This window comes from Dioscorea cayenensis, chromosome 4 (assembly GCF_009730915.1).
Source record: "Dioscorea cayenensis subsp. rotundata cultivar TDr96_F1 chromosome 4, TDr96_F1_v2_PseudoChromosome.rev07_lg8_w22 25.fasta, whole genome shotgun sequence".
Lineage (NCBI taxonomy): Eukaryota > Viridiplantae > Streptophyta > Magnoliopsida > Dioscoreales > Dioscoreaceae > Dioscorea > Dioscorea cayenensis.
The window spans coordinates 7,923,106-7,974,246 of NC_052474.1; the positions used below are offsets into that span (position 1 = coordinate 7,923,106).

At 34.2% G+C, this 51,141-nt stretch overlaps 4 protein-coding genes across 5 annotated transcripts; 2 read left to right on the forward strand and 2 right to left on the reverse strand.

Moving 5' to 3' along the window:
• Positions 1-5,875: 5,875 nt before the first annotated feature.
• On the reverse strand, positions 5,876-6,452 carry LOC120259220 (E3 ubiquitin-protein ligase RHA2A). The gene has a single exon (XM_039266790.1). It carries the CDS (start codon positions 6,422-6,424, stop codon positions 5,963-5,965), a length of 462 nt encoding a protein of 153 aa, XP_039122724.1. The 5' UTR covers positions 6,425-6,452; the 3' UTR covers positions 5,876-5,962.
• A 5,199-nt stretch (positions 6,453-11,651) lies between these two features.
• On the forward strand, positions 11,652-15,149 carry LOC120257848 (B3 domain-containing protein Os11g0197600-like). The gene is made up of 6 exons (XM_039265131.1): positions 11,652-11,810; positions 11,896-12,328; positions 12,411-12,605; positions 12,722-12,925; positions 13,014-13,177; positions 14,727-15,149. The coding sequence occupies exons 1-6, from the start codon at positions 11,724-11,726 to the stop codon at positions 15,003-15,005; spliced, it is 1,362 nt and encodes a 453-aa protein (XP_039121065.1). The 5' UTR covers positions 11,652-11,723; the 3' UTR covers positions 15,006-15,149.
• Positions 15,150-22,387: 7,238 nt separating this feature from the next.
• LOC120259316 (CDP-diacylglycerol--serine O-phosphatidyltransferase 1) lies at positions 22,388-29,230 on the forward strand. Of its 2 annotated transcripts, none has more exons than XM_039266902.1 (13): positions 22,388-22,544; positions 24,008-24,190; positions 25,384-25,449; positions 25,687-25,746; positions 26,080-26,170; positions 26,747-26,801; positions 26,906-26,985; positions 27,102-27,218; positions 27,334-27,418; positions 27,989-28,068; positions 28,356-28,609; positions 28,705-28,793; positions 28,860-29,230. In XM_039266902.1, exons 2-13 carry the CDS (start codon positions 24,027-24,029, stop codon positions 28,985-28,987), a joined length of 1,269 nt encoding a protein of 422 aa, XP_039122836.1. In that variant the 5' UTR covers positions 22,388-22,544; positions 24,008-24,026; the 3' UTR covers positions 28,988-29,230. The 2 variants fall into 2 exon arrangements, with proteins under 2 accessions (XP_039122836.1, XP_039122835.1); XM_039266901.1 differs by having other exon boundaries at positions 22,390-22,544; positions 27,977-28,068.
• Positions 29,231-29,544: 314 nt separating this feature from the next.
• Positions 29,545-31,225, reverse strand: LOC120259391 (palmitoyl-acyl carrier protein thioesterase, chloroplastic-like). The gene is made up of 6 exons (XM_039266982.1): positions 30,688-31,225; positions 30,480-30,613; positions 30,277-30,390; positions 30,038-30,206; positions 29,865-29,933; positions 29,545-29,798 (listed from the first exon to the last, which is right to left on the reverse strand). Exons 1-6 carry the CDS (start codon positions 31,048-31,050, stop codon positions 29,664-29,666), a joined length of 984 nt encoding a protein of 327 aa, XP_039122916.1. The 5' UTR covers positions 31,051-31,225; the 3' UTR covers positions 29,545-29,663.
• Between the last annotated feature and the right edge of the window lie 19,916 nt (positions 31,226-51,141).

The window sequence follows — 51,141 nt, forward strand, 5'->3', positions numbered from 1 at the left end:
AAAGAAGTGTCTATTTTATGATGTGGTTGATCATTTGATTTATAATTAACTACGTACCATTATGATCTAGGCTTTATCATATATATATATATATAGCAAAGAATATTAATCGAATAATCTCACATCAAATAAACGTAATCACGACATTTATTAAGATTAAAAAATATATATATGAACAATATTAATGTAAAAGATTCGCAAAGACTTGAATATATACAACTTGTAAGAGAGGATGGTTTTAGTCAATTGTAAATCTATTAGACCAAACTATTTATTTTGTGCCACATAACGTATGGTGCTTATTAAAAAAATTCAAATTTACATTGAGTGGACCATATTTATTGAGTGGACCATATTTAAAAATATCCATAAACAATGGGGAAAGGGTGTATGTTGGGGATATGCTAAATTGAAAGGAACTTATATATATTGATGGTTCAGGTGGGGGTGTGATATGCTAAGTTCACTCAAAAACTTACTTAAGATCAAACACTCACACACAATTAAAGCAAGATAAAGGAGACAAGTAAATTAGTAACCCAGTTCGGCACAACCTTGTCTACATCTGGGGGGCCAGGCCTGGAGAAATAATCCACTAAAAGAGGTATAGGAACAAGGAGTATAACACTCACTCACTCTCTCAATACAAAGAATATCCTCTCAAGATTGCCCGACGGCCACACTCTCAACTCTCATCGAAGAGTCTCTCATTGTTGGCTCATCCTAAATCTTCAAGCATGATCTCTTATATAGACGCACCGACGTCCACAAAATTACCTCTTTTAGAATTCTCCACGGCTTCCTAACTTGGACACCTTCCAAAGTTAGATGTTGCAACACCCAGTTGCAACAAGACCCACCTTACTGAACATGACTGAGTTCTAGCCAGATGCACCCTAATCTGCGACCTTCAACCTCTTGGTTCCTTCAGTTCGCCTCGTAGTAGTTGACTCGACCCAGAGCTCCTCCTGCCTGCAGCTACTTCCTTCCTCATGTCACTTCAGTAGGTCTCCCTCTCCCGAGGGACGTGCCCACCAAGGCACACGCGACCATCTCACCAAAGATAGCCACCGAAGATCTCCCGATCTTCTTTCCAAATTTGGCCCAAGTTTGGTCTTCCCAAATGATCTTCTTTTGGCACATGAAATATTGTTACTAAACTTGATCTTGTTTTCATCCAAGTTTAGCCTTCAATATTTTCAAGCATGATCTTCAATCATCCATGCTTGGATCTCCAAATCTCTAATCATATCTTATGCAATCTTCAATCAATCTCCTCATATGACTAGTCTCCTTGAATAGTTCCGCCCATAAATAGCTCTTGGATCTTTCTTCAATTAGTGATGCTAAATATGGTCTTGATAATCTCCTTGGCATGTCTTTACCTTATTTAGTTTGTGTCTTCAAATAGCTTCACACCAAACTAAACATTGTGTCTTCTAAAGCTTCATACCAAGTTTAACTTGTGTCTTCTAATATAATCTTCATGATCTTGAACTCTTGCCAATAATAGAATATTCTTCTCTTTTCAAATAGATCTTTTTAAAAAAGTTTGAATAATCATCCCGGATCTTACCAAGGATAGATAATCATACCTAAAATAAAACTTACCTTTCTTGAAGAGATCCTATAGTTTTGATGCATTTACCAATAATAGTTTATCATCACATGATTGTATTGAGAGGAATATCTACTAAATAAAGTCTTCAACCTTGATCTTCATAAAATCTTCACCTAGATCTTCATCACATGTCATGACCTCATCCTTTACCACATCATCATCCTAGTCACCTTTTATTTTGATGAGTCATTTCTAACCACGTCATCATGTCATGTCACCACTTGGCTTGTCATATAATGTCAATCTACGTCTTCAGACTTAACATATATATATATATTGATAAAACAAAAAACAAGAAATAAAAAAATGTTGTTAAAAAACATATAATCTCAAGAGAAAATAAAAAACAAAAACACCAGGGATCTATAAGGTTCGGTGATGTACTTACGTCATCAAGAACAAAAGCAGTTATAATTTTTTATTATTTTATAAAATTGGGTTAAATCATTATGACTAACTAACCCTATTTGGTACAAATTTATAAATTAAAAAATATAAAAAAAGATAAAATAAAATAACAAAAACTAAATAAGTAAAATAAAAAAAACTAATAAACAGTAGCGTTCAATAAAAAAAAGAAAATATATAAAGAGAAATTCTAAATGAGAATAATAAGAATAATTATATCTTGAATATTACTCTTGTTTGTCATATTAAAAATATAAACTAATTTAATGGTACAAAAGGCAATGGTAATGATATATAATAGTGAAGAGAGTACTATGTCACATACCATGATTTAATACATTGCCTAAAGTAATATTCTGATATATCCAAAAATAGTAAACTCAAAAAATTTACCTACAAAATACATGTTTTCTAAAAGGATCCAGGCAAGTACTTGTGGTACAATCACTTATTATATGTTGTAATAAGCTTGAAAACTTTGTAACAGATGATACATATTTATTTATTTATTTATTTTTACTCTTTTAGAAATTTTGAAAATTTAGTAGTCAAGTGAAATGATGTAGAAAATCATAAAGGGCATAATTATTTTATTTTAATAAAATGAACAAATTACTATTTAAATAATTTATCAATTGTGAGAAAAGATTTGATCTATCAATCTCTTATACGTGACTTTTGTATTTTACTATTAGGCCAGGTTGGCAAAGAGCATTAATATTCTTCACTTATCTCCTGATATTAACTTATTAACAATTAACAAGAATCAATTTTTTTTTTTTTGAAAAAGTGGATAAACCACAATCATTAAAAAAGAGTAACAGTCTGAGGCGCAAGATACATAAGCGCACAACACCCAAAGGTGGGTATGAAGAGAGACAAAAACAAACTTTAACCACCAGAGGTGATTACAAAATAGCAAACCAACCAACAAAAATCAAATTGGTAGAAAAATATGATGATAATAAAAGGAAAAAAAAACCGTATGAAAAACATGTACATGGATGGGAATCTCTCAATGTCAAGCTTTTGTACCTTTTGAACGAGCTAAGTGAGGTTGCCATCAAGCAATAAAGATGAACACCAACCTCTCCCACAAGTGATGGATGCCTTCAAATAAATCAAGGCCATGACATGTCCCACATCTCTTTCACCAACTTGATAAGATAAAAAGGACTACCCAATGTCTATGGTCCCTCTCTTTCTCTTCTTTCAAACACTATATATATATATATTCAATTTAAATATAAAATAGATTTCCTTTTCATTAACATAGATCTTGTGTGAAAAGTAGCAGGCAAAAGGATTTCTCATACAAGTGCCACACAAAATAAAGCAATACTTGAAAGTCTGCGTTATTGATTTTATGAGCATGAGTTTTTCATGTTACAATTAATATTTCCTTTTTTTACTGAACTGAATAATGCTTTATTAAGTGCTCTGTCGAAAGTTAGTTTTGCCTCCATGTAGTAGATCTTACCAATTGTTCATCCCCTGCACTTCATCAGCTTTCTTGATTCCCTGGCATTTTGTCTCAATTGCCTTTTAATCACGTGTTTCCATTTTTTTCATGTCATTCGAGGATAGACGAGTCAATTTTTTTTTTACGAAATGTGGATAAATTACTTTAGAAAAGTGCATAGACGTAAAATAAATCGTTTCAATACATTTATGTTTTCACCTTACGTGCATTAAGATTCAAATTTGGTTTTTCCACTATGACACTAACACCCTTGCATAGAGAACCATGTGCCAATAGTTAAAAAAAGTATCTTTAATAAAAGAATAAACATTTTTAAAAAATACTCATACCATAATATAGGTGAGTAACCATACCACCACATTTATAATATTTTACGTTTATAAATGCTTGTATAAAAATTAATCACACTAATTGGATTTTATTGACACGCAAACTAGCTAGTAAATCTTATCCAAACTCGACTGCGAAGACACACTTGAACAATATCTATTTTTAAATTGTGATTATAATAGTATGGGTTACACTAACTAGTTTATTGTGTTGGATTTTTAATTTTTATTTTTTTAATAATAATAATATACATATATACATATAAAAAACACCCAACAATGTATAATTGTATAATTTTCTACTTACAATAGACTAATGCTTCTATATTGAATTTTAGTTCATGTTCTATAAGCCCATATATATATATATATATATATAAAAACTGTTGGATCAACATCCAATTTGTCTCTCCTTATCTAAATCTTAAACTCCACTTATCCCACTCACGTTCTTTTTTTACTTTTTTTATTATTTATGGACATCTACTTATGTAAATTTTAAATTTAAAAATGTCTATAAAAAACACAAGCTCATATATATATATATATATATATATATATATATATATATATATTTAAGTTATATAAATTCAAACAATTCTTCCTGCAGTCATTCAGTCTCTTTGTGCAAATATAGAGGAGTAATGTAATAAACCATGCTAGTACGCTAGTGTTCTCTATTGTATTATTATTTCATTCAATAATATTTTCACATGATTCTAACAAAAAAAATTTTCTTGTTGTTGTCATGTTTATTTATCAAAACAAAACAAAATAAATAAATAAATAAATATTGCAAAGTCTTCCATCTATACAAGTTGCATGAATGTACAAAATTTTAGATTGAGAAACAACCACTCATTAGGCTTTAACAAAGTTCTATCTTGTGCATGCATATGGAGCATATTATTGGGGGGATCATGATTCATGTCTATCAAAATGGTACTTTGAATTAGATGAATGGCATCCACAAAGAGGATCCTTGATGGAATGGTACTTTGGTTTCCTTTTCCACATGGGAATTAATGGGGAAGCCAATTTGGAGATTTCATTCATTGTGATAAACACCAACTTGCAACTTGCAAGTTGGGTGGTGGGTTTATTTGTCTTTCTCTCAATTTTCTTGTTTTTGAGTTTTACACACAACTCTAGGTACATTTTTTTTAAAAAAAAAATATTATTTCCTTTTTTTTCTCTCTCTCTCTTTTGTTATATTATCAATCTCACAATTTTTATATTTTGAATTAAATGAATTTGTTACTTAAAGTGAAAATTGTAAACTGAGACAAGTTAAATACAACTGGCATATAACTCATGCAACTATTATTGTGATAAAGATAAATCACAAAATTGTAGGTTTAGGTTTACAAATTCCATGAGTTACATGAGCTATTATTTTCTAGTATCTTTAAAGTATAGATTAATTTATTTTTTTATATTTTTTTATAAAATGGATAAGCTATTTACATTAAATATTGTGAGAGGGAGTTACTCACTTAATTTCTCACTAGTGCAAGAAAAAAAAAATTACTATCCTACTAATAATAGGTGGTAGATTAAGTTAAATTTAGTAAATATATTTAAATGCTTGGGATTTAATTCATCCTAAGAAGAGAGATTTGCAACATAATTTTCAATATAGTGTTTGATATAATCAATAATATATTATAATAAAGTAAAAGAGAAAGTAGTTAAAATTGCAACATAATTAGATCTATAAATGAAGCTAAATTGTGAATTCATAGTGACTGCCAATAATTACAAGTTCAATAAAATCATTTATTTACTGATTTTTTTAAATATATATATATATATAATTAAAGAAAAGCAATAAAATTGGAGAAAAAAAAAAAGCTGGCTAAATAATATTTCTATATATCCAGTAATACACATCACGCAAAAACAGGTAAACAAAAAGAAAATTACAAAAAATTAAAATTAAAATTAAAAAAAACAGAAGAAGAAGAAGAAGAGCTCAAACTCTCTTCAAAAAGAAAAGGCTCAGAAAAAAAGCCCTCAAAAAAACCTAAAAAAATTAAAAGCAGGATAGAGATAATCATCATCAACGACAACGACACAGAGATCATCACAGCCGTACGATCGAGACCGGAACGGAGGGATTCAGTAAGAGGGAGAGAGCCAAGCGACGAGCTCGGCGCCGATCCGGCGGTCGGCGGCATCGCTATCGGCGGCGAGCGGGGAACGGCAAAGTGGGCAGCTGAGATTCATCTGATCGAGCCAGCCGTCCAAACACTCGGCGTGGAACACGTGGCAGCAGGAGAGCCGTCGGACACGATCGCCACGGGCGAGGCCGCAGAGGCAAACAACGCAATCCTCATCGGGGCCGTCGTAGGCGGAGGGACGAGCGGCGTTGAGGGTATCGGCGAGGGCGATGAGGCTGGCGAGGCCGGATCCCGAGGCAGCGGAGAGGATTGGGGCGGCGGCGGAGCGAGAGAGGCCGAGAGAGTGGAGGAGACACAACAACAAGGATCGGAGGTAGGAGACCCAGCCGGCGGCCGCAACGACGAGAAGGATCGGGATCGAGTCGCCGGAGGCGTCGCTGAGAGAGTTGGAGAGGCCCATCGCCGGCGGTGATTGAGATTGCGAATGATTTGGGGGAGAATGTGGGCGATGGTGGGATTTATATAGTCGGTTCTTTTTGCATGTTGCCCCTTGAAAAATAGTTTAATTTTTTTTAACGTTTTAGTACGCTATAATTTTTATAATTACCGTTACACTTTTTTTTAAAAAAAAAAAAAATCCCAAATTTTAGTTGTTAAGGACCTAAGATAATTTTTATTTTTCAGTCAAGAGCCCTCTTGACTGCTTTTTAATGACTAGTGTCCTTTTTTAAAAAAAAATAAATAAATTTGACCATTTACTAAGTTTTCAATATTCATCACTGGACCACCCTACAAAGGGTGTTTGGTATTTTTATGTCCAATTCCTACATAGTAATTGAGTGTTCGGACGTACTTCTCAATATATATATATATATATATAGTCATAGTCATTGGTGGATAAAATTTCTCACTAGTAAACAATTTATATATGTTTGAGCAAGATTTGAATTGTAATGGTGAGTTTTAACAAGCTATAAAGGGATATTATGATGCGAGTGTCATCCTTTTTAATATAACTATGATGATGTCTATTTTTAAAATTTAATTCATTTGCATATATATATATATATATATATAACAATTGAGTACAATATAAATTAGGTAGCTAAAGTGAATATTAATTAGAGTTTAACAGGGACATCTGTACATGATGGATGCTCATAACAATTGAGTACAATATAAATTAGGTAGCTAAAGTGAATATTAATTAGAGTTTAACAGGGACATCTGTACATGATGGATGCTCATATATATATATATATATATACTCTTTAGTACATATGCACTATTAAAATGAGTACATATGTACTATTAAAATATATTATTATATGTTAAATAAAAAAATATTTTTTTAAAAAAATTAATGCTCATTATATATATATATATATATATTTAAAAAGTTAAATTTATTTTATTCATTATATCCAATCTTAAAAATTTCTAATAGTGATTAACTCAACTCTTATATATATATATATATATATACAGCTTTTAAAAAAAATTAGTCTTATTTATTACATCTAAATGAAAATTAACATTATTCGGAAATTTAAATAAAATTCTAATTTTATTATTATGAAAATTAATATTTATATAATTTATAATATATTTCAATAGTACATATGAGGTAGATGAGTATATATATAAATAAATCTAATTTTAAAATATATACAAAGTATCTATTTGTTTTTTTAGAGGGGTCGACAAACAATGAATGAATTTTCATGATGTATAAAGAAAATTTTTAATATAACAGAAAATTCATAAATTATCCTCCGCAGGACATTTTTGTACGTTACTCAATTTTTTAATTAATTTTGGCGTTTAATTAAGGTGTTATTTGCGGGTACGAATGCAAAAAGAAAAAAAGGATACAATTTACAATAAGTTATTATGTGGACAAGAAAAGAAGAGGCCTCATGTGAGCGGGTCGGGGATGGTGATTGGATTTGCTGTTTGGTATGAAACATATACACAGTCTTTTGATGATGTATTACCCGTTGATTTTGCATGGTGATTAGTGTGTATTCGTGTATTGATGGTAAGGATGATCAAGATTGTTCAGAGTGTGAAAGCTTGAGGAGGTTTCCAGATGTGTTGGAATAGAGAAGTCTATATTTTTTCTTTTTGTGCTTTTATTGGCTACTTGACTTGATTTCTTGATATGATAGTTATCAGTTAAGTGTTAGCTTTTTCACATTTTTTGTGATGCGAAAAAAATTAAAAATATAAAAAAAAATCAAATATTTAATAAAATATAATAATTACTGAAGATATTTTGATTTATTTATCGAGTCTCATACGTAAAGTATTTGTATTATTATAAAAAAACAAATTATAATATCAATTCAAACACCAAAACCACTTGGTTCAAGTGATTAGCTACACCAAAATAAAGTGTTTCGTGTGGAGTGCGGAGTGACGAGATTCAAATCTTTATTGGAGGAATTAACTCACGGCACGGGTTGATATCACAATCAACTCACGCGTCATAGAAACATGCGTTTGTTGTCCTTAAAAAAAACAAATAGAATGATGATATCAGACACGTTAAAATATTATCTTTATATTTGTGCAAATTTTTTTAAAATGATATATCTATTTTATGAAAAAAAATTTATTATTATAAATATAATTATTTGATATTCATAATTATAAGATTATTAAACATTTTATTATAAAAATAAGTGAAATTTAGGTCACAAATCAATGATTTATTAATAAAAATGAATTATAAAAAAAGTTAGACAGTCCGACCATTGATTAAAAAATCATTAATTAGTGATGAAGGATAAATACAATAATTAAATAAAAAAAGAGATCAGAAATCACAATCATGCAAATAATTGTTAATTAAATAAATAATTAGACTAAGATGATGATTAGTTAGCCGACCACGTAAGTAGCACGGAAGCCACAAGCTGCAAAAAGCTTTAATTAATGTGATTGGAATATAAGACCAGTGAGAGAGAAAAGGTATAAATAATGAGAAAAGGAAGCATGACCAAAGTTATAAAATACATGCAAGTGTGAGTTAATTAGAGATTTCTCAAATAATAAAGGATTAGATGGTGATACGCCGAGATTTTAGGGCATAAACATGCATGCTTTTCAATTTTATATATACACCTCTCCATCATCTTCAAATACACCTGTTTTTAATATAATTTAATAAAAATACATGAAGTTATTATTTGAGTAAGTAATAGTTCCTATTTTATTAATTTAAAAATTTTAATTTAAATACATAAATTTGGGGTTTCCATCGTTTGAACTTTTGGGTTGAATCGATCTCATGTATTATATTTGATTTTTATTTAATATAATATTCAAAGTTTGATTTATTTTGTTTGTTTATAATTTTAATTTATATCTAATGTAGTATTAGAGTTTGGTTTGTATTGTTTGTTTGTAACTTTGGCTTTACATTGTATCAGAGTTTGATTTATCTGATTTGATTATAATGTCATCCTATCTATGAAGATAATCAATCATTATTACAATTCTATCATTTTTTTTTATTTAAATTTTGTATTTAATCTATTTAGTTAAAAGTTTTTATAAAAAAATTGATTATCAATTCAATTAAAATTTCACATTTGAATACAGCCACTTCTAAATGCAAGATTATGTGAATTATGTATGTTATTTATATATATATATATATATATATATATATATTTATTTATTTATTTATTTATTTATTTTGTTTGCAAACCAACTAAACTGTCCAGACAAACTAGAATTTTTTTCTTGCTATTTCAATTCAAGTGATTGTCTATTTATTTATTTATTTATTTTTAAGTTTTGATTCAGAGAAAAAATTTGTTTGTCAAGAAAATTGTATAGCTAAATTAACGGAATGACTCTCACAGTTGGAACTCAATGATTCTACTAGATGCCAAATTTACTATATATAATTTTTTTGAAAGTTTAATACAATAACTAACATATCCCACTATATATTAAAATTTTTTCTTATAATCCATACTTTTTAATTAAAATAAAAAATATGTACATATAAAATTGGAAAAAATAAACCAACGTGATTAATCCAAGTAAATGCGAGGGTCTTGGGTCCTTTAAGCAGATGAGTTTTGAATTCAAATTTTTATGTATGTAAAAAAACAACCAATAAAAAATCTACATCATATCATATCCTAGTATTTCACATTTTAAATCATTGGATCAAAAAAAAAAAAAATAAAATATAAATAAATATAAAATAAATATAAATTTGAAAAGATCAATTACCAAGTGGTTCACAAGGAAAGTAATTAAATTTATCAACACAAAAATCAACAAATAAATAAATAAATCAAATATGCATGAAGCTATTATTTGTGTAAGTAATAGTTCCACATTTTATTGATTTAAAATTTTGAATTTAAATATATAAACTTGGGTTTTTCATCTTCTCTTTTTAAGCTTTTGGATTGAATTAGAACTCATGTATTATATTTAATTTGTATTTAGCATATTATCAGAGTTTAATTTGTTTTAATTATTTACAATTTTAATTTACATTTAATATGACATTAGAGCTTGATTTACATTGTTTGTTTGTAATTTTGGTTTATATTGTATTAGAGTTTGACTTGCTTGGTTTGTTTATAATTTCATTGCATCTACATAGATAGTAAATCACTATTACAATTCCATCATTTTGGTTTGAGTTTTAACTTTTATTTAATCTATTTAGTTAAAATTTTATAAAAGAAATTGATTATTAATTCAATTAAAATTTCACATATGAAGACATCCACCACAAAATGCAAGATTATGTGAATTATGTATATTAATTCTTTAAATATATATTTATATTTAATTTATTTGTAAACCACCTAATGTTATCCAGACAAACTAGATTTTTTTTTTCTTCCAACTTCAATTCAAGTTACTGTCTATTTATTTATTTATTTTATAAGTTTTTATTGAGAGAAAAATTTTGTTTGTTAGGAAAATTTTATAAATAAATTAACTCAATGATTCTATTACGTGCCAAATTCACTATATATAATTTTTCTTGTAAGTTTAATACAATAACTAACATACCACACTATATGGTAAATTTTTTTTTTCTTATAGTCTATATTTTTTATTTTTTATTTATTTTTTTAAAAATATATATATAGAAATAATTAAAAAAAAACCAATGTCATTAATCCAAGTAAGTGCCAGGGCCTCGGATTCCTTATATGCAACTCCCCAATATCTCACACCCAAGGTACAACAACAACTAATAATAATAATAATAATAATAATAAAAAAATGAAATAAATAAGATGAATTACCCACTGGTTCATAGGTGGGAAAGTAATCAAATTGTATCCAATGCAAAATCAAAGAATAAATAAATGAATAAAATAAATAGTTAGATAGAAAGATAGATAAATTTGGAAAAAGGAGTACTGTTTCAGAGCATCCTCATATAAACATTTACCTTAAAAAGGTTATGCAATATACTACCGCGAAATTAGAGAGTCTCTGACGAAACAACACGCAGTAACAGAAAACCATAAAAGGTGTGCAACGTGTCAGAACATCACGAAATTTCATGGTGTAGTCTCCACGTGTTATGATTCTATTGGGTGGAAGAAGTCATCCTGTTAGTGGATTCCAGCCAATCCATGACATAACGTTCCAGCGTCTCATCACCTTGTTCAATTTCTAGGGTTTATGCATCTGCGAGCTCGTGACATTAGGGTTTTTGGAGGGGGGTTGGAGTGGAGGAGAGGAGCTCGAGCTCTCTCTCTCCAATGGCGGCTGGAGCTCGAGGAATGGCTTCCTTCCGCTGCCCTTCCTTCTTCAAAGTCTTTCTTCCGAACCTCTCGGCCCAGCATTTGGTACTCGGGGCTCTCCGATCCCTAAATTTATTGGAAAACCATGAGTTGGACCTCAATTTGTGATCTTTTTGTTCGTTTATTGCAGAAGATCCCGCCGGCGTTCTTGAAGCACATCGTGCATGAGGAGGAGGCCAGGACTGTGTCATTGGAGGGACCGAGTGGGAGTGTGTGGTGCGTGGAAATGGTTAGGAATTCAGGGGGGGTTTGGTTTGAGAATGGATGGAAGGAGTTTGTTGCTGATCACTCTGTGGTTATGGGGGATTTCTTGGTGTTTTGCTACACAGGAGATTCAAGCTTTAGGGTGTTGCTCTTTGATTCAACGGCTTGCCAAAAGGAGGTTGCTTTTTGTGCTAGGCCGAGTCAAGCTGCTACGGTTCTCGGAGAGGATATTGATGAGGATGATTGCAAGGATTTGTTCAAGAGAGCTCTGGAAAAGAATGCGAAGAAGAAGAAGAGGAGGGTTGGGGATTCTTCTGATGTTGATAATTCACAGAGGAAAGTCAGTTCCAGCTTGGCTGGTGAGTGATTGTGAATGTGATTCTGATTTCTGTTTGTTATCTTTGGTCCTCAATAATTTCAGAAGATTCAATTTTTTTTTAGTCCATAGTGATTCACATTCCGGACCATTTGAAATTCTGGGAGCTGCAAATGGTGGTAGTAGTTTTGATGAGGCTGACGGAAGTACTCCAAAGGAGGGGACAGGTACTCTGATGACGCTGAAGAGCTGTGGCAAACAATTGCATTCAAATATCCCAAACCGGAAAACATATATACCAAAATCCCGGCGTGGAGAATGTGAGTTTGTGGCTCCTATTAGTGAATGATTTTCTTCAGATCCTTGCATTGCAATGGTGAATGCATTTGAGCACTTCTTATTGTTTCATGTATTTGATAATTGGTTTGGATTTCAGTGACTGTTTATGTTCCGCGTATCAAGCCTACCACTCCAAAACCACAATGTAAGGTGAAGCAAGAAATCGATTTCACTGAAGAGGAAACTCTCTCTAATAAACTCATCCATTCCGGTGAAATGAGCACCGTAAAGGTGCAGAGCAAAGTTAAATCGAATTGCTTGGCATTGATGGAGTCTGGTGGACCACCTCAATGCAGTGAGGGTGAGCTTGTGAATCTGATTGAGTTGTCTAAGCTACGGTCTGTGGCACTGATTATGGTTTCTTATATTTGTGCTTTTGCTTCGTGCAGATGATGTCAAATTAGTGCGACTGGGATCACTGTTATCCCAACGACGGCCTGTAACAAAAGATGAAATGGATAGGACTATTGAAATGGCGAAATCATTCAACTCTCAGAATCCTTTCTTTGCAGTGGTCATGCGGGAAGCTTATGTTTATTCTAGTTTTTTCATGGTAAATCCTCAAACTCACTTCTCATGCTACTGTACATCCCTGCATTAGTAATTGGTGGTATCTCTTTGTTTCTCCAGTGCTGCCAACTGCTTTAATGCGTTTACTTCATGGAAGAATTATCTATTTTCTTGCTTCACTGTTAGGATATGATTAGTCTGTTATATTTGGTTAAATTTTTGCTTTAATGGACTGCAGGTAGTAACCAAGAAATAGTATAATAAATCATCTTTGGTGTATACTATATTTACAAAACAAGAGAATGCAAAACAGCATCTATGGCTCTCTGGATGAAAGTTACTATTTATTAACAGGAAGGCTTAAATTTTTATGTCCTCTGTTTCTTCTGTAATGGAAATAATGTTTGACAGGCAAATATATTTGTAGAGACTGAGAATTTCCTTTCTAGGCAAGCTCTTCAGTGAATGCCATTATTTTATATACATATGTTTTGAATTCTCAAAATCCAATATTAGGATCACTTCACAATTGATTGGTGGATCAAGCACTTTCTGTTCAGCAAAGTAATGTCACATGCGGAAGGGCCCCATGGCACAATATTAGGCTTCTTAGTGTGTTCGTGTTGTTCATTGGAACCTAATCTGATTTCTTTTGAGGTCTGCTCCTTATTGTGTCCTTGAGTAAGAGCTGAAATTTAAGATGGAATCTATGGCGACTGGCCCTGAACTGGGGTCATCTCCTAATTCAATCTGTATGACACCAACTGATTCTGCCATTTGTGGTTTTGGGATTCTTTTGAATTGGCAGACAATCTTTGCGTGGCATTGTGATTTAATTTATGAAGTATGCCAATGTTTTGAATGAATGTGCTTATCAACCAGATAGTTGCTGATCATTTGACCTAGAATTAGATTAAAAGTTAAGTTGTAGATTAGTTATCTACTTTGATCTATGCCATTTGCTTCATGAACAAGTGAGAGAATGATACATCGTTTTTTTTCTTGTGAAGACAGTGTTGTGAATTCACCAATCCAAAATGGCAGATCAAACTTTTTCTGTATGTAGTTATATTACATATCATAGCATCATAAGCTGCAAACTGAACCTATGCTTGGTTGTTTTATGGTAAGACCACATTCAAAAACACTTATGGTTGTGCACTGAATTGAGAGAAAATAAATGGGTCAGAAAATGAAGTTTCCCTTGTGTTTCTGTAAATATGATCTACGCTCATTAATGATAAGGTAACATGCAATCCGAAAGTTGATCTTGTACTGCTTCATTTTATCATAATCACAGGCTGAATTTGAAGGACCGTATTCGTTTCTAATTCAGAAAGCGAAGTATGTATGTCTATGACTTATTTTCTTTTCTGACAGAGTGATTCACAGATACTTATCTTCTTATACATGTGATTAGATGCATTACACGAATTAGACTGTCTCGTTTAGTTCTTTAGTTCTCAAACTGAAGCTGTTGTTGTAAAACACATTTGGAGGTCTTTCCTGTATTCATACTCATTGCACATTGTCATCGATGAGTTAAAGTTCTCGACTTTCATTACAAATTTCTGTATTCATGTTGTCTGCAGAATGTGCCGCATACATTTGTAAAGCAATACTTCCCTGAAACAAAAACAGAAATGATTCTTTGGGATTCAGAGGGGAAACGATGGCCAATAATGTACAACTCCTACGGTAGGCGTGGCGGGTTTAGTGCTGGCTGGGGGAAATTCTCTCGCAATCATAACATCGAAAAGGATGATGTGTGCATCTTCGAACTAATTAAAGAGTACGAAATGCGAGTTCACATCTACAGGGTGGTGGAGGAGATCTCACCTCTCGTTCGAATTCGCAGAAAAGACCTTTGATTACTATTTGTATTTGTATTGTTTTCTATCATTGAATTGAGCTAAAAAGCCGAGGTGTTCTGAAGCTCTGTTGTATAACTATTCTTTTTTATTCGAAGACATAATCATCAACTTTTCTGATTAATCAAGCTGAAATTTCACCCATTTGCTTACATTGGTAAGTTGAGTTTATGGGTCATGCTTGTTTAAGGGGAGGTGTGGTGGTGGTGAAATCTGTTTTATATTTGAAATTTTATAAAATCGAAATAGTTTAGTTTGCAATTTATACTAATCGAACCGACGGAATAGGATTATTAAAAATGAATAATTTCTGATCGATCAAATTAAATAAATGTAACAAGAGTTTATTAATAAAGTTTTTTTTTTAGTCAAATTAACTCAACAATTCTATAAGGTTTTGAATTAAATTAAGATTTACTAAATTACTATCTATATGTCTCATGTGTTTGTATTAGAATTTAAAAAAATATGAAAATACAGACATGTAAAGACAAAATTATTATTTTAAGTTTGTATAAACTATGCTGCTTTTTTTTTTTAATTTATAAATTCAGTACATGTGGTTATTGATTATTTTTTAATTTGAGCTAAACAAATATATACGTCCTTAGCAAATTATGTTATCATACAATTAAATAAATGATTAATTTAATATTATCAAGCTAAACCTCCAAGTTTTTTGTTTTTTAAAAAAAGGCTAAAGATTGGATCCAATTAAACCACTTAAAAATAAATAAATAAATAAATCCAGTTGTTGATGACATGAGGCTACAACTCTTGACAGTAAAGAATGATGAAAGGTTGGCAGGACCATACAACTTGCAAAGGCATAATAATAATAGTTTGAGAATAACCATTTTGTTGGAAACTCACACTACACATCTTCTCCCAAATCCTACTTGTCCCTCTTCTCATTTCCTTTTCACCCCCCCCCTGCCCTGCCATCTCTATAATAACCATTCATTCATATATATATATATATATTATTATCTTCAAAAAATTAATATTCACACACAACTAATAAAAATAATATTTTGCCATTAATTTCTTGATCTATAGGCTCCAAATTTTTTATTCGGAGTGTTCATATTCTTATCTAAAAGGTAAGTTTGTAACTTTAACTAGTGCAAGATTCATGTATACAGTTAGATTGAAAATATTAATTTATCATCTTGATGCAGTTTGTCTATTTTGCCATAAATATATATATATAGAGGGTATGCATGTAATTTCCTTAAAATATTAAAAAAGAAAGTGTACAGATTGGCCAGAGCTAGCTTTTTATTTCACTTACAAGACAATCATTCATGACCTTTCCAACCTGCCATTTCTTTAAAGTGCAGTTGAGCTTTTAAGACCATCATCTTAATCTCTCTCTCTCTCTCTCTCTCTCTCTCTCTATCTCTATATATATAATATATCTATCTATAAAAAACCATTCACATGTGTACCTCTTCTTGTTGATGTTGAGATTCTTTCCCACCTCACTGCCATTTGATCCATACTTAATTAAACACACTTAACAGTATTAATAATAATCTAGTTTACAGAAATCAAAGATCAAAGTCCTTGCAAATTAAAAATAAAATAAAAAGAGTGTCTACTCAACACCAAACACCTTTATGTTTGATAGATCTCCACCACCACTTTTCAGGCCCAAAAAAGGCACATCATAAGGGAAAGAAAGAAATAAAGACAGTCAATCACCAAGTAACTTATTGACATATATGTATATACCCTCTGGTTAATGGATTATGCCCTCCATGGATGGACATTCTCAAGCACTCAAAGGACTAGTCCTGCAGTCATGAAGGACACTTGAGAGAGATATATGAAGAAGAATATAAATGATTTTGCAGTGTGTGGCAGTGTGTGGTGGTGGTGGTGGTGAAGTGCTGGAAACTTTGAATAGTAATTAACTGAAGTTTTTGGAGATGTGGGAGTGAATTAATGCATAGCATAGACACAGCTAACCTGAGAGCCCACCTTGGAATTGGGCGGACCACTTAGACTGCTACTAAATATATCCCTTTTTAAGCTTTGCAAGGACAGATTGAAGACTTGTATAATTGCATGGATGCATGCGTGCATGCATCATTCATGGTAACTTAAATTCTATCTTTTATCTCTACTTCAGCAGGATGAATTACTGTACAACCAAATTTCAATGTCTTTTAATGTTTGGATGTACTGTACTTTTGAATGTGTCATGCTTGCATATCATTCATCAAATGTTGAGTTTTTTAATTGTCTATTTCATGATGTCATTGTTGTGGTGTTCATATTGTGATATGGTATGATCACCTCACTTGTGTAATGATATTGGTTATATAATCTAATGGACCCATTGAACTTTAATAAATTGAAAAGATGTTTGGATCCAATGCCAGAAGGAAGGGAAATAAAAGGATAAAAAGTAGAATGGGTAAAGTTTTAGAACAAAAATGAGGATAAATTAATATAATAGTTTACCTTGTTAGACAAATCACTAAAATTGAATGAAACTTATAAAAATAAAATATGTTCATCTTAGAATTACTCATCAATAGTGAATTTTGGTAAAAACAAGCCTTGCTTTCATATATGTGTATGGGGAGGAGTGGATGAGATTGGATATATATATATTGACAAAAGTGGAGATACATGCTAGCTAATCACATGTCAAGGATGTGTACAGACTTTTTAATTATATCATACACCCTCACTTTGTGTCAGTGGGAAGTCGAATACGTAACTTCACTATATATAGGGGATCCGAGTGTCAATAGGACAAGATGGTGGCTTTTTTTTTATAGCTTTTAACTTGTATTTGTTATTAATAATATATTTTCAGTTATTTTTATACTTTGCCAGTTTGATGTATGATATGGTTTGTGTGTATATATATTCCTATTTTCTTTTGATTTACGTATTCAAAATATTCTTTATTTTTAATGTTTATTAATTTTTTTATTATAGAAGTGGAGAAGCTAACTAGCCACATGTCAAGAATGTGCGTGGGCTTTTTAATAATATCATCCACTCTCGTTTTATGGTAATGGGGAGTCAAACTCATGACCTCACCCATATACAGGGAATCCGAGTACCAATTAGTCAAGAGGTTGATTTTTTTATAACTTTTAACTTTTATTTGTTATTAATAATGTATGTTTTTAAGAATTTATACCTTGGCACTTTCACTTATGATATGTGTGTAAATATATTTTGATATTTTTTCTTAGTTTATGTATTCAAAACATTCTTTTTTTTTTTTAATGCATGTGCTTCATCCACAATATACATGCATATATATATATATATATATAATTATAGCTAGTAAACTTGGTCCTTAATTCCTCATGTTTTCCAAAGTACCAAAAATGATGTAAAATATCATGAATCATTGAAATCTAAGATGGCTTAAGACTTAATTAGCGTTCAAATACTAACATTTTAAATTTTTTAATGACATGCGGCGTACTAGTTTGACACATGAGATGCCACATAAATCATTATATCACCACTTAGTTTATATAATTTGAAAGAGGAACCAAAATGCAAATATATATTTATTTATATATATATATATGCTTGCAGGACTAAAATGGTTTTTTTTTTAAGTTATCAAAATGAACAATTGTTTCAATTAATTTGAAGGATTATCACCAACTTTTAACCCTATATATAATATGTTATATAGGATTTAAGAAAATTACCTTTAACACTATTGAATGAAAATCTCAAAATTATTAATATGGTTAATAGTATGAGATGAAAATAGATGCATGAGATGCACCTAGTAAAAAAAAAACTACTCTTTTCGTTGTAACAGGAGAATTGGGTGAACATTTTCCTTTGTAATTTATTAATTTTAATTTTTAATGTTTTGTATGATTTGCCATGTAAATGTGCATTTTTCCCAATACATGGCCATTAAAATCCTATATATGTATATTTATATATCCCTATACAAGTGCATCTTTAAATATATACACCCATGCAAATGGTATTTTGAAAGGATGTAGGTGACTTTGTGCACAAATATTTTGGGGTTATGCATGGAAATGTACACTGTTATAGTGTTATATATAAAATTATGATTTTAATGATCACATATGACATATATGCAATTTATGGAGGAATATACGTAAACCTAATTTTTTTAGGTATATCGTCATGTTGGGCAGAAAAATGTTTAACTCTTATAGTGGAGGTTGATAGTTTAACTCCCTCCCAGTACATGATTGACACAAATAATATGTGTGACGTACTCAAGTTATGAAAAAAATATATACATATATTTTGTGTGTGTATGCACACATACGTCATGAGGTATATGAAAACAAACATTATTAATATAGTTAAATGTCTAAATTAATCATTACCATTATATTGACTCTTAGACAATTAGATTTAATCAAATTAAATTTTAATTAAAAATTAACTTATATTATTTAACTATTACATTAAAAATTCTAGTTGAATTATATGGGTAATAAATGTGAAAATAGAAAACAAAAATCATTTTGATCTCTCTTTTACAGTAAGACATTTTGATGACTCTTGATCTTTGATCATATCTATTAAAAAAGATTTACGGAGTTTTTACATAGAGGAAATATAAAACCGTATTACAAATCAGATTTAATATAAATCTAGTCAAAATAATAATATTATTATAAAATATAAATTAGCTTGCATGATATATATGCATGTCTATATATATATATATATGTGTGATATATCACTTTCCAATCATTTTCTCCATTTCTCTAAAAAGAAAAAGGTAAAAGGTTAGCCAGTGTATGATTGGCATAGTTAGAAGGTAGAGGCATTATGCTATGTCTTCTATAAAGTCAAAAAAGATTGGTGAGCAAGAGAAGCCACATGAAGTGCACATAGCTTTCAAAACTAAAGAAAGGACATTAAGAGAGAACCACAATTAGTGCACTGAACTATCATAGAGCTCTCAAACTAAACCTAACAACAATAATAATAATAATATGATCAAATATAAGCCACCAAAAACATTAACATCAAATAGATAAAGAGTTCATATACTAAACAACATAACTTTCTCTTTCATGAGTGGGACATGTGCACTAAGTTTTTTATTAATTAAAAATTAACATTTAATTGAGGCTTGATTTCTTTTAATTTGAGTTAATACTCACCACCTTTTTTGGTTTCTATGATTTGTCGTCTAACAACTCCATTGTCTAATAATTAAAAAAGTTAGCTTTAAAAAAACATAGGATTTATTAGATGAAACATACAACCACTTCTTCATCTACTTCATTATTATCCCCATAAGATTTTTTAAATATTTATATAAAATAATAATACTATAAAATTAAGACCTTTTGTTGTAGCCAACAACCATCGATCTTGTGTTATTTATGTAAGGTATATAATTAAATTGAAATTTATGATGGAGCAAGAAGGAGACAAAACACAATGTTTGTTTAATAAAATAAACAAAGGAATCATTGACTCATCCATACTAATTAATTAATCTTCTTTAAGAACAAGATTAAGAAACAATCAAAGATTCAAAGTTGTCATATTATTCTTTTGATTTGGTGCTTGCCAACATATCATATATGCATCACACTCTTTTAACTTGTGTTTCTTGTCCCTTCTCCTTCATCTTCCCATCATATATATATATATATATATATAATCTTTGATGTAATTAAAAATCGGTTATGTAAATCTCTCACTGTAAACAATTTTATTATTATGATTATTATTATTTTTATTTTGATAAAATATGAACAAATCATGTGTCAGAGATATGTACAGATGTAGAGTTAATACCACATAATATTTGTGTCCTTATTTACGTGAGTTGAAGTTTGAGCTTGTCTTTTGTTTGAGGATATAAACGGGTCAAGATGATTTATAGCAAAAATTATATTATTTTAACAATTAAAAATTATAATATGTAACTCAAATGAATACATTTAATTTGAAATATAAGGAATATTGCAATCCAACCACTGAAATATATCTCACATCTTGTGAAACAATATTATGACTTGTTAGATTTATATTTTGATTAATCAAATAACATATTATTAACAAATTATTAATAAAATTACCATATATATTTTTTATATATGGAGTCTCATTTATCTTCTTTTCAAACTATTTTTGGTTCTTTTGTTTGGTACTTTGAATCTTGTTTTCCATAACTTCGATTGTTATTTTAAAAAATTTTAATTAATGAAAATAATAAGGGGTGTTTTGGGGATTTTGAAATATTGGGGGCCGCGTCCCTCCAAATGGGGCGCACATGCCGCTTGCCACACGTGGGCTTTGTCTCCTCGATGCCCTCACTGAAATGACGATTTTGCCCTTTGAAAACTCTCCCAAGTCCAAAATCCATTTTTTTTTCTTTTTTGTTGAAAAAAACCAAAAGAGTTTCTTAATTGGATTTTTGCAATGTTCGTATCTTTTTAGTGTATATATATATCTCTACAATCTTTACTTTTTATAGCCTTATATATTTGTTAAATTTGTTTTAAAAGGCAAAAAATAGGAAACTTCTCATATTATAAAATTCTTAGCTATGGTGTGAGAACCATTGTTTTATTTTTCTTTTTAAATGTTATTGCTTTTTTTTTTTAAAAAAAAAACTAGTAGTTATTTTTCTTTGCCTTTTTATAATCTCAAAATTCATACAATATTTACTATTAAATTTATCAAATTTTTTTATTTTTCCATATTATTAATAATGCCAAGATCCTTGGGACTCTATTTATTTACACCTATTACCATCTATTTCTTTTTCTTTATTTTATTTTTTTTTGCAATAACTTCACTTCATTATTTGTTTATATCCAAATATTACCATCCATAACAATTTTCTAATATTCTATTTTTAAATAATTATTTATTGAAATATCTAAAAAAAAGACATAAATAATTATTAATATTATAAGAGCCAAGAATATTCAAAAGTTTATTCAAATATCCCAATCAATCATTCTAAGCTTTCTAGCATATTCAAAATCCCACCAAATGAAATGACCGACCTAATCTTGGTCCATTGGACACTCATATCCATTAACGTCATTTTACAAACTTAATTATATATATATATAATTTATTTATTTATTTATTTATTTTTAAAATAAACAGATAAAAACAGATGAAAAAACACAAAGCCCAAAGAAAAAGTGGGGCCCTCTCACCCAAGTAATTCACATATCAACACGACGCCATCCTTCACTGTTCCCACTTTGACCATCTCTCTCTCTCCCTCTTTTAACGGTCCTGATCTCCTCGTCTTCTGATCGTACGGCCCAAGTAGTTTTGTCGTCTTGCCCCACGTGAGTATAAATATAAAGAAATACGAGGGGTTAATTGAAAATTTGTCTACACATAATAAATTAATATGCGCTTATAAAGGAACCGCCTTTTTCCTTCCTAATTTTTTTTTTTTTTCTCTTCTCTTCTCTTCATCTCCGAAGGATTTCCATTTCTCTCTCGATTTCCTTTTCGTTTTGATCGAGAATTTATCATTGGGCTCTACGCTATCGCCGCAGTGGCACGGTATGCAATCACTTGTATCTTTTTCTTAATCTATTTTTCAGCTGTTTTTTTGGCCCTTTTTCTTTGTTCCTGTGCGTCAGATGGTGTGCGTTCTCGGTTCGGCTCTTATCCTATCGGTTTCGTTTCGTTAATTTCTTATTCTTGTTGATTTTGTTGATTAATTTGTGTTTTCTTTTGGTTTGTGGAGGTGGCGGCGGATTTTGATTGAATTTTCTTTTTGGTAATTACTGGGAGATTTGAGTCTAGATTAGAATTCGATTTAATTTTGTTTTTCACTCCGAATTTGGGTTCTTTCGTGTTGGTGATGCTGCTGAATGGATAAAAATTTCTTCTTTTGGGCTTCTTTGCAATGGGCTTATGCATGTAGTTGATGATGCTCTTTGGATGGATAATGATGGGTGCTTCAAAAGTGATATCTTGGTCTTTTTGGTAGTTCTATTCCAGCAACAAGTATTGCTTTTGATCTGGGCTGCCTGCGGTTGCTCTCTAGTTTTTCTTGAGAATGCGTATTTTCTGTTTGAACTTGCTTCGTATTCAGATTCATTGGTCGCTTGAATGTTTTTTTTCTTAGCTTTCATCTCTATGGTGGTTTCTGGGTTCATCAGCTACAGTATTTTAGGTGAACAGTGTTTACATTGCATCTTCAATGATCTTGATCCTTCTTTTCTGTGTTGTGCTGTTTGTTTTTATATATGTAAACTAATTTTATGGCTTGATGGTGACCTCAACATGTGTCTTGCTGAAGTCTTTAATTGATCAAAATATTGCCCCTTTTTCAATTGTCCTGTGACTTGGTCTGCTTATAATTGTCTGTGAATTTTATTGTCTTGAATTTAATCATGAACACAACAGACATTTGTTGGAGGCTCTGATTTGGTCAACTTGCACTTGCTTGGTATCTCTTTGTCCAGATATATATGTCTGTGGATGATAATTCACCAATTAATTGGGATCTGATTTTTTTCTCTATAGATTTTTTGGGTTCTTTTTTCTTTTTACCTCATAAAATAAGTTTTTTTTTTTAATTTATGTCTCATCGTATTTTTTTCCCCAACCTTTAGCTAGGAGGGTCTTTGTTTTTCAGCAAGTACTCTTTCTTTGGCCTGAGTTTTGGTTTTGTTCAAACTTAGGGAAGTGATAATGTTGTTAATTCTACATGATAATATTATGTACCTGGAACGGATGCCCAGTTGGGTTTATATTTTTTTCCAGCATGTTTTTGACTTGCTATCTGGGATGGTTGATACTTGATATGATCACATGGCAATATTAATATTCAAATCTGTTTGACTGGACCTCTCCCGAGAGAAGAAATTTTATCTAATTAACCATCTGAACTAACATTCAATTTATTGGACAAGCAAGTAATTCTGTTGCTTTTACTTATTTTTTTTTTAAATATTAGCTTCATTGTCATTTTTTTACAATTAATTTGAAGATATCCTTTATTGTTTTTCGAACAGGAATAGAGGAGTTCCATCTATGGAGGTCAATGGACTAAGTAATATGAGAACAACAAATGATACCATTCAAAAACCTAATTGTGCAAAATTGCACGCAGATATTGGTGAATTTGACCCATGGACTGCATGGGCTTACAAGCCCCGCACAATTTCCATGCTACTTATTGGTGCATGTCTTTTAATGTGAGCTATTATACTTATTCGCTTATAATTTTTTATTCACATAGTCATGTAGTCTGTGATATTTTCTCCCTAAAGTCTTATGAACTATGATTAAGTCATATGTTCCTCTTGTGAATTTTGGTGTTAATTAAGGTCAGAGACAGTGATATGTTAATTTTCAAACTTCAAAATTATATTGTATTATCTGGCAAAACAAAGATTTGACAATCAATACAAGGTATTTGGAACTGATATTGAAGACGTGATTTTTATAGTTTCTTGAAGTTGAAAAGAAAGTCTTTGATGTGATTTTAACTCTTGGTGATCATTAAGAAGGACTAATTATTGGATAGGTTTATTGGTGGCTGAAAAAGCTTGGTAAGTGCCATATGGCAAGATCTAGAAATAAGTGTAAAAGAGGCTCTGTTTGAAGCGCATTTTAAGTTAGTAGTATAAGATAATGGACCTTGGTCATATTGTCCTGCTTCTAATATAACTGTCTCAATTATTTGAACCCCATGGGGATAGAAGCAGCACAAATCACCCAAATCACCCATATGGTATTATTATAAAAAATTTCTGCATGCATATGATTTTTTTATGCTTCTTGTATTTAGTTATAGATCAAGCACAATTGGTATAATATACCCTAGTTTTAATCATTAAGTATATTTTTCTTGGATATGGACATGATTTCTTTTGCAAGTTCTTCATATCTAACTTGGAGGATGATTTGGTAGAGCTGTATATCAATACATTTCATAAGTCTCTGATGTTAGTGAGGTATAAAAGGTGGTGAGGAGTCAAGCTACAAACATTAGCCGTTTGTGGATTGCCATGCAAGTTGAATTAGGGCTATGGGTGGTCCAGGAAATAAACCATGTGGCACTAGAGAGAGGAAAAAGGTTCAAACTGTACTAATTTCTGCAATGTGCTCATAACATAATGAAAAAGTTATCCTAAACATTTAGTTGTTCTGAGCACAGAAGTTTTCTGATCTTAGTTCTCTTTTGACCTATTGTGAAAGTAGCTTTAAAACTTCTGTAAACAATGAAATGTTTGTGTTGGCCATTTAGTATTTAATGGAATGTGTAGTAGGTTCCGTTTAATCAATCAGCTTTGACTTGCTGATGCAAGTGTTATTCTCTTTGTTACATAATCTCTCATCTGTTGAATAAATTCCTAATTGTGTGCTGATCATTTATATTGTTCAGTTGGGCAAGTGGAGCATTGGACCCAACAAGTGCAGCATCATATGACTGTGTTACATCTGTGAAGAGGTATGGTTTTTGTTATGTAACCTTTTGTGACCTTTTTACCTTCATTTGGGTTTCCTTATTCAGTTTTATACCTAATCTTTAATGTGAATGCGTAGGAGATTCCTACTGTTTTCTTGTATTTTATAGAATTATTTTTTCTTGTATTTCCCTCTCTTGCATTTTATAGAATTATGGTGTGCAATATATACTTTTTGTTAAAATTAAATTATTTTTGACATCTCTCTCTTCTCTTATTAGGGGCATTTGGGCAATGATTGCAGTCTTTCTTGCATATTGTTTGCTTCAAGCACCTTCAACGTGAGTAAGAATTATCATTTGCTAGTTTCAATATTTCATTCACGACCTCCTGGGCTGCTAAATGCATTGACTTAACTTTAGGATCTTCAATTACATTTGAAATATTGTCTCATTTTATTTGTTTTTTATTCTACATTGAAGCTAAATTTTCTCCAAATGCATACCATTTTATAAATGAAATTGCTAGGATTGGGAAGAAAATTTGTTCCTTACCATGACTAAATTAGTTATCTCCAAAACAATCATGCCTAGTAAAGAAATCATGTTACTTAAACTTTCTAATGATTGAATCAAGTTCTGAAACTTTAAGCCAAATCACAACTTCTTTTTCAGGGTACTCATTAGGCCACATCCTGCTGTTTGGCGATTGGTTCATGGGATGGCTGTTGTTTACCTTGTTGCCCTCACTTTTTTGCTCTTCCAGGTTTGGTTCTTTTTTTGTGCTTCATATTTTGCACAATGATCAGAATTGATTAGTTTGGGTGGTTTTATTTTTTGTTCTAGAAATTAATACCACCATTTTGAATACATTTCTTTCTTATCAAAGCTATCCATAGTTGAATGCATTTAATTGTATGGATTTTACCGACAATAGTTAGTAGTGCTACTGAAGTTTTCTTCATCCCCCCTTTGTGTGTAATTGTTGGACTACATTTTTTGCTGACTCATTCCTGTAATGTATAATAAATGTAGAACTCGTTCATCAACAAACTTCCTTAAGAAATCAGATGAACTCCTTTTTCTGTTCATAATGTGCCAAAAAGCTCATCGGGGAAGTGCACTTGTTTTTTGTTTTTGTTTTTTGTTTTTTGTTTTTTTTGTTTTTCTGTTTTATGCTCTGGTTGACATCACATACATCTCTAACAGTTAAGTGGTGAATAATATGAATAACATGAACATATTTTATATTGAATAACTACTTTGTTGGTTATTTGAAACAGCTGCATGTTTCCTTTAGTTCTACGGTTGCTATTAACTTATTAAGCTATTCTTGTTTCAGAACCGTGATGACGCTCGGGCCTTTATGAAATTTCTTCACCCTGATCTTGGAGTTGGTAAAATTGACTTGTTTCACACATTTTCTATCAGATAATTAGCTTTTTTTTTTTTTGTAACAGAGCTTTCAATTTTTATTTTCTTTTTGTTCACAATTCTGCAGAATTACCAGAAAGATCATATGGAGCTGATTGCCGGATCTATGTGCCAGAGAATCCCAAAAGCAGGTTTATCAATGTTTATGTATGATGTCTTCGTAACCATCAACCTAGTTCAAATCTTGATTTGATTTACTATTTTTATTTTCGATCAGCTTAATAATTATGTAAATTTCTGAATTTTATTTTAAATGTTTTTAGGAAACATTGTTTGATGAGTTTGTTCTTGCTCACATTTTTGGATGGTGGGGAAAGGCCATAATGATAAGAAATGAACCACTTCTGTGGGTATTGTCAATTGGGTTTGAGTTAATGGAGGTCAGTTATAAATTGTTCATCTTATCTTTTACAAATTTAGTTATATTCACAAACTTTCCAAATATCAAAATCTTTTCTGTTCTTCTGAGAGTGAGATGTATGTGACACTCTTCAGCTCACGTTTCGCCATATGTTGCCCAATTTCAATGAGTGTTGGTGGGATAGTATTATTTTGGATGTACTGCTCTGCAATTGGTTTGGTAAGTTACCTAGCCATAATCTTAACCTGCTTTTTGGATATCAGTTAGTTTTCTGATAATAATGCTTTTCTTTCCAAATAATTTTGTTTCTTTCTTTTTTTGTCATTAAAATGTTGCATGGCCTAAAGATTGTATATGTTAAACAGACAAAGGAAACTGAAACTCAAAGCGATTTTTGACAAATTAGGTTTTTATTCTCATAGTAATCTAGTATGTGTCATGCAGTATGATTGAATCTCATGAAATTTGACTCGGATTCTATCAGCACCTCATATCGTATTTCACATTCAGAGCATCTGTTTTAGGATTTAGAACCATGTACTTTTCATACAATAACTACCTTGGCTGAGTTATCTTTTAGAACATGTTAAAATTTTTTCTTTCGATTTATTCATTTGGTTGTCTTCTACCACTAAATTTTTATCAGCCATTATGAAAAATACTGCACTTTCTACTATCGATTGTATACAGTTTAGTTCGTAAGTTCTGGATTCATTAATGAGGTGTTGTGTTTTGTCTGTTTCTTGTGAGATGATTCGTTGTGGTTTCATTATCTAGGTATTTGGGCAGGAATGCGTACAGTTAGGTACTTTGATGGGAAGACCTACGAGTGGGTTGGCATAAGCAGGCAACCGAGTGTTTTTGGTAAGGTAAGTTTTTTCAGAAATTCTTTTTTATTCCTACAAATGATTGTCGTGGTTCACTTCAAGTATGATTGTAAATCGTGAATGAGTTATTTGAGGTTCTTTGGAGTTATTCCTTAATGTCAATTATCTAGTTCACACTGAAATTCCCAGCTATGGACACTCCTTGACTCACACTTTTTTGCTTTAATATTAGCAGCTATGATGATCCATATATTTGCTTCAATTTTGTTATGTTTTTAGATCGTTTACATTTCTCCGATTAACCCTTTTCAGTCTGGCTGGACTCTTAGGTGAAAAGAACATTGGGCCAGTTCACTCCAGCACAATGGGACAAAGACGAGTGGCATCCCCTTCAGGGACCATGGAGGTTCATCCAAGTGTCAAGTCTTTGTGTGGTGTTTATGACCGTCGAACTCAACACCTTCTTTCTTAAGTTCTGTCTGTGGGTTCCTCCTCGAAATCCCGTAGTTGTGTATCGCTTGATACTTTGGTGGTTAATTGCGATACCCACCATCCGCGAGTATAACTCTTACTTGCAAGACAGGTTATCACTCTTGTCAAGCAACTTTTATATAAAAATCATCACTGGAAGACGCGACTAACAGCTAACATTAGATTTTGGTTCATGAATGTTTTCAGAAAGCCGGTGAAAAAGGTCGGAGCATTCTGTTGGCTTTCCCTGGCTATATGCATTGTCGAGCTTCTGATTTGTATAAAGTTCGGTCACGGTGAGCAGTTATCAAATCATATGATTAACTGTTGCATGGTTTGTAAACAATGATCCTTTTGTGCAGGTCTTTTCCCGAATCCCATGCCGTCATGGTTGGTACTTTTCTGGACAACTGCAGGGGTGTCTTTCGTGGTTTTCTTGCTTGGTTGGACGTGGCAAATTCATCGAACATTATTAAAAAAGAGGCAATAACTGTCATTAGATGCGTATTATTTTTGTAACACCATTCTTAATTTTTTTTCCTCAACATATAGAAACGCTGTACATAAGTTATTGTAAATTTTTTTTAACTTCTGGTTCAGACCGGGAAATCAGTTGGTCATCCAGCATGTAGGCAATTATTTTCTTCTGTTCATGATTTCTGTTGAAGCATTCTGATCAACTAGATTGTATTTTTGCTATTCACTCAGTAAATTGAGCATTTTTCAGTTTCAATCTTGTTCTTTCTGGAAACTTAGAAACAGAATAATGTTGTGTATTATGCTCCATATCTGAACTTGGATTATGAAACAGAAATGACAAACAGTTCACTGTTTGTTGTTCGGATTATGTTCCATACCTTTTAAACTTAGTTTCTTCCGAGTTCTGACAGGATCCTGGGAATTATTCACATTGATTGAATTTAATGACTTCATGATACAACATTTATTTTGTATTATGTTCCACATTTGCCACACTTCAAACCGGCAGAAACAGGCCATTCTGAAGCCACTTTATCAATACACAAAAACTATTACACAGAGCAGAATTATTAAGGACCTGTGGGGAGTTTTTTATTCCATGTAGTCCTTCCCCTCACAATCTCTTCATTCTTCTCCTCCCCTTTGCTTTGGAGGAGATGTGTAAATCTTTTTGGCCACTCATTGAATCAATCATCATCATCATCCTGTTTTTCATCAGGTTCACATATTGATTCCACTATATCTGAACTTCCACACTCCCTTCTATATTCAAGTATGATGCTTCCCAGTTGATGTTCTTCCAAGAAACTCACAGGAATTGTCTGCCAAAACAAATCATCACTTATAAACTCCACACTTAATCAAGAACAAGAATTTCAATTTCTCACCTCCAACATCCACTTGACATACTTCACATTGTTCACATGATTATTCATGTCCATATCACTGCGTTTTGGCTACCCGAAAAAAGAAAAAAGAAAACTCAAATGTTCATCTGAATCACTGAAGTTTCAAGTACTATTTGATAAGAAAGAAAAGAAGATGCCTATTTGCTGCTTACCTTCAAGTTAGAATCAACATACTTTGCTTTGTTATCAAGCTTGATAATTTTCTCTGGAATATCCTCTATGATAGCTTGTTTTTCGATGTACCATGGAGAGATTTCATCTCTCACTTCTTGTGGCATTTTCGATAATCTTCGTGTCTCTTGGTTCATCATTACCCAAGTGCTGTAAGCAGGTTAAAGATTTATCATGCAAGCAGATTTCTCATGACAATAATAATAAAAAAAGAGCATACCTAGTTGCCCGGGCGAAAACATGGCCGGATAAATGACTTCTAATGAGCCAATCTCTTCGCATCCCATTCTTACCTGATGATCCAACCCATGTTTCGATCTCTACCACTTCACCCCTACGAAGTTGTAGTGATAAAGTAAACTCAGAAAATACAACGATAGAATCTTTTAATTCTATCTAAAATTGAAGTAGTCGAGAACTCACCAAATGGGGTACTCATCAATTTGAACATGCATCCTTGTTACAACCCAAATAAGATTGTTCTTGATCATTCCATGTGTGGCTCCAAATCCATCACCCAGCAAACCAGACATCCAAACATGATTGAGTGCAGTTTCCTACATCAATGTTATTGATCTATTTGCTATAAAATCAATTTGGTAAGTTTTTGGTACAAATAGCAGAAAACTACCTGAAGCAAATTGAAGAGTGTCTCTAAAGTAGCTGTTTTATCGGGTCCGATCTCGTAAGACCGCACGGTGATCGTCTGCCGATATCCAACACCCCCTTCGACAATGAGCCCTTGACGAAAAGGATCCACCATCCGCTTCTCTGTCGGTATGTTTTGCCGGTTCTTTTCCACCATAAGGTCTTCAATAACCGAAGCCACCGAAGTAAATGCCGGAGATGTCCTGATAGAGAACTTAGAGAGCTCATGAATTGAAGTTCCATTCACTTTCACTGAACTTTTATTGCTCTTCGGATCATTCTCTCTTAAAGAAGAGCACTTAGTTGTTGAGTACAAAGAAAAGAAAGCAAAAGAGGATGTTGCCATTTGTTTGTTTAATTGTTTGTTTTAAAGTTTAGAGCTTCAAAAGTGATCATGGGTGCAACATACATTAAATAGAAAATGAATAATTAGAGAGAAAAAAAGAAAACAATGGTGGCGGAGGAGGCAATAGATGCTCAGAGTTGGATGTTCATCAAAAGACAAAAACGGAATTTTGGAGTTATTGGAAGGATTAAGAAGTTGGGGAGGAATGAGAGGCTACTTCGGATGTTGGCAATGGATGCTGGAACTAGGAAAGCATATGAATGTTCGCCATTAATTTAAATGACTCACCGGTGTCTTATATATATATATATATATATATTCCTTTTGAGACGAATCAGACCACTGTTTCCCGCCTTTTCTTGTTTCATAAAAATAATTCCCAAAGAATAGTGAAAATACACAAAATAATAATCTAATATGTCTAATAAAAAAAATATTTTTGCAAAAAGGAGCTACAAGTAGCTGCAGAAGAAGGAAAAAAACAAACAAGTTAAAAAAAGAGAAATTAAGAGAAGAGCAAAGGTCTCGATCCATCTCTGGCCGATCACGGCCTTGCGCAAAAAAGAGATAGGGCGTGATCTCGATCCGCCAAAATGGGCTAAGCAACAAGAAAAGGTGTTGAAATCGCGATCAATGTGCTCCCAAGAGAAATCAGGCCAAAGAAAGGTAATGTCCTTAATGGCATGAATGAGGTCGATGAATCTCCGTGCAAATGGTGTTGCAAGTATCGATGATCATCTGAATGGCACACCGGCAATCGGAGAAGAGTTTACAGGGAGTCCAACCATTTAAATGGCAATGTTCAGTAGTAAGAAGAATGGCGCGAAGCTCAGCTTCAAGGGGAGAAGAGCAAACACTGCCAGCCGCACCTGCAAGAAGAATAAGATTTCGGTTAGTGAGGATAAGAAACCCAAAACCAGACTTATCTGAAAAAGGATCCCAAGAAGCATCAGTATACACCATAAGAGAGAAATGAGGCGGATGAGAAGGACTTGAAAAATTCCTGCCAAAGAGATCATGAACTGAGAAAAAAGCATAAGTATCAGCCCAGGCTTTAGATGGAATTTGATTAAAGTTTGGAAGGGTCTGATGGAAGATAAAGAAGCATCTGGCGGTCCAAATACGCAAAGCCACCGAAGCAATCAAGGCCCTGACAAAATCGGAATTAAAGACACATTTAAAATTACAAGTTAACCAAGAGCCATTGCTAAGATGATCAAAAAATGAGTTGCTCAACCCCAGCCAATTGAAAATAGTGTCCCAACACATAATCGCCCAACGGCAATGCCAAATAAGATGATCCGCAGTCTCAAGAGAGACCACAGATGGCAAGTGGTAGCAGGCCCAATATTGATGTTGTATAGATAGTCACCCGTAGGGAGCTTGCCATGAGCCAATTTCCAAATAAAGATCTTAGTGCGAGGAGTAACCCTAAGCTTCCAGATGAGGCGCCAACCAACCCAAGCATCAGTAGAAGGGCCATCAGAATTAAGATGTTCATAAATTGCAGCCACAGTAGAGGCCTTAGAGGAGATGGGGCGCCAAACCCACTCATTAGATGCAACATTATCAAAGCTTGTGTTGTTTAAAATCACATGAGTCAGGTTATTGCCAAACAATTCAGAACAATTTGAAATATTGAAGGAAGCATTAAGAATAAAAAGAGTTGATAGAAATGTTGTCAATAATGTCCATATTAATAAAAGTGGGCTTTATGACTGTGGGAAGATCCAGGATCCGTGGATCATCCCACACATTAGTCAAGCTCGGGATTACAAATCGAAGATGGAGATTAGGTTTGATGCAATTCACGCTTTTGATAATGTCTTTATGAAAAGCGTAAACATTAGAATGCATGGCGCTGCCCCGGATAGTCCAACTTCTATACTTGTGAAGGAATATAGAGACCCGTAGTTTATCATCCTTGTTAATAATTGAAAAAAACATGTTTGGCAAGGAGAGCACTCGCATTTCTAAGGTTGCGGAGGCCCGTGCCCCTCGATTTAGATAGAGTAACCGCTCGCCATCCAATTGAATGGAAACCATGATTCTTGCCATGCCTACCCCAAAGGAAATTGCGGGCCAACTTGGATAAGGAATCCAGGATAGAGTCAGGAATATAAAAAATGGATAGGAGATAAACTGGAAGAGAAAAGATGGAGGAATTGAGAAGGACAACTCGACCAGCTTGAGAGATATGAGCGTGGTTCCAGGCTCCAATGGAAGCAGCGGTTTTAGAAACCAGTGGACTAAGTTGTCCGACGATGCATACGTGAGGGATATAGGAGCTCCCAAATAAGTAAAAGGGAAACTACCAATATTAATGCCAAGAATGGAAGCAATGGACTTAGAAACCCTTTTATTGAACCAAGCGGGAAGATAGATGGTCGATTTCATCGAGGTTAGGCATTTGCCCAGTGATATTTGAATACATATTAATACAAAATAAGGTGTTACGAGCAGCTTGTCTAGAGGCTTTAGTGATGAGGATAAGATCATCACGAACATGAGATGATTGAAGTTACGGGTGAGACTAGAATCAAAAGCCGGGTAAAAAAATTAAGATGAAGAGCATGGTTAAGGATAGCTGAAAGATTCTGGGTGACTAGTAAGAAGAGAAGCGGAGAGATGGGGTCCCCTTGTCTCACACCTCTAGAGCTAGTAAACCACTCACTAGGCTTACCATTAATAAGAAGGGAGAAAGAAGCAGATGAGATGCAAGACTCAATCCAGTTAATCCAAATCCTAGGAAAGTCCATCCAAAGGAGGGTTGCAAGAATCGATTTCCAATCAACAGTATCAAAGGCCTTCTCAATGTCCACTTTAATAAGCATCCTAGGAGGGCAAGATCTATCAGTTTCCAAAGAATGGACAACCTCCTGAACCGCGATAATATTATCAAAGGTGGACCTACCCGCAAGAAAGCCAGATTGCTCAGGTCCAATTAATTTAGGAAGCACAATTTTGAGTCTAGTAGCTAAGATTTTAGAAATAATCTTGTAACAAACATTACAAAGAGAAATAGGACGGAAATCAGACACTTTTTGGGGTTGATCCACCTTAGGGATGAGGACAATAAAAGTTTTACCCCAAGAATTGGGAATAGTGGCCGTGGTGAAGAAGTGATTAATAGCATTAAACAAGTGATCACCCAAGACATTCCAATAAAAGAGGTAGAATTCAACGTTAAAACCATCCGGCCCAGGAGATTTACCACGCGGCATGGACTTAAGAGAGCGAAAAACCTCTCCCCTAGTGACAGGCTTGACTAGAAAGTCCTTGTCATCAGACGCCAGCTTAGGTAAATCATCAGGGAGGGACGAATAAAGATGGTCTAAAGAGGTAGTAGAAGTAGAAGACCAGAGATGTCGGTAAAAATTAAGGAATTCTCTATCAATATCATCAGGAGAGGAGAGGATGTTACCCGAATTGTCGCGGAGAAAATGGATCTTAGATTTGACCTGACGGATTTTGACAGATCGATGGAAGAAGGTAGAGTTGGTGTCCCCCAGGCTGAGCCACTGAAGATGGGCACGCTGAGACCAAAAAATGGAATTTTGACGCAGAAGGGCGGAGTGTCTGTTACGAAGGGAGCGGAGCCAAAAATGATGCCAGGGGTCCGGCGAGATGGCTTCACGATCTTCAATGGTTTTAATTTCAGCCTCCAAATTGGAGATTTCCTTATCAATGGGCTGAAAACCTGGAGCTCGCCAAGAAATAAGATTAGAACGAGTTCTAACAATGGAGTGATGGAAGGAGTGCATAGGAGAAGTATTATTCAGAGAATCAAAAGCTTTAGTAACACAAGAATGACATCTGTTATAATCAAACCAAAAGTTATCGAATCTAAAGATAGACTTCTTGGCAGAAATAGAAGAATGAGCAGTGAGGAGTAGGGGCGAGTGATCGGAACAAGATCTCGGGAGGTGCTGGTTGGCAATGGAAACGAAGTTCGCAACCCAATCATGGTTCGCCAGGAACCTATCAAGGCGAGCCCAGCGACAGGCCAAACCCAGTTGGTTGTTACTCCAGGTGAACCTAGAACCAATAAAGCCAAGATCTAAGAGATTATTGAGATTAACAAAGTTATTAAAGAAACAAGATTTAAGAGAATAAGAACGAGGGTTCCCCCCTTTAAAGTCTAGATCAGAGAGAACGGCGTTGAAATCTCCAGCAAGGAGCCAGGGAAGGCGGGTAGCCGAAATACCAGATAAGGTGGTCCACAGGTTTTTTTGGTCATTAAGAATAAGAGAGTTATAGATAATAGAGAGAATCCAAGAGCCTTCCCTAGAAGAAATGACAAGGTGGAGAGACATGCGAGTGGCAGCGATAGGGGTCACCCTTCCAAGGTTGCGAGACCAGAGAGAAATAATTCCCCCCGAGAGCCCCTGCGCGGGAATAGCCGCCCATTCCCAGTTTCGAGCAAATCTGTTACAAAAACGAAGGGAACGGTCAGGGTCCGCTTTAGTCTCAAGAAGACAGATGATATTGGGCTTAAATCTCCGCATAAGATCCTTAATACGATCAACAGTACGAGGGTTAGAAACCCCCCGGCAATTCCAGGACATAATCTTAATTTGATTCATCATAACACACAACAAAAGAAAATGAGACGAAAAAAAAAAAAATTAGACAATGGAGGAAGATCTCCCTTTTTTGGAACGAGACTTGTTTTTAGTGGGAGCGCGCCTGGCCAGGGCCTCCAGTTTAATATCTTTTTGAAAGTGTGAAAGGAGCATGTCGTCATCTGGTTCCAATGGAGAGCCGGAGTCATCAGATCCCAGCATCGATCCGGAGTCTCCCAAGTCGTCCATTGGAAGATCATTTTTAGGTGGGATAAGAAGAGCAAGTTTAACACTGTCCACTAAGGAAGAGTGGGAGTGGTCAGTGTCATCATGTTGAACAGAGAAAATCAGTAAAGGGGGAGGGAGATGAACATGATTAGGGGGATTTTGGGTGGAAGTCTGAGGCCGTGCAGAGGTTCCAATGCCACTATGAAAGTGGGCCATAGGGACCAGAGCCGAGTCAGAGCATGGGGTAGTGGAGGCATCAGAGCAAGGGGCGGCGACAAAATCGAGAGCAGGATGCACAATGTCAGGATTTATCTCGGGACCAAGAAAGGAAGCATCCTTATGCGCCTCGGGACGAGAAGAAGTCCCCTCATCAACGGGCGAAATAAATCCAACGGGTGAAGATTTCTCGAGATGTGGGAAAACAGTTGTGCTAGACAGGTGTACCGTTGCATGCACAGAGCCGCGACGCGAGCGACCGCCACGTGTTGAGAAATGGGAGGGCGGTTCCAGATCATGTTGCCACGTGTCCGAATCCTTGCCCTCGTTCCCAACCCGATTATCCGAATTAGGGTTCCGGTCACCACCGTCACCGCGACTCCGGCCACGGCCACGACCACTGCGACCACGTGGTTTTAGCCAAGCACCGAAATTCCTCGAATCCTCCTCCCCTCTAGAGAAAATATTCGGGTCAGGGTTGACAGTCAAGGAGCAATCCTCCATCCCATTTTCAGTCATGCCAAGATCCCGGTTCTGTTCATCTACCTCCATCCGCTGCTCCGAAGAAGCAGGAGGTGGCTGATGGACAGAGTCCTTGTTCCGGCTGCTGATAAAAGAACAGTTGGATTCCCCATGGCCAACCCTGCCACAACTATAACAGAAGACTGGAAGTTTTTCATAAAGAGCAATAATGAAAACAGAATTCTCGCCATATTTAACCCAAGTTCCCTTCTGGAGGGGGAGATCAAGATCAATTTCCACACAAACACGAGCGAATTTGGATCTCGTGAGCTTCAAGGTGTGTTCATCAATTTTGAGAACTTTGCCAAAGTGAGAAGCAATGGTTTCAAGGACATCTCCACACCAAAGTTCCATGGGGACATGATGAAGTTGAATCCAGATTGTAGCCGAGGAGAGCTTCTCAAAGGCTGGTTGGAAGGATTCCCGCCATTCAGAAATCTGAAGGATTCGCCCCTCAATAGTCCAAGGACCATCCCAGAGGAGCTTAGCCTGCATCCTAAACTTTGTATTTGTCACTGAATCTTTCAAGATTCCCTTCTCTTTGGAGATACCAAATTATATATATATATTCCAAAGTAAAGTTAACTATTCTCTAAACAAATTAATAATAATGTCAAAATTTCAAACTCTCCAACATATCATGGCTAATTTATTAAAATATTGTTTATTTTTAAATTATTTCCCAAAATGCGTATTTCCGTAATTATTTACGTAAATCACGCATTTTTATATTTTATTATTATTTTTTTAAATCAACCGGTCCCATTGTAGTTTTTTTAATATTTAAATTTAATTTTTTAAAAAAAAGAGTAGGGGCCCGATTATTTTTAATATTAAGTTTTTTATTTTTTTAAAAAGCTCAGGGTCCCCAATAGTTTTTTTAAATTAAAAACATTTTACATTCAAACCCTTATAATTTTCATTAATTTTTCTTATAACTTATTTTTTTCTCACTTCTACTATGTTATTTTTACTTTCACTAATTGTAACCGGCTGTTAATAATTTAAATAAATAATTTTAAAAAGTGTGAGTGGACCGTTAAGTTAAAAAAATATTAAAAAAATATAAAATGTATATTTCCATAAATACTTATAGGAATACGTAATTTGGTAAATAATTAAAAAAAATGTTTTAATAAAAAGCAAAAGAGGAAGCTTATATGAAAGTCAACTAGTTAACACGGATAGAAAAACATACACGAGTCCATCGATCAAAATTGAAAGTATCAGCAGAACCGTGAGTGGAGCTTATTCTTTCGTCAAGAGTTCCTCACGGCCTCGGTCGATGTTCCTCTCGACCGAGGTTGTCTCCTTCGCTCAAAGATAATGTGAATACTGAATTTTTCTAGATTTAATGTAAAAAAATAAAAATAACATTGCAAGAAAATAAAAAACTACAAACGATAAGAAAATTTTTGAAGAGCTTACTCTATATCGATAATTTTTCTTATGAAAATACTTTGTGTTTTAGAAAAGGAATTTGGAGGGTTTATATGCGCTCCACCCAACAAAATGGATCGGCTAAGATTAATTTCATCCAATCAAGACTCATGAATGTGGTAGTGCTGATCGCACCAATAATTCATCCCAACAACCCCTCTATGATGAAAAATATTAAAATTATTTATTTAAATTATTAATGACCCTAGCTACTAATTAGTGAAAAGTAAAAAAATAACATAGTAGGGTTGAGTAAAAAAATAAGTTATAAGAAAAAAATTAATGAAAAATTATAAGGGTTTGAATGTAAAATGCTTTTTAATTTAAAAACTATCGGACCCGCAGCTTTTTAAAAATAAAAAAACTTAATATTAAAAATAACGTGCCCCTCTGTTTTTTTAAAAAAATTAAATTTAAATATTAAAAACTACAGTGGGACCGGCTGATTTAAAAAAAATAATAAAAAAATATAAAATGCACATTTCCGTAAATAATTACGAAAATACACATTTTGAGAAATAATTTAAAAATAAATAATATTTTAATAAATTAGCCACATATCATCATTATGCTTTTGTTTGGACAAGTTTCAAGGCTTCTACCAAAACAGGCCTGGATTTTTATCACATCAAGCTTGATGTTTTGCTTCAAATAAACGTCTTTAACCCGTTTTCCATCATTTTGTTTATGAATTGAATTGGGGTTCTGAACCACAGGGTGCTCTCTAGAGTACTCCTCCAATAAAGAAGTCTCATTTCATACAGCCTGTATCTCAGTTTAGCTTTTCCTGCTGCAAAACCAAAGGAATGCCTTCCAATACCTCCAAGATTACCATATGGAACAATTTGGTAAAATGCGCCATTTCTGGGAGGAACACTAAAGGTTACTGAATCTGGTACTGTGCACTTATCATCAAATTGCAAGAGTCAACAAGTTTACAACCTTAACTATATTGATTCCGAAACCAAGCTCTTTCACTACCATTTCATAGCCTGTTTCTCTGCCTTGCTAAGATATGAAGACTCGGTTTACTTGGTTTATTATTAATAATTTGATTCAATGCATTCCTATTGAGAAAATATGAGTTTCTCATGAATTGGTGAACTTTGCCTTTGAATACCCAATTGAAAATCTGAAAGGAATGTTTGTTTGAGGACTTGGGATGGGATATTAGATTAAGGTAAGATTCAAAAGAAGATATAGTTGTAAAAGGATTGAAATTAGGATTTGAATGTCACAAGTTGAAGTGTGGTCTTTGGTTAAGGAAAGAATAGAATGTGGACAATTAGGAGTACGAGAACTAATTTGAAAAAAGACTCTTCGCTCAATAATACTTCATATTCAAATGTTACAACTTATGGGTATTTATAATAGTTGTACATGGTTTTAGAATCTTCTTATTTTTCACTAAGTAATATCTAGAATTTTTTAAACATTTTTCATCTAAAACTATTCTAGATTTTTCTATGCCATCTAAACATTTTTCTCTAAGTCTCTAAATATTTGTTCAAGATTTATCTAGAGTTTTCTCCACTACTCTACAAGTGCATTAATTTTAACATAGATCAATACAGAACCCTTTCGGAGCACCAAACCCCAATCACATAAAAAAAACCATCCAATTTTAATAGGGACTTAGGTTCCTAGTGTATCCATTATGGCGCCGGTTGCTTTGGATTTAAAATGGCCACACGTGCTGGAGAGTGTGGAATGTCAGAACGAAGATACGAAGAAAGAATGTTTATCTCTATCATTTATCACATTATTTACAAGTATATATATATATATATATATATATATATGTGCACTAGAGTATTGAATAGTAATGGCCTTTATATGTTTAACACCCCTTTCAAACTCAAGGTGGATCATGAAGATTTGAGACATAGAGTTTGAGAAGATGAAACCGATGTTGTTTTCGAGTCTGAGCCTTGGTGAAGAAGTTGGCGACTTGAGACTCAAACGGCACGTACTGAAGAGCATTGGTCAACTACTAACAATGTGAACGTGTGAAAGATGCATCCACACCATTATGCTTGGTCAATTCATGCTTCACAGGGTCATTGGTAATCTATATAGCATTGGTATTGTCACAGAGAAGAGGTGTAAGAGTATCACATGGGACATCAAATTCAGCCAAAAACCAACAAAGCCATACAATTTCAGATGTGGTAGTAGCAAGAGCCTGAAGTTCGGCCTCAGTGCTAGAATGTAACACCGCAGTTTGTTTCTTAGATTTCCATGCGAGAAGAGAAGTGCCAAGTAATGGACCGGCGATCAACAAGGTCACTCGCCTAGGTGGAATATGAGTAAGCGTGAAGCTGAAGTGGACTGGAATAGGTATAGAACAAATGTCGAGATGCTATCCCCCTCATATAACTCAACACAAAGTAAATGGTAGTAGTGAACTGAAGTAGGAGTACTAACGAACTGGCTCAACACATGAACAACATAAACAATATCAAGCTTGGTGACGGTAAGATAGACAAGACTACCCACAATATGACGATAGTGAAAAGGATCCTCTAGTGGTGTGTCATCCGTGGGATGAAACTAAACATGAAGCTCCATAGGTGTAGCGGCAATCCGTGAATTAATAAGGCTAGAGTGTATAATGAGATTCTGAATATATCGATGCTGAGAAAGATAGTAACCATTATTTGTGGAAGTCACCTCGATCCCCAGAAAATAGCTGAGAGATCCTAAATCAGACATCATAAATTACTGGTTGAGACGCTTCACAAAAGCAATATACTCCATAGCGTCACCAGTAATCAACATATCATCCACATAGAGCAAAAGCAAAGTGTGATCACGTTGAAAGATATGGATGAATAATACAGGATCATGATCGCTGGTTGAAAACCAACTGCATGCACTACAAAACTAAACCACTCAAACCAAGCACGTGGAGCTTGCTCGAGACCATAGAGCACAAAACGAAGATGACAGACATAGCTTTTAGATGTCTCAATGCCAGAAGATGGATGCATATATATATCTCCTCATGTAAATCATCGTAAACAAAAGCATTCTTCACATCCAATTGAGAGATAGTCCAAGAGCGAACAACAACCATAGCAATCAGAGTGCGAACTGTAGTCAGATGAGCCACAGGAGCAAAAGTCTCATCATAATCACGACCATATGCCTGCTGAAAACCACGAGCCACAAGACAAGCCTTATAGTGCTACACTAAACCATCAAGCTTTGTTTTGACTTTATACACCCACTTGCATGTAATAGGAATGCCCTAAGCAGGTAGAGGAACAAGATCCCAAGTGCCTGTCTTCTTCAAAGCTGAAAGTTCCTCAAATATAATCAACTGCCACTCAAGGAAACAAGCTGGCTCTTGATAAGTGCGGGGCTCATATACAACACCAATAGTAGAAAAACCATATATGTTAGGTACAAAAATAGTAGTACGATCATGATGGTCATACCGAGATGTCGAGGCTGGTAATAGACCATTAGATACTGCATCAGTAGTACTGGCCGGAGCATCGGAAGAAGCAGAAATGGAGAACTAAGAATCATGAGAAACTTTAGCACAATAATGATAGTGAAAAGGATAAGTGTCAGAAGCTGAGGGTGGATGTATAACAGAAGATGAAGCTGGAGTAGGAGGTAAATATGGAGAAGAAGGAACAACGGAATACTCTTTGGTTGAAAACAATTCCAAAGAAGGAAAAGAAGGAAGATGAAGAAATGAAATAAACTCGTGGAAGAAAGAGAGGAAAAGGGAGATTGAGCAGCAGGAGAATGGAAATAAGGACGACTCTCGTCAAAAGTGACATCACAAGATATGCAAATGTGACGTGCAGAAGGATCATAGCAACGAAACCCTTTATGCTCAAGACTATACCCAAGAAAGACACTCAATCGACTGAGCTGTTAACTTGGTACATTCATGAGGTACAAGTAAGACACAACAGACATTACCAAAGCTCAAAGATGATCATAACGAGGAGGAGAATCAAACAAGATTTCTCCAGGACATTTACCCTAAACAAAAGATGATGGATGTATGTTGATGAGATAAATCACCATGAAAACTATCTTAGCCCAGAAATGAGCAGGTACAAAAGACAAAATCAGAAGAGTCCGAGTAGTCTCAATTATTTGACAATGCTTATGTTCAGCGATCCCATTGTGCTGATGAGCACCAGGACAAAAAAGTTAAGGAAAAGCACTCTCAGATGAGAGAAATTGACAAAAAACAGTGGACAAATACTCTCCTCCAGAATCAAAATGAAAAACACAAATGGCAGTAGAAAACTGAGTGTGAACCTCCTAGCAAACAACTAATAGATAGATAACAACTGAGATCTATGTTTCATGAAATAAACCCATGTATGTCTAGAGTAATCATCAATGAAAATAACATAATACTTGTGACCACCCTTGGAAGTAAAAGGCTCAAGATTCCAAACATAAGAATGAACTAAATGAAAATGACAACTAGACATAGAAATACTGGAAGAATATGGGAGTTATAGCTTCTTCCCAAGCTTACAACTTGCACAATGAAAACCATCATCAATAGACACACGCCCCAAAACACCTTGATGAACTAAAGAAGACTAAGACTAACATGAGCCACATAGATGACCCAGGCAATGATGCCACTGTGGAAAAGTAGGAGAAGCAGGAAAAGCAAACCGTTGAACACTCCAATCAAATACAACTGGATCTAGTATAGTATGAATTGGCCATCAGAACATATATGGATAGAACTTATAACCTGGTCTCTAAAAACAAGTAATTTTTGCTGGGCCTGTATCTTTTTTTTAGGTCACTAGGATTCTTAGTGGTTGGAACTTCCAGTATCTTGGTAAGAATCTGATATATGTATTTCCATCTTGGCAATTAATTTTTTTCCACAAGGTATTGTCATGTCTTTTTATGGGATTGTAAAACTATTCATTAGCTCCTATTTGTGGTGCACAATTTTGTGGAATGTAGGTAGCAGTTATGACTGATTCAATAGAAAAGGAATAATGTGCATTTTTTGTTGGGGATTTTTTGGAGAAGCGTAGAAGCAGGAACAATGGAAAGCGTGGGTGTAGAGAAAGGAAAAGGAAAAGAAAGATGATCTAGAGCGTAAAGTCCGTGACAACCACTACGGTGATGGCCAGTACTAATCACAGCTTTGGTCTGATGGTCCTGCACATAGCAAAAAGAATTATCAAACCCAACAAAACATTGAAGGTCGATGAGTTGACCAATAGACATAAGATTCATAAACAGCTGAGGAACGAAAAACACATTAGGAACAATAAATCGAGAAGTAGTAAGAATCCCCTAATGTGTGAAAAAATAAGAAATTCCATCGGTGGTCTAAATATACATACCATTAGGAGCAGGTCTGCATGATGAGAGCTAAGAACCATCGAAGGTTAAATGAAACCCCTGAGTCTAAAACCCAAGAGTGGGTGCAAACGATAGCGTCTACAGAAGAAGCCTTGATCACTCCAGTCCGATGAGGAGCTGCCAAAAGAGTGTAAGATCATTGAAGTAGTAGCAAGAGCACGAAGATGTGTCTCCTCGGTAATCAAAGCTGCATGTGCTTTAACAAAGGTAGGAAGAGGAGTATGTCCAAGAAGCTGAACGGGTACTGGTTCAAACTCGAAGCGGAGGCGCATCACAAACTGGAACATGAGGTTCTGTCGCTCATGTTTTTCCTTTGCCACACAGTGCTTGCAACTGGAGCATCCAACTAACCAAATACACGAGTGAAGACCGTGTAGAATTCTTCCACTGATAAATCCTATTGCTGAAGACTATGCAAGTTTTGTAGCAGGGAGAACCAAAGTGCCTCATTGGTGTGTAGATAGCGTTGTTGAAGATAGTCCCAAATTTCCTTGGCTGATAAATGATCGCAAAAGCATGCGTAACGAAAATGCCCACTCACGATAATTATGAGCATTAAGTCTAATATCATGTGAAGAAGAGCACCCCTGCCAAGAACCGTATTAGAGGGTTGAATTGGATTTGCTATTTTTTTAAGTGCGCTATCACTGTTGAGAACTGTGTACCGTCACTATTGGCCATCACTGTTGGGAACTGTACATCCTCACTATTGGACATTACTGTTGAGAAATATGCACCATTACTGTTTAGAGCTGTGCGGAATTACGGAGAAAGATATATATATATATATATATTTAAATGACAGTCACTGTTAGTCAAAAGAAAAATTCAAGCCTTGGGACTTGAATTTCCGTGTAATGTTGAGTGGAAGGTGGTTTGGATAAATCTCTGTCACTGTTAGAGAATATAATAATGATAATGTGAAAAGGTGTTGAGTAGAAATAGAATGAGAATTGGGCCTGGATCTGGGAGCGCAGAGCAGCTAATCTGAGCATTTTCAACGACCGAAACAAGAGGGGAGCTCTTGGCTTCCATCTATCTTATTGCTTTCTTGCTTGTTAATTTTGGTTGTTGTAATTCTGTGAAACTTGTTAATTTCTTGGAATATTTCTCTCGGTTTGATGATTGGATGGGAGAACATCCTATAATAAAGAAGATCTAAGACTTTGAGTGTTGTGCAGGTGATGTGAATTGAATATTTAAGCTCTGTGAATTGATTTAGATCTAACTAGTAGAGATATGAGTTCGATTCATTACAATTTGGTGCTTTCATCATGGCATAATCCACTAGGTTAAAGGATTTGGTTGCCATGCTTGATACTATCTTAGCCATAATGGATCAGAGGAAGGAATGGCTCATGGCCGTCATGGATCAACGAGATCACTGGGATTTCGAAGTACATTGAGACACAACAAGTGCAAGCTTCCAGTAGTGTATTATCTTTACCCCCTATTGTTAATATGGAGATAGTGGAAGAATAAGATCAGCGACGCACTGTGCCAACTCCAATGAGTTCTATGAAGCTCGTTTTTCTGAGATTTGATGGCACCTATGTTCTTTAGTGGATTTTCAAAGTGGAGCAATTCTTTAAATAATATAAGATCACAGATGTGTATCGGCTTTAATGACGACCATTCATTTTGATGGGCCAACTGTTCCATGATTTCACACATTAGAAAAAAATGGAGCTCTGAACAATTGGACAGAATTGGTGAAGGCTTTGGAAGAGTCTTATGGACCTTCTATATTTGAATGCCTAGATTATGCCTTATTCAAGCTTACACAAGAGGATTCAATCATCAATTACTATGTCACTTTTACTGCTCTTGCTAATAGGGTGGAAGGAATATCTGCTACGGTGTTATTATCTTACTTTATTAGTGGATTAAAGTGTGACATACAAAAAGACATTATTCCCTTGAAACCAGAGTCTCTCACTAAGGCCTTTTCATTTGCTAAATTATATAAAGAAAATTATTTGAGTGTCAATAAGAATACCGTTACGAAAAGTCCATTTTATCCTGACATTAGTATTGCATTGAATTCGGGGAGAGCTACTAACAATGCAGCAATGCCAACAAAAGCTTATACAATTCTCGCCAATTCTATTTAGACAACACCACTTCCGCCTTCATTGGCTTCCCTACCTGCTACTCAACCATTTCAGAAGATTAGTTTTGGTGAAATACAATTGCATAAGGCTAAAGGCTTGTGCTTCAATTGTGATGAAAAATTACTCCTTCACATAGATGTACCAACAAGAGATTTCTTCTGTTACAGTGGGATGATGACAGTACACATGTAGCTAATATTGAATTTCTGGTTGATGTGTTACCTACAGTGCCAAAGAAAGACAATCCAAAAGTTATCTTTAAATGTCATAAACAGTGCACTATTGTTGCGAACGATGAGATTCACAGGAACAATTAATGGTCATATGGTCAAATTTTACTTGATGGGAGAAGTGATGATAATTTTATACAACCAAGATTGGCAAAGTTCCTTCAGTTAGAAATACAACAAACTCAGTCATTTAAAGTGTTGGTGGGAGATGGTAATGCCTTGCATGTGGAAGGTCTTGTAGAAGACTTGCAAGTTAAAGTCCAAGGTAATACTTTGAGCTTTCCAGTGTACTTATTACATATAGCAGGCACTGAGATCATTTTAGGAGCTGCGTGGCTGTGAACATTGGAGAATCATTTGATGGATTATCCTGTCTGCAAATTTTTCATAACAATCAAGTTGTTACAATAAGAGGCGACATGAATGGTTCACCTCAGGTAGCTTTTCTACATCAGATGTACAGACTTAATTCTTCAAAAGGTATTGAACAATGTTACACCCTTATAGTTAGTGAATTTAAAAAAAAAAATATTGCAGAACAATACATGCTATAATGCTATGGAAACAAACGTTACTATGCCTTATTCTTCTGCATTGTCAGATTCCTTACAACAATTACTATGAAAGTATCAACACATTCTTCTACACCAACTGGACTTCCTCCTTCAAGGTAGTATCACCGTAGAATTTCATTGATTCCTAAGGCTAAACCTATTAAGGTAAGGCCTTATAGATATCAGCATGGTCATAATGCAGAGATTGAAACCATGGTAAACCAAGCAATAGTCCATTTTCTTCACTAATTATATTGGTTAAGAAAAAAGATGGAACATGGCATTTTTGTACAAATTATAGAGCATTGAATGCTATCTCCATTAAAGATGCATTTGGCATTCCAACAGTGGATGAACTTTTAGATGAATTGCATGGAGCAAGGTATTTCTCTAAATTGGATCTCCCATCAGGCTATCACCAAATTTTGTTACACCCAGATGATAGATTCAAAATTGCATTTCACATACATCATGGACATTACCAGTGGTTAGTGATGCCTTCAGATTATCAAATGCCTCAGCAACATTTTAATCCTTGATGAATGGCATTTTTAAATTTGCATTGTGAAAATTTGTACTGGTATATTTTGATGATATACTAGTCTACAACACTGATTGGAGCAATCATTTGAGCCACTTAGAGATAATTCTTATCACTCTACAAGATAACAAATTGTATGCCAAGTATTCCAAATGCAGTTTTGTGTTGCAACAAGCGGAATATTTAGGACATTGTCTATGTACGTGAGGTGTCCATGGATAATTCCAAAGTGGAAGCAATATTACAATGGCAAATTCCTATTAATCTCAAACAACTCAGAGGATTTTTGGGGTTGAGTGGTTATTATAGGAGATTTATAAAACATTATGCAATATTGGCACAACCTCTTACTGATTTGTTAAAATAAGACAGCTTCCATTAGTCTCCACAAAGCTCAAGAGGCTTTTCAGAACCTGAAGTCTGCTATTACTACAGCACCAATATTGAAATTGCCAGATTTCACTAAACCTTTTGTCTTGGAGACAGATACTTCAGGAGTCAGTATTAGGGGCAATACTGAGTCAAGACAATCATCATTTGGCATTTATTACTCAAAGAAAATGACAACTAGTATGCAAAACCAATATGCCTATATTAGAGAATTATTTGCTCTAACAGAAGTTGTTAGAAAGTTTAGACATTACTAGATGAGTCATAAATTTATTATTAGAACTGATCAACAAGCATTGAAGCACCTTTGTTATCAGACAATACAAACACCTGAGCAACAACGTTGGTTTCCAAAGCTCTTGGGTTATACTTTCAACATTAAATATAAACCAGGAAAAGATAATGTGATAGCTAATGCCTTGTGCAGGAGTTTCAAGGTGGCATTCTCTATTTCTCAACGTCAGATTATGAATAAAATCCAGCAACTGCAACTTACTAACCCCCTTTGTGCTTCAATTATACATGCTATTCAAAACAATTATCAGCAAGACACTAAATACTTTTGGAGAAATAATTTATTGTGGTGGAATGGAAAGGTGGTAGTTTCTGGGCGATGATCACCTGAAAGTGACTCTAATGCAGGAATTTCATTCTACATTAATAGAAGGACATGTAGGGTGCTTGAGAACTTATGCAAGAATCGCTCATCAATTTTATTGGAAGGGCATGCAAACACAAACTGCTGAATTTATCAAATCTTATTTAGTCTGTCAACAAGCTAAACACGATAATACCCACCCTGGGGGATTATTACAATCCTTGCCAATACCTCAACATATATGGAAGGATATAACTACGAATTTCATAGTGGGGTTGCCACTTTCAAAAGCTTTATTGTCATATTTGAGGTGGTTGATCGTCTCTCCAAATTTAACCATTTTATTCCTTTGAAGATAGATTTTACTAGTTTTATTATAGTTGATGCCTTCATCAGCAATGTGTTGAAATTACATGGAGTCCTAAAATCTATAGTTAGTGATCTAGACAAAACTTTTGCCAACAAATTCTAGCAACACTTGTTTTAGGCTATGGGTACTACCTTGGCATGTCCACATCTTACCATCAGCAAACGGATGGTCAAACAAAAGCTTTAAATAAATGCTTGGAGCTTTACCCTTCGCTGCTTTGCATTGGAAAATCCAAAGACATAGTCAACTTTATTGCCATGGACGCAATTTTGGTACAATAGTTCATATCATAGCGGTGCTGAAATGTCTCCTTTTAAAATAGTGTATGGCAGGGATCCATCAACCCTTCTCAAATACTATTCTATTAAGCATGATCCACCAACAATCTGAGAAATGCTCCATTAACGAGATCAAATACTAGTACAACTAAAACAAAACCTCTTAAAGGCACAAGTTCGGATGAACAAAATGGCTGACAAAAATCATTTTAAAATTTCTTATAAAATTGGTGATTTGGTGCTGGTCAAATTACAACTATATCAACAACATTGTTGGCATTGCGCAGAAATCAAAAATCAAGTATGTGTTTCTTTGGGCCCTTCCAAATATTGGAGAAGCTTGGTTCAGTATAAACTTCAATTACCAAGTCATGCTCAGATTCATCCCGTCTTTCATTCATCATTACTGAAAAAGTTTCATGGAGGCCCAGGCAGCTGTATTTTTCCTCTACCATTCACTACTTATGAATATGGGCCTTTATTGTAACCAATCTCTGCGTTACAAGCTCGACAAATTCTGCATAAAAGGCAGCTCATCACCAGGTCTTGGTTCAATGGGAAAGTGAGCATCATAAGGAAAATCCCTAGGAGGATTGGAATCCATTGTTAATGCAATTTTCTCATTTGGACCTTGAGGACAAGTTCTGATTCGATGGTAGGAGTATTGTTATAGCTCTAGTTGCTTTGGATATAAAACGGCCACACGTGCTGGAGAGTGTGGAAGACTAGTCAAGTATGGAGATTAAGGTAAGTGATGAGGTGGCTTACAATGTGGAAGAGAGGGACCGGAATGGTACAACTGGGCATAGGAGCAATTGGGTGAGACGCACTAGCTCTAAGCTCAAGGGATTTGTTACTGACACCAGGGAGGCTAATAGGTGAAGGTGTAGAGGCACATCCACGTGGAGGCCATAAAAAGGGGGAGCTTATGGGAAAAAGAGGAGATAAAATTAGAATGAGAATTGGCCTTGGATCTGGGAGCGCAGAGGGGCTCATCTGAGCATCTTCAGTGACTGGAGTAGTAGAAAAGTTCTTGGCTTGGCTTCCATCTATCTTAGTGCTTTCTTGCTTGTTTAGTTGGGTTGTTGTAAACTCTGTGAAACTTGTTAATTTCTTAGAATATTTCTTTAGATGATTAGATGAGAAAACATCCTATAATGAAGGAGATCTTAGATTGGAGTGTTTGTGCAAGTAGTGTGAATTGAATATTTGAGCTCTGTGAATTGATTTATATCTAATTAGCAGAGATAGGAGTTTTATTCATTATAGTATCCTCCCAATAAAAACACGGTAACTGCAATACTTTGAAAGGGCCTAGCTTGATTGGGCTGGCAGATGAGTATTATTTGATCATAAATAAAAACTATTAAATTTACAATAAAATTAAAGTATTTTTCAACTATTTGACTAAAGTGTCTATTTCAAACAATAACTCATCACAATATATTTTTTTTTTTAAGAGAGCTTGATGATTTCTTTAGGGTGAATCTAATATGCTTGCATGTGTTGCAATCTCAAATTTAAGGGCCAAATGCATACCTTGCATTTGCAGGATGTGGAATCTCCATTTTTCTCTTATGACATTAAGTGAGAGATTGAGTTTATTATTAATACCTTTTGTAGATTGATGTTTTGTTTGTATCTCGACCTTCTCTTCACTCATATTGGATTGTATGACCTTTTCTTATATTTTTACCCACTCGTAAATATACAGTTCAACTATAATGGTCATAGGTCTTACACACTTCATGTATAACCTTATACTCTACCAAACAAAAAGAGCATACGATCTCAGTAGTACATTTCTTCATAATACAAAGAATAACGTGAATAAATGATTGGAAAAGCAAAGCTTTTACAATGGACTTGAATTTTGTTCTTTTAGCTCTAATATATTCATGCACACCAAAATATAAAGCTCCAAAACCAAGGCATCTGCATGTCCGATTTCAGCCCATAATGATTCATACCATACAAAACTTAAAACATGTGCCGTATATTTGAGAAACTACTACTTCTAAATGTTTTCCAAATTTGAAGTGTAATACTCTTGACTATTCCAGTAACTAGTAGCAGAATACATGGGCAGCTGTTATGAAGATAAGTTTGTTAGGGGTTAAGAATTATAGTTAACTATCATGAGTATTAGGGTTATGTCATGTACATGTCTTGATATTACTTCTATACCCACACATTGTAATATATAACCATTGATCATCAATATATAATTAACTCCTTTCATCTATATAGTACCAGAGCCCAAAGGGTAACACCAACTCACTCACAATCCTCACACCACCTGCCGGCCGAACTCCGTCCAACCTCCTCCTCCGACATTGGCAACATCATCAACAATGCCGACATCGCTATCATCAACCAAAATCCAGCCATCTACAACATCTAGCCATTTTCTCCTTGTCTTCTCTCATGTCATGATCCGGTCATTTCCTTCTAGATCCGGCCACCCACAACATAGATCCAGCCTCATTCTTGTATTCTCTCAAAGATCCGACATCTCCTCATAGACCCAGCCATCCTTATTCTTATCTTTCCCACTATCATCTTCTCAAGATTCCGCCACCCACAACATAGATCCGGCCATCTACAAGCAAGATCCGGTCATCCATTCCGGTGCCGTCAACCTTCACTATTGTGGACATATGGTTTGAAGT

Coding starts and splice junctions, on each gene's coding strand:
- LOC120259220 (XM_039266790.1), bottom strand. CDS start 6,424: ATGGGCCTCTCCAACTCTCTCAGCGACGCCTCCGGCGACTCGATCCCG.
- LOC120259391 (XM_039266982.1), bottom strand. CDS start 31,050: ATGGCAACATCCTCTTTTGCTTTCTTTTCTTTGTACTCAACAACTAAG. Junction 30,207..30,276: donor GTTTTCGCCCGGGCAACTAG/GTATGCTCTTTT, acceptor ACCTGCTTACAG/CACTTGGGTAATGATGAACC. Junction 29,799..29,864: donor ATGTCAAGTGGATGTTGGAG/GTGAGAAATTGA, acceptor TTGTTTTGGCAG/ACAATTCCTGTGAGTTTCTT.
- LOC120259316 (XM_039266901.1), top strand. CDS start 24,027: ATGGAGGTCAATGGACTAAGTAATATGAGAACAACAAATGATACCATT. Junction 25,747..26,079: donor TTGCTTCAAGCACCTTCAAC/GTGAGTAAGAAT, acceptor CTTCTTTTTCAG/GGTACTCATTAGGCCACATC. Junction 28,069..28,355: donor AACCGAGTGTTTTTGGTAAG/GTAAGTTTTTTC, acceptor CTGGACTCTTAG/GTGAAAAGAACATTGGGCCA.
- LOC120257848 (XM_039265131.1), top strand. CDS start 11,724: ATGGCGGCTGGAGCTCGAGGAATGGCTTCCTTCCGCTGCCCTTCCTTC. Junction 12,926..13,013: donor ACCACCTCAATGCAGTGAGG/GTGAGCTTGTGA, acceptor TGCTTCGTGCAG/ATGATGTCAAATTAGTGCGA. Junction 13,178..14,726: donor TTTATTCTAGTTTTTTCATG/GTAAATCCTCAA, acceptor TGTTGTCTGCAG/AATGTGCCGCATACATTTGT.